General features: G+C 34.4%; 2 protein-coding genes across 2 annotated transcripts in view; one reads left to right on the top strand and one right to left on the bottom strand.

Annotated features, from left to right (window-relative positions):
* Nucleotides 1–25,483: 25,483 nt before the first annotated feature.
* Nucleotides 25,484–66,679, top strand: LOC131876556 (uncharacterized). The gene is made up of 3 exons (XM_059221985.1): nt 25,484–25,621; nt 65,699–66,022; nt 66,482–66,679. The coding sequence occupies exons 1-3, from the start codon at nt 25,484–25,486 to the stop codon at nt 66,677–66,679; spliced, it is 660 nt and encodes a 219-aa protein (XP_059077968.1).
* A 3,984-nt stretch (nt 66,680–70,663) lies between these two features.
* The window catches only part of LOC131033322 (uncharacterized), a 4,375-nt gene continuing 2,949 nt past the window's right edge, over nt 70,664–72,089 (bottom strand). The window contains exons 4-5 of the mRNA XM_057964519.2: nt 71,451–71,585; nt 70,664–71,314 (exon numbers count right to left, since the gene is read on the bottom strand). Of these exons, the coding sequence (XP_057820502.1) occupies nt 71,222–71,314; nt 71,451–71,585 (228 nt within the window). The 3' untranslated portion in view covers nt 70,664–71,221. The remainder of the gene's footprint in view (nt 71,315–71,450; nt 71,586–72,089) is intronic.

Genomic DNA, 72,089 nt, shown 5'->3' with positions numbered 1-72,089 from the left:
TACCTCCATAGCCAATTCTTACATGGTATCAGAGCATCTACCATTGTTGCACAATCTATATTGAGGGGGATACTCTTCTTCTTCTCTCTTATGGGGGGCACTTTTTCCTCTCATGGGGTTTTGTCCTTCTCATTCTTCTTTGAGAGTTCTTTTGTCTTTTCATCTCTCTTTTAGGGTGGACTTTTTTCACATTGGGTTTTATATCTTTTTTTGTGAGATATTGCATTGAATTTGTACATGGGTACCTAACATGGTCTAGTAGCTAAGACCCATCTTGCATTGTTACCTTTTATGTAAATTCTCCCTAAGCTGCACTAAAGTGGGGGGGAGGGGGGGTGTTGGTGTAGTTGAGTTATTTTACCTTGTGTAATCCTCTCCTAGGTCCTAATCAAATGTCACTTAAGCTTACTTAGGGAATTACATAGGAGTAGTTGAAGTATTTCCACTTTAGGTGGACTTATCATGTTATTACTTTATCATATCCACCTATTATGGATGGATTTTTTCACCTTTGGTGGGTGATCCACATTTTTCAATGTTATCACACTATCACCTATCTACTTTAGGTGGGATGATAGCTCTTCATTTAGGTTATCATGTCAAGACATAATGAAACTTGTCATTATCTCGATAACTCCTTTGTACTCACCTTGGCTTTATAACCAAGGGGTATTCTATGTACATTTGTCTAGTTTTATTGCATCATTGATAATAATATAGGTTGTTCGTGTCTCATTTCTCATTTATTCTCTGTGTGTGTGTGTGTGTGTGTGTGTGTGTGTGTGTGTGTTGTGCTATTCATGAGGCTTGTAGATTTTGGGTGGCTACCTCCATATCCAATTTTTATAGAGGAGTTATGACTCTTGTTAACAACTCTATTGCTAAGATTATTGGTAAGGGTACTTTGAGTCTTGATGGATGAAAGACAAAAACCTATGATGTCTTGTATGCACAAAGTTTGAAACACAATCATATAAGTATAAGTTAGATGTGTGATAAAGGCTACAATCTCTCATTCAATGTAAAGGTTTGTCAAATCAAGAAAATTAATACTAATGAATTAGTTGTGTTCAAGGAATTAGGAATGACAATGATGTATCTCATCTCATTGAATTCAATGGACATAACTATTTTTCTATAGAAAGGGAAGAAAGTTGGCTTTGGTATAAAAGGTTGGGAAATATCAATTTTGATGATCTTATGAAGACTAGTTAAAAAGGTACAACAAGATACATATCTAAGATAAATAATTCTTTATATACTAGTTGCAAACCATGTCATGAAGGAAGGCATGCAATAACCAAATTTCCAACCAAGCAGTTTTCCACTATAAAACAAATGGATCTTTGCCTCTTTGCCTCTTTTTACTTTTGTAAGGATAGGAGACCTATTGTGATTAGGGAAATGTGTTATAGGTTTTCATGGATGCTTGGAGAATTAGGTGCTTATGGATACTTGGAAGCATAGGTGAGGCTAAGAGATCTATTAGGATTAGGAAAATGTGTTCAGATGGATACTCTTTGGTGAGATATCAATAGAAAATCCAAGGAACCTACAACTTGTTTGGACATGAGTTCAACATGGACCTATGAGGAGATTCTTCTTGGATGAGTCATGATGGATTGGTTGTATTCAAGGAGCATTCCCCACTCTTGGTATACTTGACAATAAATCATCTGGAAAGGTATTGCCCACCTTTTTTTATGCATTTTGTTTCATGCTTTTATTTCATGATGGGAATGAGTCTAAAGCCGTGATGATTAGTTTTGGGAGATTTATTCAAGGATTGTTTAGCATGAGTTATTTTTTCTTTAAATTATGATGAATATGGATCTTGAGCTTGCTTATTTACATTTGGAGGGTTCACTAGAGGAGTGTATGGAATGTTTATTTTCTCGTGCATGTGAGTTCATTTATGATATCAAGCATTAATGTGGAGTTTAGAAGACGTTTTGGGATCATTCTCTTAGTTTGGGAATAGATTATTTGGTTTGATACTCATTTGGTTTGACATGCATACATATTGATCATAGTTAGATGTGGATAATGTATTTTGTGTAAGGCTTTAAGAAGGATATCATAATTATCATAACTACACCATTTAAAGGTATGTGTAGAAGGGCATGCTAATTGATTTGATTTGTAGGTTTTCTCTTTGTTCTTGCTCTTCTTGGATTTATATAGTCACATGACATCGAATTTAGGATTTTTGTGGAGCTACGGGGATCACTATGTTTGTGGTCGTGTGTCATTTATTATTCTTTGGAAATGACGTGGAGGCTCATTGATCTCATAGAGAGGTGGTCCTAAACAAAAGATGTCATAATGATGCACACCAAAAAAGTAACCATAAAAAAAACATGCCACTATACTCCTTAAGAAAAGATACAGAAAAAGAGACAAATATATAAGACAACTACCATGATGTCTAGAAATAATAGGCTTTCTAGGTGGAACAACATCACATGAATCAATATTAGATGTATGAAATGCATATAGGGTGATATTATAAGCATAATAAGATAGGAAGAAAATATGGCTGGAGAGTGGGAAAATATCCATGTTGAAAGCTCTAATTTAAATGAAGCACAATCATAGATTGGTTCCAATGGTAAGAACCGAAGGCATAACAAATAATAAAAGCCCAAAACCATAATCAAAACAAATCAATAAATCATTAAACCCTAATCAAATAATAAATATAAGCAATCCAAAATATTACATCTAAAATTCTAACATATCTAGAAAATCAAAACTATTAAGGGTTTCAAATGTTTAGTTCATAGTTTTATGTATAAAAAATAAATGATTCCTATGCAAATAACCTTAAATAAATAATTGCAAATAAGTTATGGATAAATAATTTTCCTTTGAATAATGTATCCAAACAATAACAACACTAATTATGCTTCTCTAAATGATAAAATAGGGAACAATGAGTTATCTTGAATTGTGGCAATGGACTATCTTGCTAAAGATTGTACGTAGTGACCCATATTAGTGCTTTGTAATTAAAAAATATGATTGTTATGTATTGATAGGCTACTGAATATTCTTTTCGTTGCTTTGGATCCCTTCTCCATTGCAAAATGATCTCCACACATGCAAATTAGAACCTAATTTACAAATTCAACCCTTGATTGTGGAGTTAACGTGTACAACCTTTGATGTTTGAAATTCATTTACCTTTTTATTTGGACCTTTTCTTGAAAATTAGGGGTGTCAATAAACACATTAGTCACACCCTAGAATCCAAATTAATAATTTGAACAATGGTTGAATACATGCCAAGTAATAATATAGTATGTATAGTTTGTTGATATGATGTTAATGCTAATTATTAATATAATGATGTGCCATGATACTCTCTAAATGATGATGTAATTCTTAAAATAAGAGACATGAATTTTAGATCAAATTAAATTAAGGTTTGTCTTTTTATATACTATCATAACATACAAATCAAAAAATAATAATTCATATATAAAATAATCACTTTAACCGATACTTAAATATTAATTTTAGAATTGAAAGATCATTTCCATGCCTCAAATGTAATCATAATAAATTAAGAAATAATTTAATCAAATTTTCTTTGTTACATAGTACAACTACTATTTATAAAAGTCTCTTTCGAACATATTTAAGAAACAACCCAATGAAATAAATGTTGTCTGCAACTAATTAAAACCAGTCATTCAATGGGACCACTCTTAAAAGTAAGGTGGGGAATGGAGGAAAAATCTTTCATATTGTTTCAAAATTCTTTAGAACTTTATGCCTAATCATGGTGGTGTTGTTTCTTTCGTGTTTCCTTGTCTAATTTGTATGAAATGGACAAGCATTTGACAATCAATCCCCCATCCCATCAAGCCCTGGGATTAAATCACCCATGATGCTTTATGCTTTCACACTCATTTTAACTAATTCATGCAAATAGTCACATTTCCTTAATTCAAATTAAAAATTTTACCTATCAAACAAATACTTTCAAATTTTAATTATTATAGGTTGATTTTTTTTCATCAAAACATTTCATATTGAGTAAAAAGTTTCATTTAAAATTTTAGTGGAAGCACATATCAAAGAACTATACACCATCATAGAACACTTGCATTTGCATTAAACATGTAAATACATGATTACATCAAACATTGTTGACACTTGTAACTTTTACACAATGTCTCTTCAATATTTGTTTATCAAGAAAAGGATTTGATGAATTAGTAAAATAGTTCTAAATCTTTTGTCTAAATAAAATAGACACCTAAAATGTGTTTTAACACTACCCCATTTTCAAATACAAACAAAATTAAAGACAAATAGATACTAAAAACATATCTAAAATCAAATCCATAAAAAACAAAAAGTTCTAAAAAGATTTATGGATAGGATTTTGGCCCTTGCTTTTTTTTTTTTTTAATTTTCTACATTTACTATGCTTTTTTTATAAAATTTTTCTTTTGTAATGATCTCAAACTTTGTCAACCCAATAGTTTATGCTATTGTGTAAGGTTTGGTGGCTCTTGATGATGGCTCGTCCAAATAAGTGCACTCAATTTTTCTCCCAAGGTGTTTCACAAGGTATGAACTTTGATTCCCCTTTGAATGTGGCCCTACCCATCCCATAGTTTGATAGTGCTTGTAAATGGCTCAAACATTTTTCTTTAATAAGTTACTTTGTTGAGGGAATTCCTCTTAAAAGTATTCTTAGGTTTTGTGTCAAGAAGAATTGCATCCCACATGGGGTATTCCTTAATGTCATTCAAAACCTCACCAAGGATTTTAATTATTTTTCCAAAGCTAGTCATATAAACGCTACTCTTTGGCATGGACCCTAGTTTTTTTGTGCATTCCTTTTGATTTTTCAACCTTTGGGCTCAATAGCTTATGGTTATTGATAAAAAAATACTCTTAGGTGTTGATCTGGATATAATTCCCAAGTTTTTCGTTACCTTGCTAGAAGTTACTGAATACAAATGGTATTCACTTGGTAAAGTTATTTTTGTTGAGCCTAACAAATTCTTCTCATCTCATCCTCAAAAGTGAGTCTATATAGAGGTTGACCTCATTTAAAATTTTAAAAATTCATTCATCCCATACTTGACATGGCCTTTATCTTAATTTGACCAACACTTATTTCGCATGTCAATCCTCTAATAATAAGATTTGTGCTTTTACCTTCGCGTCCCCTTGCAATAAGTGTTCTTCTAAACCTACTAAGGTGTTAGAAGTACGGTTGTCATTGCACAAAAATATTGACCTATTAATGTCCGATACAACCAATAGACTTATAGAATCCACAGGGGGCGGTTAAGCCATGTCACAAACCCAAGCATTGTGTTGCACAACACAAGGAGACCAAGGGCACACACCTTGCAACAACCCCCCTAGCACAAGCAAGGGGGTTTGAACCTGTGACCCATGCTCTAATACCACTTGTTAGAAGTATGATTATAGTTGCACCAAAAGATTGACTAGTTAATGTCTAAACACAACCACTAGACTTATAGAATCCACATGAGATGGTTAAGCCATGTCACAAAATCAAGCACTATGTTGCACAACACAAGGATACTAAGGGGGTACACCTTGCAACATAAGGATCTTCCATCTAAAAATGATTAAGGGTGAACTATAGTGAAAAATCATAAAAATAGCTAAAGCACCGATAATGCTAGAGCTCAAGCTAAGAAATTTGGCTAATGATAGTATTCAATCTATTGTGCTATACTCTAGCATCTCTTCAATATCTCAATATAAGAAGAAAAATGCGGTTCCATCTAATGGTGAGGTGTCCAGTCAACCTAAATATTCTAGAATGCCTCATATAACATCCATTTTATCTTTTCAACAAAAAAATATTTCTCGTTCTCCTTTTCCCCCTAAGATCCCATGTCAATCCTACAATTCTCCAAGCCATATGGAAACATAATTCATTGCTAGAAAAAAAGATTAAAATTCATGATATTCAATTGGGTAGTTTTTCTCAAGAGAATCTTGTACTAAATCAACAATTCACTCTTAATGAGTTGGATGGTGATGATATGAAACTTGATTCTAATAAATGAATTTTATCTCCTAGAATATTCAAGGTACTAATAATGTCCCCAATAACTATTGTGTGAGAGGTTCTCATCAATGATTTGTAGCTCTAAAATCCTTTGCTTGAAGAAGTTAAGGTCGTTGGTTTTTTCTTTCTATTTCTTAGCGTGTTATTTGATCAACTAGTTTTTTCTTCAGTAATGACCATGACGTGAATCATGAAGAGATTGCCACTTTTTTTTTCTCCTAAGTGGCACACACATTTGGTTGATCATGGCTGTGACCCGACCAATTGAGTAATTTGAATCCTCATTGTTATTGAATATCATCTTGTTGGAGTTATTAATGTTTATGATTCTAATGAGTTATTGCAAGGTCCTCCTTGTGGTGTTGGATCATCAATTCAATACCTATTGTCGTAAATTTAATATGGTTTAGATGACATATGATAATGGTGGCACTCTTCCCACGCATTGGAGAGCTAGTAAAAGAAAAGCTTGGTATTTCATGTGCAATAAATTGGCCTTTTTATTTGAATATGGATTTACATCATATTGATTCATATTCTTATGATTAAGGTGCCATTAACTTTGTAAATATTATGTATTTAATAGCTCCTAATATTATTTGTAAGTGATTAATAAGAGATGATGGATCCACCATTGGTAGTAATTATTTTTAACCATCAAGGTTTTACTAGTACATTAATTAATTTTTTACTAGGGAATGGTAATGATAATTTTGGGCACCCATCTTCCCATGAGTTTTTTGTGCAAACTTGTAATTATTTTGGATGGTTATAACACCTTGCAAAAGAATAAAAAAGTACTTTGGAATGTGTACAAATGAGGTGTTCATGACGATGAAATATGTGTCAATATTGGTTAGTGAGTTGTAACCTAGATCAGGATACCTATTAATGTTTAAATTCTTAAAAGGGGGTAATTGGAATGTGTAAACCAAATTAGATGCCCTAGGGGGTGACAATTTTATATAAGAGGTGTTTATGGAGGTAGGAATGATGTATTTTGTATAAAGAGTAAAAATTATGTTTCTTGGTGCTAAAGGATTGAAGATAGACGAGTAGAAAAGAAGAATTATATACAATCTCTATTTTATTGGATAGCATACACTTGAGCCTCTCTTCTTGGTGTTTTTTTTTTTCTAATATGGTGTCTCCACATGAACAATATGTTGTGTTATTTTTTTTGTTCCACATTTCTTTGTGTTGCTGATTTTATTTCTTACAATCTCCATTTAGTTATCTACTAGAAAATTATTAGATTTATAGTTGAATTAGGAATTCTAATCTATAATTTTTCACCTTCATTTATAGTATTTTGTATTAGAGATTTACTAGCTTTTCTTCATGGGTGTAAGTGTGAAGATTTTTGAGTTGTAGTAGGAATCTTGACCATTAAATTTGTTTCATATATTTATGTAGAACCCATGGTTACATCCTCATCTTGATTGGAAATTATAATTTTCAAATAGGAAACGAATATGAGTTATGAAACAAAGATGGAGTATCTCCCTAAAGAGAGGAATCAATTGTTGGAAATAACAAAGAATAAGAAACCAAACAAGATAGATCAAGATGAGTGGGATAATATAGATAAGAAAACACGGGGAACCATTCAATTGTCTTGAAGGTTTTTTCCTACTGAATGTTTCTGAAGATAAAATAACATATGATCTTTGAAAATTATTCGGTGAGATCTACCAAGACAACATTTTGCTAAATAAGTTGTATTCATAAAGATTTTTTTCTCTCAAAATGGAGGGTGATTCAATATTTGAGCATGTAAATGCATTTAATTTTATTTTAAGTCAATTAGCTTCTATTGATGTTAAGATAAAGAACATATTTGAGTATTAATCTTAAAGAACCCAAGATGGATGCTCTTGTTGGAACATTGTTGTCACAAGAAATGAGAAAGAAACATATGGATAACTCATAATATGCTCTGCATATTAGGGGGGAAGGTCCAAGGAGATACGTGGATCTAAAGGAGATCAAAATGGATCTAAGATAAGTCCAAGGGAAAATCTAAGACTCCAAGTTAAAAATTTAAAATGTTGGAATTGAGGAAAAAGGAGGCATGCAGAGAAGGAATATAGAAAAAAAAATAGTTGGATTCTATCATAAAAAAAGTCTTCTAATTCAAGAATAAAAGATTTTTTTCCTTCATGTAACATTATATCTAATGAACATCAATTGATTGATTCACGATGCTCCTATCATATGACTCCTCATAAGAAGCTTTTTTTTTATCATGTGAAGAATATGATGGAGGATAAGAATACATTGGGAACAACAATTCATATCCCATTGTTAGATAGGGAAAGGTATAGTTGTGTTTTATTTATGGAAGGTTAAAAACCCTCTTGGGTGTTTTACATATTCCTAGATTAGCTAGAAATTTAATTTCAATGTAAAAGTTGAATGATTCAAGAATGCATGTAGCATTTGATAAGCATGGTTGCAATTTGGTGAAAGGGATAAGGATAGAAACTTTTTTTAGGCTATATGCCACCATTGGTTTTAACTCTACCAATGTAATTAAGAAAAAAAAATAGATACATATGTTGGGGCACCATAAATTTGGCCACATAACTAAATCTCGTTTTAAAAATATCTTAAATATGACATTGTCAGGTGATTTTTCTTATTCTAATGTGATTTTTGTAAACATTATGTGTTTGCTAAAAAAATAGAGCATATTTTCCATTACAAAATAATAAAGCTAAGATTAAATTATATATTTTTCATTCAAATATTCTTTGTCCTATAAATATTGAATCTATTGAAAAATATAGAAATTTTGTCTTTTAGTGATGATATTTCAAGATTTACCTAGAGTTATTTTATGAGACATAAATATAAAATTTTCACTAGATTTAAGGAAGTAAAATCCTTAGTTGAAAGGAAATTAGATTGTAAGATAAAGGTTTTGAGATCTAATAAAGAAGGGGAAAACTATTCTAAGGGATTTGATGAGTTATGTAAGAATGTAGGTATTATTAGGTAGAATACTACTATGTACACTTCTTAATAAAATGGGGTGGTAGAAAGGGTGAACCAAACAATTATAGAAAGAGTTGAAAGTATGTTAAGTCATTCATAGTTGAATAGGTGTTTCTGGATAGAAGCTATGATTACTAATGAGAAAAATTTATAGTCTTGTTTTATAAGGATTGGTTATGATGATCATGATGATACTTCCGACTTTGATACTATGATGACACTATTTACTATGATATTTCCTTAGAAACTATTACCTTTTGGGCTTAAGTGCAACCTTGAAACAATCTATGATACTAATGCATATGCTATGCAATTATCTATTAAAGGTGTATATGTTGGAAATAATGTTGTTTCAAGATGATTTGGGAAATGTGGTTGTTTGTATATGCTAATGTGTTTTGCAGGTCTAACTAAGAAAGTGGTGTTATGATTAAGCTTGCAACAAGCAGTAGGACACTTACCAACTGGCCGGTTGTTGAAGGAGTCAAGGAATAACCAACATAGAGGAGCTTTCTCTACTTAATGCTTCAACTACCTTCTTAATTAATCATATATAATCAATTGAATTTATTTAGGGGCATGCTGTGCTATGTCTCCATTGAGGAAGTCTTATCTGACTTGGTTAAGCTCATGCATGAGCTTCCCTTTCCTCTTTTTATGCTTTCAATAAATGGCACCCTCCTTATGTTGTGGATTTGGTTGCCCAGTTAGTTAGGATAGTTGGTAGTTTTGCTTCTATAAATAATGTTCAGATGATCTCTTGGAAGAGGTTGAACAATATGATGATGTAACTTTACTTTCAGCTTTGAAATATAGTTTAAGAGCATGTTTTCATATCTTATGTACTTTTGTTTTGATGAATAAAATGATATTTTGAGTTTTCAGCACTTGTGTTAATCTTGGAAGTCTCACTCAAGGGGGACCACTTGGTGAGAACTTTGTTTAGTTATCTTATTAGTTATTCTTCATTTAGTAGTTAGTATCGTTCCAATAGTTGACTATTCTGGTAGCCACAAAACTATGCCATGTGTTTGTTCCTGCAGCCAAAGCGAGCATAGTAGTTTCCTATTTGTTGTTTGGAATCTAATTCTTGTAGCCTGTGTTAGATTAATATTTGCATGTTCATATTAGTTGTTGATTTAAGTTCAACTTCCTTCATTAGTTGTTTACAACATCTCAATTCTAGCATTGTTCTTTTCTTAAGTCTTGATGGCCATAATAGAGTCTTAGTGCACATACAGTGCTGACCCATTTCAAGTTCGTGTCCCTAGGTTGATAAGCTAAATGAACCTCCATAATGAGCCTGATAGCTACTTAGTATGGATGCGTGATCTCTAAGTTGTATCTTTAAGGGCTTAGTTATTGAACCATTAAAGTGGGCATACATTTTTGGCGTTGTTGTCGGGGATGGTGTCAAACTAAGAAGTTATTTAGGGTCATTTTTAGTTTATTCTTGTTTAAATACTACTGCAAGTTAATCTTAGAATATTCTCTCATTTGAATGAGTTATGCCCATAATTCTTCCACAAATTCTTTGTGTGGAATTGGCTGATATTGAGTTGATATCGTATGCATAGAAGAAGAGATTTTTTAGGGAGATTTCTTCCTAATGACCCTTATCCTGATAGTCATTTTGAGGAAGCCAACAATCAGTCTGAAGATGAAGACCATGAGATAAATCCTTTGGCTGATATATTTTCCAACTTCAATAATCCAAAAGATGTTGTTGACCAAGAACCTGTTGATAACCCATTTGCCTTGATACTTTATCAAGCAAGAATGGTTGCTGCTAATTAAAATCAGCCTAACCAACCCACTTTTGAATTCTCCATCACTAACCAACAAGATAATAATAATCTCAAGAATATCCCTACTTCGGTCCTCCCTAAGTTTTATGGGCTTGTAACAGAGGACCAAGATACTTTTTTGTTTGAATTTGACATCCTTTGTAGAAGTTATGACTACATCACTGATGCTCATAGGCTTAAGCTTTTCCTTGCTACTTTGAATGAAGGAGATCTAAGATGGTTTATGAGCTTGGGAAGAGATGTTGTCAATAGTTGGGATGCCATACAAATAAAATTTCTTGATAAATACAAAGAATACTATAGAAGTGGTAACATGAGGGGAGATGACATCTTTAGGATGCAACAACGAGAAGATGAAAATTTGAAGGACTACATTTCAAGGTTCTTGTTCTGCCTGAGGAAATCTTCAGACCATACTCTTAACCAAGAATCTCAAAAGTTAGTTTTCCTCATGGGAGTTAGTGATAGCTATATTGATGCCATGGATCTAATAGGAGGATGAGACATTAATTAGCTTCCTTGGGACAACATTAAGAAGATATGCTAGAACTACTCTGGAGCAACTATCAAGAAAGGAAGAGGTATGGGAAAATCATCTGCTATTGGGGTCTCAAGGGCGAAAATAACTAATTTGCTTTCAAATTTTAAGCAGGATATCATAAATGATATGGCCACTCAGTTGGATACCCCACGAGCAAAGAGGAAACAAGAGGAGGCAAAAGCAATGTTAGCAGAATATTATCCTCATTGTAGGCAGAAGGAGAAGGACTGCAAATTTAAAATGGTAGCCAATGTTGATAGCAAGCAAATTCCACCTGAGTTCAAGTTGATTAAGGGTGATGAAGAACAAGTTTTCTATTTTGCACAAAGGAGACCATTGGCTCCAAGACAAGGTATGCCACCTAATCCATTATCTTTTAGTGGACCTTACATGAATTCTTATGCATCTAATAACCAATGGCAACACCAATATCCATCCAATTTTGGGGCGTATCCACCACAATCTTGGAATAACCCTCAAAATAATTGTCCTGATTACCAAAATTCTCTACCTCAATGGCCACCTTCTCAGGTGAATTGACAATAGCCCCAAGGGAATTGGCAACAAACATCCCAATGGAGGGGTGGACAACAATGGCCAAACTAGGCAATTGGTTACATGCATCCACCATCGCAACATCAACAAAAAGCTATCATGCCTCCTCCTAATCCTAATGCTAGTAAACCCATACCTACTCAGTCTCCAGCTCAACCCACACCTAATCCTAATAATAAACCACAATAGCAATAGGTTTATTCTACTGGTCCAAATTTGTACCCTTTATATGTTGTGAGTTTAGGTGACATTCACCTATGTTCAGGAACTACCCTTCCAACTCCTTCTACTCCTCTCATAACTAAGCTCCCTGAGGAGGAAGAGGGGCATCCAAATCTGGCCAAGGCACCTACTCAACCATAATAATTCAAGGATCCTGAACCAACCCACCAACCTAATCCTGAACCACCATTTCCTCAAAGGTTAGAAATTGTCAAACATAAGAAAGAAACCACTTTTGACATCCTGGATCAATTGAAACACATATGTGTCAAGATACCTTTGTTTCAAACCATTAAGGATGTCCCAATATATGAGAAATCCACAAAAGAGGCATTTCTCAAAAAGCCAGGAAGGAAAGCAAAAGATCCCAAAACTGTTCATGTGGTAGGCCAATTGGCAGACATCATCAATGATATGCAAAATAAAGTGCTTTAATAGAATTAGGTTTTGCAATTAATGTGATGACTAAGGAGATCCTATAGAAACTAAATATTGCCAATCCAAGACCCACTGCTACCATCCTACTGCCGATAGTTCTACTATCCAATTGGATGGTATAGTGGAAGATGTAGTGGCTACTCTTGATTCATGGGAGTATCCAGCAGATTTCATGATCCTTTCCCCTAAAGACACACTAGGAGGATATCCTATTATCTTGGGAAGGTCTTGGTTGGCCACAACAGATGCTTATATAGGATGTCGTTTAGGAGACATGGCCATCTTTGATGGTAAGAATACTAAAAATTTGCTTCTTTATCCACCTACTCAACCAACCAAAGATATAGATAATCGTATTTGGCCAAATGTCAGAGAAGAAGTTGAAGATATTAATTCAGTGGCCAAGCTCATGATGATAGATTGAAGCCCTTTCTTGCAACAGTATGATGAAGATGCAATGTTGTCTCAGATTATCCAAAATGATTATGAGACTCATGCAGAATCATCCAACCATGCATCTAGTTTAGAAATCCCTTTGCCAATGCTTCTCTTGATTACTCCTGCTGCAACAACGAATATTATGCCTACATTATTGCCTAGAGAATTGAAAATTCCAAGTCTTAGTGAGATAACCTTGATAGAATTGACTACACAAGTACAAGTTGCAGAAGGAAAACATCTGAACATCAATAGTCAGCTTACCCAAGAGCAATAGCTATCTTTGACAAATTTGTTAAAGAAACATAAGCAAGCATTTTCTTGGAGGTACCATAACATGAAGGGTCTTGATCCTAAATTATGCACTCGTAGGATCTATATCAGAGATGATTGTGCACTAGTGAGGCAACCACAAAGAAGAATTAACCCTGCATTAAGGGAGATTGTGAAGGAAGAATTACAAAATCTCTTAGATGCAGGATTTATCTACCCACTCTCAGACAAGCAATGGGTATCTTGTTTGGTAATTGTGCCTAAAAAAGGAGGTAAATGGAGAGTTTGTATTGATTACAGGGAACTCAATGCTGCAACTAAGAAGGATCATTTTCCACTTCCTTTCATAGATCAAGTATTGGATTCACTACCAGGAAAACAATACTTATGTTTCCTAGATGGTTTCAGTGGCTACAATCAAATACAAATTGTGCCAGAGGTTCAGGAGAAGACACCTAGCAGTTGTCCATGGGGAACCTACGCCTATTCAATGCTTCCATTTGGTCTCTGCAATGCACTTGCAACTTTTCAAAGAGCAGTAATAAGTATATTTTCAGACATTTCACAAGAATGTAGGGAAATTTATATGGATGATTTTACTACTTATGACACTAATTTTGCTAAAGCATTATAAAAACTAGAAAAAGTTTAGCAAAGATGTGAAAATCATAATCTGTCCCTGAATAGTGAAAAGTATTCCATGATGATGCAACAAGGAGTGGTCCTTGGCCACTACATCTCTCAAACAGGAATACAGGTAGATCTAGCCAAGATTGCAGTCATTTCTAGTCTCCATACACGTGCAAAGCAAAAAGATGTCAACAGTTTTCTAGGACATGCAAGGTATTATAGGTGATTCATAAAAGACTTCAGCAAAATTGCAACACCAATTTATAACCTTTTGACTAAGGATGCAGAAACTTATTGGACAAAGGATTGTGACAAAGCATTCTCTAATATAAAAGGAACATTAACACAAGCACCTATGCTCAAGGGTCCTAATTGGGATCTCCCATTCCACATTCATACAGATGCATTTGATTATGCAATAGGAGTTATTTTGGGCCTGAAAGAGGCATCAATTGAGCAAGCAATCTATTTTATCAACAAGAACCTGTAAGGGGTTGAGTTTAACTACACAATCATAGAGAAATAAATGTTGGCAGTCAAATTTTCCCTCAACAAATTCAAGCATTATATAACAGGGTATCAGATCCTTATTCATACTGATCATGCAAAAACCAAATATCTTATGAATAAGCTATTGATCACAAGAAGATTGGCAAGATGGTTACTGCTGATGCAGGAATTTGATATGACAATAATTGGCAAGCTTGCCAAAGCAAATGTTGTAGGAGATTTCTTATCTAGATTGACTGCATCAGAAGATACTCAGGTGATTGATGATGTTAGCATTTGCATGAATATTGGATTAATGATATGTTATGTTGTCACTGATGTCAATTGAACTGGTAATGGTAGGAAGAGATTTGAGGAAGATGTTGTAAACCGATATGTTAGTTTGTGAGTTGAACCGGTAAACCAGTGTATAAGGTTAAACCTTTTCTATGCAATGTAATCGGTAAACCCTACTAGTTGTTTTGTGTTAAACCCTAACTGATCAAGTTTGTTGGTTTAAGATCTAATGATGAGCGGTAATGATGGTGACACGTTTGATCATTGTATGAGGATAAGTTCAGATTGTTTTTGGCGCATTTGTTCGTTTGTTTGATTGTCTAGGGAATGAGAAAAGTGGATTGCATCTAATGCATAGTGCGTGATGAGTTACAAAGTCCGATGAAGCAGTGATCATGGAGTGGTTGGAATTTTCTTGAAGAATGTGAAGAGATTGTTACGATTTCTAACGGTCAAGATTGAACCGACTTGTTTGTAATCTCTATGAGAGAATTAGGTTTTTGATGTGTTACCGACCTAGTTGTTATATATTTAAGGTCGATGAAGTTGTTTATAAAGTGTTGGTAAAGTGTTGGCAGAAACTAGTTGAGTGTGTGGTTGCCTAACCGAAGAATGGATCTGCAGTTTGAGTGAAAGCAAATTGAAGCTTAAAAGGATCTGATCAAGCAAATGTAGTGCTATTTAGACAGATCAAGAAAACCTGTTGTTTTCTAACAATTACAACAGAATTAAAATCCCCTAACTAGGTAAGCTCTAACAAGCTTGGTTACTTCTTAAATCCTCTAACAAGGTGGTCCATTAGCTTGGATTCTCAAACCCTCTACCAAGGTTACTCCTAATAGGGTATTTTTCTTTTCATCAAGGCATTTTGTAAATCCCTTAACCGGGTGATTCCTAATAGAATCAATTCTTAACAGGACTTATTGTAAAAGCTTTAACAGGCTTGGCTCCTAACAGGGCGAACTTCAGAAGAGTTCAAATAGCTATCCTTGTGAGTCTCATCTCATCGTGGTTTTTACCTATATGGATTTTCCATGTATAAACATTTGTGTCAAGAGGTGAATGTTTTTGTGGTTATGATCTTATTTGTTGATTTGATTGACTTATGATAAGACATGATAACTGGAAGCATTGAGAGATTGAATATGTTGAGATATGATTAAGCATTTTGATGTTTACAAGATTGAAGTTGTTTACTGTTAAGTTGTTATAGCAGTTAACTGGTTGATGTTGAGTATTGATCTTGATAGTGAAAGTTTACTTTGTGAGTTTGAATTTGAGATTGGGAAGTTTGTATCAGTTTTTCAGTTTACTGATCCCCCCCCTCTCATTAATCTACTAGATACTTATTCTTTCATCATACCATCAATTGCATAGCATCTCAAGTCCTCTTTAACCTAAAATCCTAACAACTAGAGGAAAAGATCTTGTAGATCATGATGAAGAAAGAAGGTCCAAATTTCAACAAATATAACTATAGGATATGGAGTGATAGAATGAAGATTTACATTAAGAGTTTGGGAAGTCAATATTGGGATCATGTAGAAACTCTGTATGTTACAACTACTGGAACTCTGACTGATGATCAAAAGAAAGAACAACAAGAAAATCATCAAGCATTGGAGGCTATTATCAGTTCCATGTCTGATGCTAAATATGTAGATGTTCATGGTCTTGAAACTACATATGAAGTATGGAAAAAACTTGAAGATATTTATAGCGATGATGAACATGTCAAGATTGTTAAAGAAGATAGCCTAAGAGGAAATTTTGATGACATGAGAATGTCTGAAGGTGAGAATATCTAGCAGTATGGTCAAAGGATAAAAGAGATAGTTGGTGAAATAAAGAGTGCAGGAGGGAAAGTGGAAGATGCCATAGTGATCAGTAAGGTACTGAGAACCTTGCTACCAGTCTATGCTATTCGAGTTGTAGCTATTCAGGAGCTGAAGTCCATTGACAAAACTAAGGTAACTCTTGACTCTATCATTAGCAAACTTACTGCTTTTGAATTAAATGGTTATGATGGTAGTGTACAAAAACTAGAATTTGCATTTAGAGCTTCTGTCTCTGACCCATGTGTGAGAAAAAGTAGAGATACTTGTCATGGTTATGAATCTAGATCCAACGGAGGTGCTGATGATGAAGACAACTTAGTGGAACTTGAAACATTGTTGGAAAAATGACTATCTAGAGGCACTGGTAAATATAGAGGTAAACTACCTTTAAAATGTTTTGCATGCAACAAGATTGGTCATATAGCAGCTAATTGTCCTAATGGTGAAAATGGATAAAAGAGAGATAATTTCAATAAGTATAAGGGCAAAGGAAAGAGAGATTATCTATTAGCTATTGAAAGTGGTATTACTGATGAAGAATCTGATGATGATGCTAGTGAAGATATTGTGTTTGTAGCTATTAAGGAAGAGATATCAGATAAAAAAGCACTAGTGTCCAAGATGGATAACTCTGATGATTGGATCATTGATAGTGGTTGTTCACATCACATGACCGGTGATCAGAGCAAATTTCTTTCCTTGAAGGAATTTGATGGCAGTGTTGTCAGATTTGGCAATGACTCACCCTGTATGGTTAAAGGTAAGGGAATTATTTCTCTTAATGGGAAGAGCAGTGCCGACGATGTTTATTGGGTTGAAGGCCTAAAGCATAATCTTCTGAGTGTGGCACAACTTAATGAGAGAGGATACCCACTGGAATTTAGAAATGGTAGTGCAAAATATTTGACAGCAAAGGTGAATTGATTGCAACCAGGAAACAAACCAGAGGTAATCTATTTCATCTTAATCCTAAAGTTAGCAACTGTTTGATTGCAAAGATAGATGATAGATGGCTTTGGCATAGGAGATTTTGTCATATAAACTTTGATAACATTATTAAAGTAAGCAAGTCCAAGACAGTAAGAGGTCTACCTCAGCTAGACAAACTGGTTAATGCTCTTTGTAAAGAATTTCAGTTAGGAAAGATGACTTCTTCAACTTTCAAGAGCAAGTCCTTCTCAGCAGAGCACTCGTTTTATTTGGTTTATACGGATCTATGTGGACCAATAAGAATAAGAACCATTCAAGGAGATAGATATTTCATGATCTTCACTCATGATTGTTCAAGGATGATGTGGGTCACATTCTTGAAGGATAAGAATGAATCTTTTGGTAAGTTAAAGGCATTCAGGGCCTTAGTTGAGAAAGAGAGTGGAAAAAAGATAAAATGTTTGAGAATAGATCAAGCCGGTGAATTTACTTATGAGGAATTCACTAAGTACTGTGATGAGAATGGTATCAAGCGGCAACTTTTTGCACCAAGGACACCACAATAGAATGGTATAGCAGAGAGAAACAACTAGTTAGTGGTTGAAGCTGCTAGGACAATGTTGATACAAGGAAGTGTAGCGAAAACATTTTGGAAAGAAGCTGTAAGTACAACTGTCTACACAATGAACCGAGTTCTGATGAAAAGAGGTAAGGACAAGACCCCTTATGAATATTGGTATGGTAGATCACATGATGTCATTTATTTTAAAATATTTGGTAGAAAGTGTTTAATTAAAAGAGGTGATTACATAAGAAAGTTTGAAGCTAAGAGTGATGAAGGCATATTTCTTGGCTATTCCACCAAGAGTAAGGCCTATAAATGCTTCAACAATAGGACACAGAGAATTGTTGAGAGTGTTGATGTTCATGTAGATGAATGTCCTAAAGTCTTAGAAGGAACCAGTTCAGAGAAAAGGGATGAAGATCCTTGCATTTTGCTTTTGGAACCTAAAACTATTAAATCGGAAACCAGTAAAGCAAATCTTGATGTACTTGTTCAACCGGAACAAATAAATTCAGAAGAAGATGATAATGAAGAAGCTAAACCTGAAGAGAATGATCATGTTATTCCTAGGTATGTAAGACTAAACCATAGTCCTGAGAAGATTATTGGGGATAAGGATGCTGGAGTACTAACTAGAAGGAAAATAAGAGAGAACTCTTGCACGATCTCCACCATTGAACCTAGAAGTGCTAAGGAGGCATTTGGTGATGATCATTGGGTTAAAGCTATGGAGGAGGAATTGGATCAAATTGAGAAGAACAACACTTGGACCCTGGTACCCCGATCGGTAAACAAGAATGTTATAGGTACTAAATGGGTGTTCAGAAACAAGTTAAATGAAGATGGTGTTGTAGTTCGCAACAAGGAAAGACTAGTTTGCAAAGGTTATGCTCAAGAAGAAGGATAGGATTATGAAGAAAATTGTGCACCAGTAGCAAGGCTGGAAGGTGTCAAAACTTTACTTGCATTTACAGCCCATAAGAAGTTCAAGGTATACCATATGGATGTTAAGTCTGCATTTTTAAATGGGATATTGGAAGAAGAGGTATACATAGAGCATCCTGATGGTTATGCTTTAACAGATGAGAAGGACATGGTATGCAGATTGCATAAAGCTTTGTATGGATTAAAGAAAACACCCAGAGAATAGTATGAATAGATTCATACACATCTGATGAAGATAGGCTTTGCAAGAATCAGTGATGATAGTAATATTTATCTCAAGTCTGAAGGAGATGAAATACTGGTTAGTGAAGTATTTGTTGATGATACTATTTTTGGAGGTAATGATGTCATGAGAAATAGTTTTGCAGATGAAATGAAAAATGAGTTTGAACTGTCTTTAGTAGGGGAAATAAAAAATTTCATAGGCTTGCAGATACAACAAATGAAGAATGGTATTTTCATTACTCAATCTAAGTATGTGAAAGAGGTTTTGAATACTTTTGGCATGAGTGACTGTAAACCAGCTGGAACACCAATGGTTACAGGTTGTAATTTGTCCAAGGAGGATGAATCTAAGTCTGTTGATGAAAAGGAATACAGGTCAATGATTGGGAAATTACACTATGTTGTTCACAACAGACTAGATATTGCCCATGCGGTTGGTATAGTTGCTAGATTTCAGAAGAATCCAGAGCAAGCACACCTGATAGCAACAAAGAGAACTTTTAGACATCTGAAAGGTATAGTTGACTATGGATTATGGTATCCATGTGGAGGAAACTTTGATTTGAAGGCATACACTGATGCTGATTGGGCAGGAAATATTGATGACCGGAAAAGTACTACTGGTGGAGAATTCTTTCTAGGAGGAAGGCTAGTTTCATGGAGTAGTAAGAAGCAGAGTTGTAGTTCACAATCTACTGTTGAAGTTGAGTATGTTGCACCTTATATGAATTGCACACAAGCTATTTGGATGAGGCACATTTTGTAAGGTTTTAATATGAAGATCTCAGAACCTATAAAGATTTTATGTGATAATACAAGTGCCATTAATATTTCTAAGAATCATGTTTGCACGCTCGTACCAAACACATTGAATTGAGGTATCACTTCTTGCGGGAAAAAGTTCAAAGTAAAATTTTATCTTAGAGAATGTTTCTACCCAGGAGTAGCTTGCAGATATCTTTACCAAACCTCTTCCTAAGACCACTTTTGAGTATCTTAGAAGTCAGTTGGGGGTTGTCCCTCTTCATGAAGTTAGTTGAGCATGTTGTTGATTGCATTAGTCCCTGAATTACTTGTAGAATTTTACATGGATTAATGAAGAAGTGGATGTATTCCACAGGGGGAGCATCAAGTTGCAGTATGTTGTTGATGCATAGTGAGAGAAGAATTGCATGTTTTACTTTCAATTTGGCGTTGTTATCAACGGGGGAGAAGAATTATGTGATTGGCAAAGGGAAACCAGCAATAGGCTGAAGACAGACAAAGCATGGTGAATACTTGGTAATGTAAACCAGGATTCCTATTCACCATTCACAACAACAATCAGAGGTGTTGATATTTGTATTGCCATCAATGCGAAAGGGAGAGATTGTTGGCATTTGCATGAAGATTGCATTAATGATATGTTATGTTGTCATTGATGTCAATTGAACCGGTAATGGTAGGAAGAGCTTTGAGGAAGATGTTGTAAACCGGTATGTTAGTTTGTGAGTTAAACCGATAAACCGATGTATAAGGTTAAACCTTTTCTATGCAATGTAATTGGTAAACCCTACCAGTTATTTTGTGTTAAACCCTAACCAATCAAGTTTGCTAGTTTAAGATTTAATGATGAGCAGTAATGATGGTGACACGTTTGATCATTGTATGAGGATAAGTTCAGATTGTTTTTGGCATGTTCGTTTGTTTGTTTGATTGTCTAGGGAATGAGAAAAGTGGATTGCATCTAATGCATAGCGCGTGATGAGCTACAAAGTCCGATGAAGCGGTGATCATGGAGCAGTTATAATTTTCTTGTAGAATGTGAAGAGATTGTTATGATTTATAACGGTCAAGATTGAACTGACTTGTTTGTAATCTCTATGAGAGAATTAGGTTTTTGATGTGTTACCGACCTAGTTGTTGTATATTTAAGGTCAATGAAGTTATTTGTAAAGTGTTGGCAAAGTGTTGGTAGAAATTAGTTGAGTGTGTGGTTGCCTAAACAAAGAATGGATCTGCAATTTAAGTGAAAGTAGATTGAAGCTTAAAAGGATCTGCAGTTTAAGTGAAAGTAGATTGAAGCTTAAAAGGATTTGCAGTTTAAGTGAAAGTAGATTGAAGCTTAAAAGGATCTGATCAAGCAAATGTAGTGCTATTTAGACAAATCAAGAAAACCTGTTGTTTTCTAACAATTACATCATAATTGAAATCCCCTAACCAGGTAAGCTCTAACAAGCTTGGTTACTTCTTAAATCCTCTAACAAGGTGGTCCATTAGCTTGGATTCTCAAACCCTCTACCGAGGTTACTCCTAACAGGGTATTTTGCTTTTCATTAAGGCATTTTGTAAATCCTTTAACCGGGTAATTCCTAACAGAATCAGTTCTTAACAGGACTTATTGTAAAAGCTTTAACAGGCTTGGCTCCTAATAGGGCAAAATTTAGAAGAGTTTAGATAGCTATCCTTGTGAGTCTCATCTCACCGTGGTTTTTACCTATTGGGGTTTTCCATGTATAAATGTTTGTGTCAAGTGGTGAATGTTTTTGTGGTTATGATCTTATTTGTTGGTTTGATTGACTTATGATAAGACATGATAACTGGAAGCATTGAGAGATTGAATATGTTGAGATATGATTAAGCATTTTGATGTTTACAAGATTGAAGTTGTTTACTGTTAAGTTGTTATAACAGTTAACCGGTTGATGTTGAGTATTAATCTTGATAGTGAAAGTTTACTTTGTGAGTTTGAATTTGAGATTGGGAAGTTTGTATCAGTTTTTTAGTTCACTGATTCACACCCCCCCGTCCCCCCTCAGTAATCTACCAGATACTTATTCTTTCATCATACCATTGGATGAAACTTTTCTTAATGAATATTTATGTTTAATTAACATGCATACACCTTGGTATGCAAACATAGAAAACTATTTGGTTGTAGGGAAGGTGCCTCCTCACTTATGATCTCCAAAAAAGAGGAGAATTCTCATTTAAGAAAACTTTTCCATTCTCATGGATTGAAGGATGTTTATTCTACACTGGACTAGATCATGTGATGAGGAGATGTGTCAGAGAAGATGAAACCTATGACATTTGCATACATGTCATGATGAACCCTGTGGAGGACATTTTTCTTCCAAAAGGACAATAATGAATATTCTCAACACATGATATTACTGGCCCACACTTCATAAAGATGCAATCAAGTACACAAGGAAGTGTGATAGATGTAAGAGGATGGGATGACCAACCAAATCAGATGAGATGCCCCTCTACCCTCAAGTTGTTATCACACCATTTGACAAATGGGGTTTGGATTTTGTGGGTCCAATTGATCTACCATCCAATGGTAAGTCCTATATCCTAGTATGTATTGACTATGTAACTAAATGGGTTGAAGCTAAGGAAATGAAACATGCAAAGGATAATAAGGTTGTATAATTTCTTTATAAGGAGATCTTCACAAGATATGGGTTTCCAAGGGAGATAGTGACAGATCGAGGAGCTCAATTCACATCAACCATTGTTACATCACTAGTTAATGAATACAATATTAGGCATCAGAAATATATCCCTTATCATCCTCAAATGGGAAATTTGAGGTAACCAATCGATAAATTGAGGCAATTATGAAAAAAGTAGTGGCCATTCATAGGAAAGATTGAGCCAATAGATTGTCAGAAGTTGTTTGGGCATATAGAACTACATAGAAAACAACAACTGGTTTTACACCATTTGAATTGTTGTATCCAAAAAAAGTTATGATGCCAATTGAGTTTGAACATAAAACTCTAAGAACTACATTGGATCTAGAAATAAACCTATCAGAAGCACAAAGAGAAAGGATCATGCAGCTCAATAACTTAGATGAAATGAGGAAGGCAACACTTCACTGCACAAAATTTGTGCAAGCTTAGCGGATTAAGTGGTATGATTAATACATAAAAAGAAAATAGTTCCAACCAGGTGACTGGGCTCTTCTTTATGACTTTCGGTATCAAGAAGGTGCAGGTAAGATGCAAACTAGATGGCTAGGACCATATGAGGTAGCATAAGTATTTTCAAATGGAGTTGTTCAACTTACCACAATTGACCCTGTTAGATTCAAATCGCTAGTCAATGTTCATCGCTTTCGTTTATATCACAAGACAACTTCAAAAGCAAAATTCATTGCAAGCAATTCACCAACTTTCTTGCAGCCGAAGGGAGTGGACCAAGTGTCCATCCTTCTGCCTAATACACATGTGCATCAAATCATAATAAAGATTTCCAATTCAATGGAAATCCAATTCTTCCATCATTCCATGCATCCGCCTTCACTCCATCATTCTCTCTCTTCCATCATTCTCTCCATCATTTTGCTCCATCTCATTCTTCATTTATTACTTAAGTGATTGATTGACAAGTACTTTACGCACTAGACATGCAAATCCACTTTATCCGATACATGTGAACAATTACTTCTCCCATAATTATCTTAAATAGTATTATTTTTCATCATGTTCATTAATTATGATATTTGCATAGGATATTTTTCATGCAAACTCCCACCTATGAGGACACATGCCTTAATTTAGGTTGGGGGGGAGGAAGCATACGCCCATTAGTTGTATTTTAGTTAATTTTGAACCAATGATGTGACATTTTTTATCATTGCGCCATCATTTTTCTTTTTCTTGAAGCCCTTTCGAAAAAACTATCTTTATTAATGATTTTCCTTTGTCTTAAATCAGCAAATTTCAAAACAAAGGGTAAGTTGTAGTGTTAGAAAAATCTGAAAAGACCAAAATTCATAGAGAAAAGCAAAATTTACTCTTTCAGTGAAGATAGAACAAGAGGGAGTGTTTGAGAGAGTGATTGCAGGAAAGATGGGTGAGCAACTAATTAGGAATGAACCCACTATTCATGATGTAATCCTACAAGATGATGTTTGTCTAGCAGAATTTCAAAATTATGGCAGGCTAGACTACTTCTTGAAGTTGTAGAGTTTCAATGAAGACATTGCTACAGAATTTGCACAGAATTTTTCAAATGGTAAAGCAATGGTAAAAGGATTGGAAGTAGTAGTCACAGAGAAGAGAATTGTAGAAGTCATAAGGTTGCCCATTGATGGGGAACCATACCCTGCATCTTGAGATGCAAGAACAACAAGGGCAAAATATACTGAATCGGGTCAGGGTGACCCACCACTTGTTGTGGATAAACACGGAGCAATAAGAACATCACTGCCAGACAAGTGGATGCATGCAGTCGTGCACATTTGAAAATATATTACCTATGAGGGTCATCTCTCTTGTCTGCATTTGATTCATTTCAAGCTTTTAAACCACTTAAGCCATAAGAGGGGAATGAACATGCCTAATGTGCTATACAGATTGTTGGAAATCATAGCGGCTGAAACTCAAAAGGTAGGTCCAACTCTGTGTCCCACCATTATTTGATAAAATTGCTAATTGAAAAATATTTATGAGAAGTTTCTGGTATGACATGGGAGTAATTTGAGAATGTGGATCAGTTTAGACCAGAAAATGTGGAACAGAGGACTCAATCTCGTAGGTCTAGAAAAAGGAGGGTTACTACAACCATTTCTAAGGCGTCTACCTCTGGTGTAAGACCTAGAGAAATCCCTCCTATAGCCAGAACAACTATAGTCATTGATTCCTCTAAATCAAAGGAAAGAGGGAACTCTTCAAGCCATGATGGTGACACTCTGCTCCAAACGCCACACCAAACTAGGGAAGCTACTAGAAAAGCAGAGGAACAACAAAAGAAAGTGAAAAGGGGAAAGAAAAGGTTAGGGTTGAGACTCCTGAAATGGAAAAACCTAGCCCTATCGTTAGAAAACAGAAAATTAGAGACACTATTCCTCTTGCAGTCACAGAAAACAGGAAAACCCCTTCAACCAAGGCAAAGTCAGCTACACCAGATGCTGGCAAGATGTCAAGAAAAATCCCCAGGCTCAAAGAAGTAGCTGAAAAAGTCCTAGCAGCCTCGGAGGAAGAAACACGTGATGAAGAGGAAAGCACATTTGAAGAGCATGTATTTGAGGAACGTGCAAAAATGGGGTCAGACCGGCTTGATGTCATTGCAAAGCAAGCATAAGAAGTACCACATGAGGAGCAAGATGAACCCTTTCAACAAGAATTTGAGCAACCACTAGTACTATCATTGAAGCATGCTGCTAGGAAAATTTGGGTAGGTATTCATAGACCCCCTGCATCTTCATGGCATAGTGTAATGATGAAACTGTTGGATGAAATAGAAAAGAAGGATGAAGAAAACCTTAGATTGCAGAAACAAATTGAGGAAAAGGATAATGAAATTAGTGAGAAAGATGAGGAGATTGTTAAATTAAAGAAACAAGTGGATGATGTGGTAAAATTAGTGCCACAATTAATGGAATGCAGAACCCCTCCAAGGGTTTACACATTGCATTTAAAGGAGAGATATCTTTATTTCCAATTTTCTAGGATAATTTCAGGACTAAACCCTTCCATCAAGACTCCTTGGGAATTATTTCAAGTCTACCAAGAATCTCCAATAGAGGTTAATAATTTACTTTGTGAGTTGTACCTACATAATTATGCTATCTCAGATGACCATCAATGGAACCCACTGATGTAGATTAGAGATATCCATTTAAGGGCATTTATGTCCTAGATTTAGAATGAAAACAGTTGGGGTGTGTAGTTCAGATCTTATAGAGAAAAAGGAACTACGAGAACCCTTGCCTCTTAGGGATTAATCTCGTGATCCTATAGCAATGTTTTATGACTAATATCAAGTTATGATGCAGGAGCATTTAGTGGTGTATGGGAAATCCTGCATCGCCCAAAAATATTTCTTTTTGTTGAAGTTTTCTTTAATGTTTTTGCAGTTCTGGATACCCTTTTGGACAAATAAGATATTCCAACTCTCAGAATCGACAAGCTCATTTTTCTAGCCGACTGCTAAAAATAGCAGGTTTTTTATTTGAAGGCAGATGGAGCCCAAAATTTACAATAAGATTAAGGAAGGAAAAATAAGCACATTGGCGAAAGAATAAGGTCAAAATAATTAACGATTTGAAAGTTATTAAAGTTTCAATTTCCCAAAAAATTGAAAAAAAAAATTCCAAGTCAGATTTGAGGCATTAAACAGTGTCGAACGAGCCCAAAATGGAGATAATCAAAAAATCGGATTCTTAAAATATTCTACACTCAGAGAGATTTCTGACACTTCAAATAGTTTGTAAATCCAATTCTTGGATCAAAAGTTATAGTTGCTGGAAGTTGGACAATTTTTCCAAAAGTTTCAATTTTTGAATCTGGTTGTATTTTCATATTTCCAATTTAATGTTTTGGCATTTGTTTGCCAAATGGTAATTTATTAAATTGTAATTTTGGCTCCAAGATGGGAAAAGGATATTTAGGACTCATTGAGGAAACTCGTGAGTTAGTTTTTGGGATATGAGTTTTTGAAGAGTGAGTTTGGGAGTTGTGTTTTTTATTGTAAGGGTTTTCTAGAAAACTCTGTAAGTTGTTGTATTGCAGCCTGTGAGGATTATTCCTCTTATTTGCATGTATGCATGTATTGCAGATAGTTTTCAGATAATAATAATATTATCTCTTGTGTCTCTTTTATTGCAATTTGTTGTGTTTTCTCTGTTTCTCGGGTTGATCCCTCATCAAGTTATGTACAGGCAAGATATTAAGGATAGAGTGTTACCTCTGCAGGAAGAAGACTATTTAGAATATGAACAAGTGGAGGATACTACAGGAAAAATAGTAGCAAGGTACCTTTCACAGAGATGGAATAGCTTGACTCATCAACTAAGGGAAGTTGAGCCAGATTCACTGCAAAATTATTATACAACAAAGAAAAGATGTACCTGGTATATACAACTTGGGAGAACACATAAACATTATTGGTTCCCATTAATATTCCAACCACCCATCATGTTTTGGCCAGTGCCAGACTACATATACTATTGATGTGATATAGCAAAATAAAGACAAAGGTGGAATAGGTTGGAACATAGACATGGATTTTATTAGGACCCTAACTCAGAGGATGCAACCAATGTTTTAGGACAGTTAGTAGTTGGTGACCCGACTAAGGAATTATGATGTTTGAGGACCAGTAAGATCTAAGGTTGGAAGAATGATGAGACAAGTTTATAATCATGTTTTCTAAGGATTTGTTATGATGATCATGATGATATTTCAAACTTTGATACTATTATGACACTATTTACTATGTTATTTCCTTAGAAACTATTACCTTTTGGGCTTAAGTGTAACCTTGAAACAATCTATGATACTAATGCATATGCTATGCAGTTATCTATTAAATGTGCATATGTTGGAAAGAATGTTATTTCAAGATGATTTGGGAAATTTGGTTGTTTGTATGTGCTAACGTGTTTTGCAGGTCTGTACTAAGAAAGTGGTGTTATGATGAAGCTTGCAACAAGGAGCAGGACTCTTACCAACTGGCTGGTTGTTGAAGGAGTCAAGGAATAACCAACGTAGATGAGCTTTGTCTACTTAATGTTGCAAATACCTTCTTAATTAATCATGTACAATCAGTTGATTCTATTTAGGGGCATGTTGCACTATATATCTATTGAGGAAGTCTTATCTAACTTGGCTAAGCGCATGCATGAGCTTCCTTTTCCTCTTTATATGCTTTCAATAAATGGCGCCCTCCTTATGTTGTGGAGTTGGTTTCCCAGTTAGTTAGGATAGTTGGTATTTTTTCTTCTATAAATAATGCTCAAATGATCTCTTGGAAGAGGTTGAACGTTCTATGATGTAAGTTTACTTTAAGCTTTGAAATACAATTTAAGAGCATGTTGTCATATCTTATGTACCTCTATTTTGATGAATAAAATGATATTATTAGTTTTAAGCACTTGTGTTAATATTGGAAGTCTCACTCAAGGGGGGCCACTTTGTGAAAACTCTATTTAGTTATCTTAGTAGTTATTCTTCATTCAGTAGTTAGTATCGTTCCAACAGTTGAATGTTCCTGCAACCATAGAACTGTGCTCTATGTTTGTTCCTGCAGCCAAAGCGGACCGAGTAGTTTCATGTTTGTTGTCTAGAATCTCATTCATATAACCTATGTTAGATTAATATTCACATATTCAGATTAGTTGTTGATTTAAGTTCAATTTCCTTCATTAGTTGTTTACAACATCTCAATTCCATCAGTGTTCTTTGCCTAAGTCTTGATGACCATAATAGAGTCTTAGTGCACATACAATGATAAATCATTTCAAGTTCATGTCCCTAGGTTGATAAGTTAAAAGAACCTCCATAATGAGTCTGATAGCTACTTAGTATGGATGTGTAATCTCTAAGTTGTAGCTTTAAGGGCTTAGTTATTGAACCATTAAAGGAGGCAAACAATTACTAGTTTATAAATATATCTCCTTGTAAAGCTCTTGATTCAAAATCTTATGAAGTATGGACAAGTAAGAAACCTTCTATTTCATATTGAAATGTCAATCTAGAAAGATAGGGGACCAAAAAGTGTCCATGCCACTTTTTGGTCCCATTAAAGACATATATAAGCATGTTATAATACGAGAGGTTATAACAAACTCACATTTTAAAGAAGCAAAAATTCTTCTCTTTCTTCTCATCTCTCTTTACTACCTAATATATCACACTCATTCTCTTCCTTAGAGTATAAGTTCCATTTCAATATGTGTTTATATATATGTATGTATGTATGTATGTATGTATGTATGTATGTATGTATGTATGTATGTGTGTGTGTGTGTACACACATATAGAGATATAGATATACATATATACATACATACATATACATATGCATATACATATATATGTATATATGCGTATATGTATATGCATGTATAGGTATATGTATATGTATATGTATATGAACATACATACATATATGTATGTATGTATGCACACACACACATATACATGTATACGTGTATGTGTGTGTACATATGTATGTACATACATACATACATACATACATATATATGTGTGTGTGTGTGTGTGTGTGTGTGTGTGTGTGTGCGGATATGGATATGTATACACACACACACACACACACACACACACATATATATATATATGTATGTATATATATATTTACATACATACATATATATACATACATATGTGTGTGTATGTATATGTATGTATACACACAAATATATATATATGTGTGTGTGTGTGTGTGTGTGTGTGTGTGTGTGTGTGTGTGTGTGTGTGTGTGTGTGTGTGAATATACATATGCATATGCATACATATATATAGAGATAAAGAATGGTTTCATATCTCTAGGAATTATAGTCCACATTCTAGGTTCTAGAAGATCATATAATTTTTTAGACTTCGCCAAGTTTTAGCAATCACCAATCTCTCTCTCTCTCTCTCTCTCTCTCTCTCTCTCTCTCTCTCTCTCTCTATCTATCTATCTATCTATCTATCTATCTATCTATCTATCTATCTATCTATCTATCTATCTATCTATCTATATATATATATATATATATATATATATATATATATATATATATATATATATATATATATATATACTATTGGATATTGTTGAATTTTGTTGATAGCATGATCTTGTATGGTTGTCATTGATGTCAAATATAGTTATCTAGATGGATGTTGGTCTGGATATGCTTTGTTAGACCTTGGTTATCTGGATGGATGTTGGTTTGACTATGCCTTTGTTGTTGGTTGTGTCATCCTACATTCAGGATGGTCTGAAATGTTTTTGGTGCCCTCCAAATAATTTCTTAATTGCATTGTGGTTTAATGGATCATATTCCTTTGGTTCAGATATGTGTTGAAAGATGTGTTAAGATGGTAATTTGGGTCTCACCTTGGCATGTAGAAATCTGCATGGAGTATTTTGCATTGAAAGTGGTTACATGGCTAACTGGTTGATTCTATCTACACATTACACTTTGTAATGTCCTTTTGAATATGTGTTAGAATGTGTAGATTATTGGATAATTTGTGAAAAAATGTATCCTCCTGGAGTGGACCGATCTAACTATTTTAGGTCAGAGCGGCTTATTTTATGTAATATTGTTTATTCTATTTTGGCCGACCCTCAATTAGGTTTTCAATATTGTATCTCATATTTAAGATGTGCAGATGTATTAATTGTGTGTGGATGAGAAGTGAATTGTGTGAGAAGTGTATGCAAATGATTTGCAAGTAGATTTAATTTTGTAGTAATGCAAAAGTTAGTTTGAGAAGAGCTTTGAAAGTAATGTAGTTTGCAAAACAATATGAAGTGATAGTAGAGAATATAATAGATATTTACGATGATGTTGGTGCTTGATTCAATTATTCAAGGACAATTTTTTGATCAACAGAATCCTTCTCAATTTCAATTCAACTATTTCATTCATTGATGATTGATAGTGAGTCCTTTGGCAATAGTTTGTATCTTGTCCTGAAGAAGTGTTCTTCAACTATGCAAGTCCTCTTTGTATCATGCCTGAGGTTGTGCACCTTATTTCTGCAAGTCCTTCAGGCATTGGTGCTCCTTGGTTGCATGCCTAAAATGTTGTTAACATTGTTATTCATACCATGAGTTAGATTCTCACCGTGGTTTTTCCATGTTTGGGTTTTCCACGTAAATCTAGTGTTCATATATTGATTCTTGATGTTTATGTGTTGATGGTTAATGTGCTATTGTTAAATAAGTTGATCAATAATTGTTTTTGAAGTTTTGGACTGATTGACCCCACCTCTCAGTCTTGGTGGGTGTTCAACAAATGGTATCAGAGCAAGGTTCCTCTTTGGAAAGCTTAACCGCTTGAGGTAGATCTAGAGATGGTGCAAGACTTTCATGTTAAAGAACCAATGTTTGATGGAACAAAATTTAATTATTGGAAGGAAATAATAGAGTCTTACTTGGAAGCATTTCAGAATGGAATCTGGGACATTATTCAAACAGGTTATTAATGCCCTATGAATGAACCATCATCTCCGAATGAGATTAAGGCTCAAAAGATAAATGCAAAAGATAGAAGAATTCTTCTCAGCTATCTTAGTGATGAAGTTTTTGGAAAGATTAAAGAAATGAAAGAAGCTAAGAAAAATTGAAATAAGTTGTGTTATGTATATGAAGGTGATCTGAAGAATCAGCAAGCAAGGATTTTGAACTTGAAGCAAAAATTTGGAGGTTTCAGAATGGTTGATGATGAAAGTGTTGAGAGCTACAAACATAGAGTGAATGATACAATAGAAGTTATCTGAGTTGTTGGTGGAGTGATTGCAGAAAGTGATATCAAACAGATCTTGTTTACATTGACAAAGCCCTATAAATCAAAGAAGTGTGTTATTGAAGAATGTCGTGATCTAAACAACAACACTATTGATCAGCTTATCGGTACATTGTATGCTTATGAAATTGGAGAGATGGAAGATACAAAATCCTATCGAAGAGAAGTTGCATTCAACAATTCAAGGATATCAAGAGATGAACTGAAAATATGTGAGAACTTGGATGAGATTGAAGCAAACTTTGTAATAATATTGAAGAGAGGAATTGGAAAGTACAAAGGTAAGTTGCACTTGAAATTCTTTAATTGTGGATGAGTTGGTCATTATGCTTTTAAATGTATATCCAAGAAGATTACAAAAAAAATGATGATGATAAAAAGAAAAGTAGATATAGAAGCAATGATTTAAAGAAAAGAACAAATGATAGAGACAAAAGAAAAAAAAGTTTTTTCTCTATGGAGGTACATTCATCTAAAGAAGAGGATGCTAAAGACTCAAATGAAGAACCTTTATTTTTGGCTATGTAATAAGTTTATTAGGAAAGATCTGAAAGATCAAAAGAGAAGAATGCACTACATGCTAAAGTTGAACCAAGATCATGGATCATTGATTTTGGATTCTCTAATCACATGACCAAAGAAAAAGATAAATTTATCACCCTAAAGAAGTATGATGGTGGACCAATAAAATTTGCAAGAGAGGAAGTATCTCAGTTGATGGTAAGCATAAAACTAATGATGTTTATTATGTAGAATGTTTAAGACATATAGTTTGTTGACTGTTAGTTAGATGTGCAATATAGGTTATGAGGTTATGTTTACAGAAATTGGATGTATGATAAGAAAAAGTAGAACCAAAAAGTTGGTAGCAAAAGGAATTAGGACAAGTGGAAATTTTTATTACATAAAGGATAGAAGTGGAAATAGATGTTTTGAGTCTAAGAAATGAATGTCGGTTATGGCATAAGAGGATGGGACATGTTAAATTTAATAAAATGATAAAGATCAATGACTTTAAGGGAGTAACACATTTACCAAGGATTATCAAGCCTATTGACATTGTGTGCAGGGAATGTCAATTAGGGAAGCAAACAAGGAGATTATACGTCACATCCATTGGAGATAATTCATATAGATATGTGTGGCCCTACAAGGACAAGCAGAATTGATGGTGAAATGTATTTTATGTTACTCATTGATGATTATTCTAGAATGACATGGGTTACATTTTTTAGAGAAAAATCTAAAGCTTTTGAAAGATTTAAAGTTTCAAGTCAATGATAGAAAATCAAGTTGATGCTAGGATCAAATGTTTGAGATTTGATAGAGGTGGATAATTTACTTCAAATGAATTTGACAATTTTTGTGTGAAATGTGGTATTAAGAGACATCTTTTTTCTCTAACAAATCCTCAGCAAAATGGTGTGGTAGAAAGGAAGAATCGAACTATTATTGACATGGCTAGAACTATGATGAAAGATGCTAACTTGGCTAATGTGTATTGGAAATAAGATATGCATACTATTGTTTACATTCTTAATAGGGTTCAAATAAGAATAAATCACACAAAGGTACCTTATGTGTTGTGGTATGGAAGACCACCTACTGTGAAATATATTAGAATCTTTGGGAGTAAGTGCTATATTAAAAGAGATGAGAACAACCTCGAAAAGTTTGATACCGAAGCTGATGAAGGAATATTCTTGTGATATGCTATGAATAGAAAGCCTTAATAATGTTACAATAAAAGATTAAACAAGATAGTGGAGGGTAAAAATGTGAAAGTATGTGAGGTATGGGATTAGACTGCCCCTAAACCTGTTCAAGAAATTTAATTTGAGATCTTTTTTTCTATTGTAGAAGAAAAGACAACTCTGAAAGGAAGCAATGGAGAGAAACCAAATGAAGCAGAAGAAGAAGACAAATAAGAACTGAAGAAAACAATCAAAAACTTGAAATATTTGCAGAGAAATCATTTAGAAGATTCGATAATCAGAGACAAGAATAAAGGAGTTCAGACAAGAAGAAATGTTACAAAGGTAAACGAACAAACTAGTTGTTGTTTTCCTTCATTCATTGAACCCAAATCATATGAAGAAGAAAGAAAAGAATAAATTTAGGTTAAATCAATGGAAGAAGAATTGAATCATATACAAAAGAATCAAACTTGGGAGCTAGTACCTAGATCGATGGATAAAAATGTGATAGGAACTAAGTGGGTGTTCCAAAACAAACTAACTGAACAAGGACAAGTCACAAGAAACATGACAAGATTGGTATGTAAAGGCTACTCTCAAGTAGAAGGTATTGACTTTGAAGAAACATTTTCCCTAGTTGCTAGGATGGAAGTTATTAGAACGTTTCTTGTGTTTTCTACCTACAGGAACTTTAGACTATATCAAATGGACGCTAAGTCAACATTTTTGAATCGAGAAATGGAAGAAGAAGTATACATTGAAGAGTCAGATGGATTTATACTATCAGATGATTCAAACATGGTTTTAAAATTAAATAAGGAATTGTATGGACTCAAACATGCACCTAGAGCTTAGTACGCTAGACTGGACAAATATTTGTTACAACAAAATTATAGGAAAGGTACTGCAGACAATAATCTCTATTTCAAGGTTGAAGGCATTACGTTGTTGTTTGTGTTGATGATATTATTCTTGGAGGAAGTGGTTTGTGTAAATAATTTGTAGAAGAGATGCAAAAATAACTTGAGATGTCTATGTTTAAAGAGATGTCTTTTTTTCTTGGTCTTCAAGTTACTCAATTGGATGATGAAATCTTTATTTATCAAGCTAATATTTTAAAGAGATGTTGAAAAAGTTTGACATGGAGAATTTTAAACCTGTTACTACCCTTTTAGTTGTTTGATGCAAGTTAGGAAAATATGATACATCTTCGGATGTTGATCAGAACAAGTACAAATCTATGATTGGAGGACTGTTATACCTTACTGCTTCTAGACTAGATATTATGCAAGTTTTGGTTGCAGGATTTCAAGCTAGTCTGAAGCAAACTCATGATCAAGAAGTGAAGAGGATTTCTAAATATTTGAAAGACACACAAGATTTGTCTTATGGTACAATAAATATGGAGATTTCATTTGGAAGGTATATATAGATATTGATTGGTCTAGAAGTGTGGATGACAAGAAAAGTACTAGTGGTGGTGCATTATTTTGGGAGATAGATTGGTTTCATGGATGAATAAGAAACAAGAATCAATATCATTATCCATTTCAGAAGTTGAATATATTGTTGCAACATCTTGTTGTACTCAAGTTTTGTGGATGAAGAAGACTCTTAAGGATGTCAGAGTAGTGTACGATGAAGCTATTCCTATTATGTGTGATAATACTAGTGCTATAAACATTTCAAAGAATCTAATTATGCATTCAAGAACTAAACATATTTTATTTCTTGAGAGAGAAGGTTGCAGAGAAAGAAGTCATATTGAAATACATTTCTACACTAGAACAAATAACAAACATTTTTACTAAGGCTTTGGTGAAGGATACTTTTGAGTATCTTAGGTAGAAGTTAGGGGTTATTGCCCCTTACTTTTCTAACTAGATGCATTTTTAGTGGTACATCTTTCCACAGGGAGACTTAGCACTTATTCTTGTTTCTTGGATTGATGTTGTTGATACTCTCAGGGGGAGAAGTGGTGTGAATTGGTCAATTTGATTTTTCAATGCTATTTATCATTGTTATCAAAGGGGGAGAAATAGTTGTTATGAGATTATTGTTGGGAGAGAGAATTACTATGAGATTATCAGTTTTTCATTGGTGTTGTTGTTTTGGTATTATCATTATTTTGGTGTTGTCATCAATGACAAAGAGAGAGATTGTTGGAGTTTGTTGATAGCATGAGCTTGTATGGTTGTCATTAATGTCACACCTGATTATCCAAATGGATGTTGGTCTGGATATGCTTTGTCAGACCTTGGTTGTTTAGATGGATGTTAGTTTGGATATTCTTTTGGTGTTGTTTGTGTCATCTTGCATTCAGGATGGTGCGAAATGTTTTTGGTACCCTCCTAACATGTTAATTGCATTGTGATTTAATGTATCATATTATTTTGGTTCAGATATGTGTTGAAAGATGTGTTGAGGTGCTAAGTTGGGTCTCACCCTTACATGTGGAGATCCACATGGAGTATTTTGTATTAGAAGTGGTTATGTGGTCAACTGGTTGATTGTATCTACATGTTATGCTTTGTAATGCCCTTTGGAATATGTTTTATCATGTGTAGATTATTGGATCATTCATGGAATGATGTATTGTGATATGTTTTGGTTCCCTCTTTATCCTAGAGTGGACCAATCTAAGTATTTTAGGTCTGGGCGACTTATTTTGTGTAATATTGCTTATTCTATTTTGGTCGACCATCAATTAGATTTTCAATATTTTATCTCATATTTAAGATATGTAGATGGATGAGTTGTGTGTGGATGGGAAGTGAATTGTTTGATAAGTGTATGCAAATGGTTTGAAAAAAGATTTGATTTTGTGGTGATGTTAAAGTTAGTTTGAAAAGAGCTTTGAATGTAATATATTTTGAAAGACAATGTGTTATTACAGTGGAGAATATTAGAGATGTTTGACATGGTGTTAGTCACTTGATTCAACTATTCAAGGACAATTTAATGATCAAGAGAATCCTTTACAATTTCAATTCATCTATTTCATTTGTTGCTAATTGACAGTGAATCCTTTGACAATGGTTTGTATCTTGTATTGAAGAAGTGTTCTTCAACTATGCAAGTCATCTTTGTATCTTGCCTAATTTTATGTGTCTTAGTTCTACAAGTCCTTCAAGTGTTGGCACTCCTTGGCTGCATGCCTAAAATGTTATGAACATTGTTATTCATATTGTGAGTTATATTCTCACCATGATTTTTCCTTGTTTGGGTTTTCCATGTAAAACTTGTGTTCATGTGTTGATGATTCATGTTTATGTGCTAATGGTTGATGTGCTACTATTAAATAAGTTGATTAGTAATTGTTTTTTAAATTTCCAGATTGATTCACTCCCTCCTCTCAGTCTTGCGGGGTGTTCAACATATACTTATCTCTATCTCCCTTCTTTGTCTCTCTACATACCTCTCATTCTTTCCCTATCTCTCCTACACTCTCTGCGTATCTCTATCTCTGTCTACATACCCCTCTCTCTCTACATACCTCTCCCTCCATAGATTTATTTTTCTCTATTTATCTCTCTATATGTGTCTTCTTCCCTCTCTACTTATTTATATATCCCCTCTCCCTCTCTCTATTATCCTCTCTATTTATCTTTATATCAACTCAACATCCCTCTCTCTCTACCTCTCTATTTAACTCTCCCTCTACCTCCTTCCCTCTCTTATTAACTCCCCATTTCTTTCTTTATCTCTCTCCTTATCTCTATATCCCCTCTCTATATATCTCTATGTACCTCTCCCTCCCTTCCTTCCTCTACATAAAGAGAGAGGGAGAGGGGGTAATAGAGATAAGTACAGAGAGAAGGGGAGGCCGAGAGAATTGGTTATGCATGGATGGATGGAGATATGTAGATCTATAGAGGGAGAGACAGATGAGTGCAATGCCAATTTATACCAATAGAAATAAAAAATTAAATCAAATACAAGGTGGTTGGAGTTTGCATCTAATGAAGCTCAAATATGATCTTAGTGTGGGATCATCATTTGAAATCAATGTTTTTCATCCTAGGATTCATACATCGATCATAGGTGCTCAAAATGGATTTTTAAATGAATTTGATTGAGTGTAGATGATTCCCCCTAAATGGATACATTCACCCCTTTATATCCATCACAAGAATAAATGGTCAATCACAATGCAATTATGCAACTTAGAATTTTAAAAATGATTTTGGGTAGGAAAAAGTGTCACTTTTAAAAGTTATGGTTGTTAGGATAACCGGTGGACAACTAAGGGGTTGGGGGGGGTGAATCAGTTGTCAACAGTTTATATATTAATCAAACCACTTTATAACCTTTAACTGAAGCATATAAATATTGAATACTTGAATAGCAGAAATAGATACCGGTAAGCAATAAAAATTAAGAATGAAATGTTGAATTAACACAATGCAACCATACCACATAACACCATGATTTGTACATGGAAAACCCGGTAAAGGGAAAAACCACGATGGGAAGCCTACCCACAGTCAGATGATACTTCTGTAGAAAGTATGTGATATAATAGGGGATTTGCTCATGCAGGAAGGAACACTACCTAGAGTGTACTCCTCATTACAAAGGAGTCTCACCAACTAAAAAGAGGTTATAACCACCTCAAGATAATTGGACAACAATCCAAAAGAATGAATTGTCAGAGATAGAATCTACCATGCCTGATTGCAGTCCCGGTTAAGCTCAATACTGGAGGCCTTTGACCTCTTAAAACCCAATTCAATCACAATTCCCTTAGATACATAGTTTGATAGATAAAGATGCCTTTCTCAGTTTGAGTAATTTGCAAACCTAAGAAAAATCTCATCTCACCAATCATTGACATTTCAAATTCATTCTTCATATTATTAGAGAATTCCATGCACAATTTATCGTCACCTCCAAAAATGATATCATCAACAAATACCTCAATACTCAGAATATCATCATCAGTGATCTTATAATATAAGTTACAATCAGCATTGCCTTTAGTAAAACCAAGCTTCAAAAGATATTTATCCAACCTTGCATACCAAGCTCTAGGAGCTTGTTTCAATCCATATAATGCTTTCCTTAACCTGCAAACTATATCTTTATCATTTGTCAGTGAAAATACATTAGGCTACTCAATGTATACCTCTTCCTCAAGTTCACCATTCAAAAATGCACATTTAACATCTATTTGATAGACCTTATAGTTCTTATAAGCTGCATAGGCAAGAAATAGTCTAACAGCTTCAATTCTAGCTACAGGTGCAAATGTCTCACCATAATCAATTCCTTCCATTTGAGAATGTCCTTTAAAAATGAGTCTAGCCTTGTTTCTTACAACTTGACCATCCTCATTTAGTTTATTTCTAAAAACCCATTTAGTTCCAATAACATTCTTATTTTTAGGCCAGGGAACTAAAATCCAAGTCTCATTCTTCTCTATCTGATCTAATTCATGCTCCATAGCCTATAACCAATGTTTATCTTTATAAGCTTCAATAACAGATGTCGGTTCAATTTGAGAAATAAGACATACCTCTTCATTTTCCAGTCTTCTTCTTGTCATAACTCCCTTGTTCCTATCTCAAATGATTTGATCTTCAGAATGATTTAACCTTACAAACCTTAGTGTCTTCTGAAATTCAGGTTCATTGTTCTGATCATCAGTCACAATTGAATTTTCTGATTGTACCGATGTAACTGTTTTAGTGACTTGTACCAGTTGAGGCATTGTCGGTTCAGTTATGATCATTTCCAATGTTGGTTCCCTGTCATATGATATAGATTGATTTATGTATTGCTCATCCACTTTCACATTAGCGCTCTCCATAATTTTCTGCGATCTTTTGTTATAACATCTATATGATTTTCTTTGAACTGAATATCCAAGAATTGTCCCTTCATCACATCTAGTATCAAACTTCCCAATTGAATCATCCCTTTTGATATAACATTTACTTCCAAAAATTCTGAAATATTTAATAGTAGGTGTATGTCCAAACCATAATGCATAAGGGGTCTTGTCGGTTTCACCTTTGATATGAACTTTGTTGAATGTGTAGACTGTTGCACTCACCACTTCTCTCCAGTAGATGTGAGGCAATTTGGCTTCCATCATCATGGTTCTTTCTACATCCAAAATGGTTTCATTCTTCCTTTCCACTACTCCACTCTACTGAGGAGTCTAGGGTGCAAATAATTGTCTCCTAATTCCATTTGTCTCACAATAACTGTTAAATTCATGAGAAGTGAACTCACCGCCTTGATCTAATCTCAGACATTTGGTTTTCAATCCAGTTTTGGTTTACACCTTAGCTGTAAAGATCTTGAATTTCTCAAAGGCTTCAGACTTCTCCCTTAGAAAAGTCACCCACATCATTCTAGAATAATCATCAATTATTAGCATGAAATACCTATCACCTTGAAAGCTTCTAGTATTTGCTGGACCACATAAGTCAGTGTGAATGAAATCAAGCACATCATTAGATTTATCACGTATACTCTTAAAAGAAGTTCTAACTTGCTTTCCCAATTGATATTCCTTACATACCGAATAATGAGGCTTTATAATATTAGGTATATCTCTAACTACCTTTGTTGAACTGATCTTAACAATACAATCAAAATTAACATGACACAACCTCTTATTCCATAACCAACTCTCATCAATATGAGTAATCAGACATGTCTTATTACCAGTGTTCAAGTGAAAGATATTACCTCTAGTCTGAGTACCAATTGCAATCACCAAACCGGTTTTGTTAATGATCTTGCATTTTCTATCTTTAAACCGAAGTTGGAATCCATTATCCACCAATTGACCAACACTTAAAAGATTATGCTTTAAACCTTCTACATAATAGACATTATCAGTATTATGCTTTGCATCCAAAGAAATAATACCTCTACCTTTGATCAAAGCACTTTATAACCTTTAACCAGAGCATATAAACATTGAATACTTGAATAGAAGAAACAGATACTGGTAAGAAATAAAACTTAAGAATGAAATGTTGAATTAGCACAATGCAACCATACCACATAACACCATGATTTGTACATGGAAAACCCGGTAAAGGGAAAAACCACGGTGGGAAGCCTACCCACAATCAGATGATACTTTTGTAGAAAGTATGTGATATAATAAGGGATTTGCACATGAAGGAAGGCACACTGCCTAGAGCTTACTCCTCATTACAAAGGAGTCTCACCGACTAAAAATAGGTTATAACCACCTCAAGATAATTGGACAACAATCCAGAAGAATGAACTGTCAGAGATAGCATCTACCATGCCTGATTGCAGTCCCGGTTAAGCTCAATACTAGAGGCCTTTGACCTCTTAAAACCCAATTCAATCACAATTCCCTTAGATACTTAGTTTGATAGATAAAGATGCCTTTGTCAGTTTGAGTAATCTACAAACCTAAGAAAAATCTCATCTCACCAATCATTGACATTTCAAATCCATTCTTCATATTATTAGAGAATTCCATGCACAATTTATCTTCACCTCCAAAAATGATATCATCAACAAATACCTCAATACTTAGAATATCATCATCAGTGATCTTATAATATAAGTTACAATCAGCACTGCCTTTAGTAAAACCAAGCTTCAAAAGATATTTATCCAACCTTGCATACCAAGCTCTAGGAGCTTGTCTCAATCCATATAATGCTTTCCTTAACCTACAAACTATATCTTTATCATCTGTTAGTGAAAATACATCGGGCTACTCAATGTATACCTATTCCTCAAGTTCACCATTCAAAAATGCACATTTAACATCTATTTGATAGACCTTATAGTTCTTATAAGCTGTATAGGCAAGAAATAGTCTAACAACTTCAATTCTAACTACAGGTGCAAATGTCTCACCATAATCAATTCCTTCCATTTGAGAATATCCTTTACAAACTATTCTAGCCTTGTTTCTTACAACTTGACCATCCTCATTTAGTTTATTTCTAAAAACCCATTTAGTTCCAATAACATTCTTATTTTTAGGCTAGGGAACTAAAGTCCAAGTCTCATTCTTCTCTATCTGATCTAATTCATGTTCCATAGCCTTTAACCAATGTTTATCTTTACAAGCTTCAATAACAGATGTCGGTTCAATTTGAGAAATAAGACATACCTCTTCATTTGCCAGTCTTCTTCTTGTCATAACTCCCTTGTTCCTATCTCCAATGATTTGATCTTCAGAATGATTTAACCTTACAAACCTTGGTGTCTTCTGAAATTCAGGTTCATTGTTCTGATCATCAGTCACAATTGAATTTTCTGATTGTACCGGTGTAACTGTTTCATTGTCTTGTACCGGTTGAGGCATTGTCAGTTTAGTTATGATCATTTCCATTGTCGGTTCCCTGTCATATGATATAGATTGATTTATGTATTGCTCATCCACTTTCACATTAGCGCTCTCCACAATTTTTTGCAATCTTTTGTTATAACATCTATTTACTTTTCTTTGAATTGAATATCCAAGAAATAATCCCTTCATCACATCAAGGATCAAACTTCCCAATTGAATCATCCCTTTTGATATAACATTTACTTCCAAAAATTCTGAAATATTTAATAGTAGGTGTATGTCCAACCATAATGCATAAGGGGTCTTGTCGGTTTCACCTTTGATATGAACTTTGTTGAATGTGTAGACTATTGTACTCACTGCTTCTCTCCAGTAGATGTGAGGCAATTTGGCTTCCATCATCATGGTTCTTTCTATATCCAAAATGGTTTTATTCTTCCTTTCCACTACTCCACTCTGTTGAGGAGTCTAGGGTACAAATAATTGTCTCCTAATTCCATTTGTCTCACAATAACTGTTAAATACATGAGAAGTGAACTCACCGCCTTGATCTGATCTCAGACATTTGATTTTCAATCCAGTTTCTGTTTACACCTTAGCTATAAAGATCTTGAATTTCTCAAAGGCTTTAGACTTCTCCTTTAGAAAAGTCACCCACATCATTCTAGAATAATCATCAATTATTAGCATGAAATACCTATCACCTTGAAAGCTTCTAGTCCTTGCTGGAACACATAAGTTAGTGTGAATCAAATCAAACACATCATTAGATTTATCATGTATACTCTTAAAAGAAGTTCTAACTTGCTTTTCCAATTGGTATTCCTTACATACCGAATTATGAGGCTTTATAATATTAGGTATATCTCTAACTACCTTTGTTGAATTGAACTTAACAATACAATCAAAATTAACATGACACAACCTCTTATTCCATAACCAACTCTCATCAATATGAGCAATAAGACATGTCTTATTACCAGTGTTCAAGTGAAAGATATTACCTCCAGTCTGAGTACCAATTGCAATCTCCAAACAGGTTTTGTTAATGATCTTGCATTTTCTATCTTTAAACTGAAGTTGGAATCCCTTATCCACCAATTGACCAACACTTAAAAGATTATGCTTTAAACCTTCTACATAATAGACATTATTAGTATTATGCTTTCCATCCAGAGAAATAATACCTCTACCTTTGATCATACAAGCTTTGTGTTAGAACATAATGTTATTAGGGATCACATCCTTATAACATTTATATATAATGTTCTAATATAAGGTTATAAAACCTTATATATTATATGGTTTATAAGCATATCCCATTTGAAATAATTATAATCTAATAACTATTAGATTATTAATTATTTATGAGTGGGGGTTATTGAAAAGGTGTGACTACTGAAGTCACCCTTCCTCCTATATTTAAGGAGGTTCTCTCTCATTTGAGAGGCGTGAGAATTTGGAGCTTTATGGTGAGTTGTATCACTATGCATATGAGGTATTATTGGCCATATGGAAGTATTGGAGGAGTGTCCACAGGTTCATGTCTATTTTATGATAGACTATATTTGTAAGTGTTTTAATTAATGATGCTTTATGGGGTTTTTTTACCCGAAAGGGTTTTCCCCATGTATATCTTGTGTAATATGTACATTTTGTATGTATGTTTCATATTTCATTTACTTTATAATCTTGTTTATAATGATTAGTATCCTAAGATCCTAATTTCTAACATGGTATCAGAGCAGGTTAGGCTAGTACTAATCATTTTTATAGGTTATACTAGAAGACATAAAATTTGATGGAAATCTTATGTATGCTTATCAACAAATTTATGGTAATATCTCTTCCTTTCTACTATGTATTTTTTAGAGAAGTGCATCTTATATTATATTAAAAAAATAATTATCTTCATTGACCAATGTGATTACAATAAAAAGTTGGCCTCATAAAAGTTGACATTTGAGCATACATCATAAGAGGTAAATTTTTATCAACATCATAAATTAATTAAATTAATAAATAAACCATTATTTCAATTACTATTAAATCAAATTTATATTAAGTGGATACTTGATAATTGGCAAGACTTTTTAATAGATTGCATCATATATAATATATGTGGATATCTAAATAATGATTATGATATCCCTATTTATATATTCATTCCTTTACAATACCATATAATACATTATAGTATTGTGTAAAAAATAATATTTTAAAGTCATTGTGTATACTTGATACCTACTCATGTTTTGAGATAACAAGGTGAAGAAACCATTAGCTTTCTAGATTAGCTTTCTAGATTCCTTACTAACTATATATATACAAAAATATATCTCAAATAAGACTATCATGATTGTTTCCAACAAGACTGGATTTATTTTCAAGAGGATCTAAAGTATATACAATTTAATAATACGATATCTAACTATATCTTCATGATAATTTTTTTAATAACCTTAGGAAAATCCATCCCACAACTTCTTCTCTTGCTAAAATATCTTCACTTGATTGATTTTTGAGATTAAATCAATTAAAAAATTCATAAATGAGTTACACCATCTCAAAACAAGTACATGAACACAACCATTTTAAATTCATCATATATCAAATAGTTTAATGTTTCCATCAATCTTATTGATTTTATACATTTTTTGAGGTATGTTCTCTTTAATAGATCAAAACCCTATACAAAATCTAAATCTAAATGATGTGCCTTTTGTGAAAAGTTAACTATCCTTTAATATTGACAGTGAATTGTTATGGGCCAACCACAATGATCAATTAATATTGAACTAGTTATCATAAAAAGCATTGATGTAGTGCATCTATCACAAACCATAAAACCTTCATTCAAGGGTAGACTTTAAACTTGAATCAAGAGGCATATAAAAAGATAAAAAAAATCTTCTCAACTACAAACTAGTTTCAAAGGTTATATTACATCCCTAAAAACCTTCATTCAAAATTTTAGATCATAATATTCACCATAACATGAGAGAACAAATTTTTTATTGGTATGGAATACCCTAGTTGAGGGTTTCATCCTTTAAAAACTATTTTCACCAAAATAACCACACAAAATTCAATTCTTAACCAAATTAAGTAAGACAGAAAGAAATAGAAAGACGATTCAGAGAACTTTCCAACACATATAGCATTTCTTCATTACTATTCATCATGTGACCACACCAAATGCTGCAACCGGACTGTTGTTGCCTTCACCAATCTACCTTTCACCATGAACTGTAACAAACAGTCATAAATAAAATTTACACTATTGTTCTTAAATACAATTGCTTCAGTAAAAATTTATATTACTGAGTTACACAATTCCTCTCAAAATTTGAGCCAGATCCAACGGTTAAATAAAAAGTTATGATCCTTTTCCCAAAAATGGGTAACCCTTGGCAGGTTTTTGACAATTATTGTAAAGATAAACATATCTTGTCAAATACTCCACAAAAATGCATAAGAAATGATTCATCTGAAATATATTTCATTAATATATCATTCAATAGCTTCTACATATAAAAATTACACCAAATGGGATCCTCCATGGATCTATGACAGCTATAGATTCCTTAAAACCTCATGACAGTTTGAGGGTTTGATGGATAATCTTTGTCAAATCCCCTCCAAACTGATCTACCCTCTTGATTTCGACCAAACATGGTTTTATAAACCATTTCCAACTCCTTTATAACTACTCTAACCACCTCATGACCAATGGATTTTATTTTTACACTTTTGTTGCACCTTTTGGCAATGTTGCAACTTTACAATTTTTACAATTTTTGTATTTTTGACATAAATGACTCTAACCCTTACATGGACACTTTTAACACTTCAAGATGGACCAAATATGATATCTTTGGACAAAATGGCTCACTTAGAAGCAAAGAGACGTTACTCTTAATGTGTCATGTGAAAGCACGAGCTTTTTACCTATAAGTTAGACATGTCATAGAGAGTCATATGTACTTTATGAATAAACATGTAAAAGCTTTTTATGGAAATGCCTCATTAGTCCAACCTGAAATCTACATTTTATTTTATTTTTCAAAATGCACAAGGGAAGTGAACTATTTGAAAGAATTCAATTCAAATAGATTAAGACTGCAATTGTAGCTGGATATGCACAGAATAAATAATTTGATTTCATGAAGAATAGTCTTACTGGGGCTTCTTTCACAATGTTATAAGAGATGGTGTAGACTTGTCCTTTCCTATATCATCCATTATAAGTGTTGATATTTCATAATTCCCTTATAACTGTTCTTAATAATATCTTTGATAGTCATTTAGTATGAGTGGATGTAGTAATGTCTCTTTTGTCATTTTATGCTATCTTTTATAAATAACTTGTTAGTGAGACATGAACAAATAAACAAGCACTTCATAACTAATGGTGTTGATCCTTCCATATGAATTTTTAATACAGTTGATTCATCTAGTCTTAGTTAATATTTTCATGTGACCCTCCCAAAGTACCTGTTATTATTTATATTAGTCCTTTAAGTGCATCACAAAAAGTCACATGTGAACTAGTGGGAATAAAGGAAGGAACATCATGATTTATCTCAAATTTAATTTTTATAGGTATTTGATGGAGGATATGCCTTATGTTAACATTAAGAATATTCTTGATTATAGTATGTTTGATAAGCAAATTCCTTGATATCAAACTATCACAATGATAAACAGGAAATCATCTGTATGTTTGATAAGCAAATTCCTTGATATCAAACTATCACAATGATAAATAGGAAATCATCTATCTATCTATAAATGTAGGGTAAAATATTTTCTTATGAAATGTACAAGCTAGTAAATATGCATAAGTAAATTAAAAAATTTCTCATTAGCATCCTTTTTTGGAGATCCAAGTGATTTTTTATTCTATTCTATATTTGATCCATTTTTTTTCAATCATACTATTTATAATGGGTGACTATCGCCCTTATAAACTGTCTGGGGAGCAAACCTAGAAAGGATAGCTCACCTGTTGCCTATTTTTTAATGGATCATTACTATATGTAGTAGCATGTCTATTTTTGTATTTAAAACAAGACAACAAATTATTCATTCCTATTCTCATGAAAATATATGTTGATCTCCTTTCTACCAATCATTGGACTATATTTTATATTTATAAGGAATATTATATGATCTTTGGCAAATGACAAAAATAATATTGTGTTCTTTTTTTGCACCAAAGATCAAGTTTAATTGATTACTATGTTACTAACTATATTGTTTCTTTTATGACGAGATTATATTTTATTATGCAAATTGGTGCAAGCGTTATTATATGGATGATGCAATACTTTAATGAGAAGACTATCTTCTATCTGTCTTTGAATCAAATGGGCAAAATATGAATGTAGCTCTTGAATAATCAATATGGCCTTGAAGATTTATGGAAGAGTTCCATTTGGATACATATGAAAGTACAATAATACTTGAAGTTACTTTACTCTTTCTAGAGAATATCATTTCTAAAGATCAAAATGAACATTGAAGATCATGGGCACCTCACTCAAGTGAAAGCATTCTATAATAAAGGCACCTTGAAGATCATGGGCACCTCACTCAAGTGAAAATATTCTATAATAAAGGCACCTTGAAGATCATGGGCACCTCACTCAAGTGAAATCATTCTATAATAAAGACAGTTTGAAGATCATGAGCACATACTATATATTATTATTTAGCCATCACTTTGAAATCCTCTATGCAGTGATTGGCTTTGAGGTGATGCCATTAAGGGGGAGTGTACATGACACCACCTAGTGGCTAAATCCTAGATTTGAGACCTAATAGGCATAAGACCTTTAGGCATTATATGCTCCAAATTCAATAATGCTTGGCCTTAGGTGATGCCATTGAGGGGGAGTGTGCATGCCAATGACACCACCTAGTGGCTAAATCCTAGTTTTTAAATCCTACGGGTAGGCATATGTCCTAATAGGTATGAAATAAGACCTATATAGGCATTAGTAAGTCCTTTAAGCCTGCAAATAGGCATATGTAAGTCCTTTTTGTTTTAATTACTGCAGGTAGGCATTAGTAAGTCCTATAGGCACATTTGTGCTTAAGTCCTACGGGCATTTGTAAATTCTTCTCCTTGTAAATCTTCCACTTGTAAAAGCATTGTATTAAGACCTACGAGCACTATGTAATGAACCTGGGCAGAGGCTAATTTGAGGGAACCGCGGCTCCAATATAATTTTTTAAGACCTCACAGCATCATTTTTAAAACACTAGGATTATAAATTATGACAAGATGACTTTCATGTAGTCCGGAATGCATGATCTTCATGTTGGCATATATTTGTGTCCCTATTTATTGCTATCAAAGAAGACCTACATTACTGGGGTGCTTCATTTTTTCTTCTATGGAAATTGACATGTGATCCCCTATTAACATTAAGGGGGAGTGTTAGAGCATAATGTTATTAGGGATCACATCCTTATAACATTTATATATAATGTTCTAATATAAGGTTATAAAACCTTATATATTATATGGTTTATAAGCATATCCCATTTGAAATAATTATAATCTAATAACTATTAGATTATTAATTATTTATGAGTGGGGGTTATTGAAAAGGTGTGACTAGTGAAGTCACCCTTCCTCCTATATTTAAGGAGGTTCTCTCTCATTTGAGAGGCGTGAGAATTTGGAGCTATATGGTGAGTTGTATCACTATGCATATGAGGTATTATTGGCCATGTGGAAGTATTGGAGGAGTGTCCCCAGGTTCATGTCTATTTTATGATAGACTATATTTGTAAGTGTTTTAATTAAATGATGCTTTATGGGGTTTTTTACCCGAAAGGGTTTTCCCCATGTATATCTTGTGTAATGTGTACATTTTGCATGTATGTTTCATATTTCATTTACTTTATAATCTTGTTTATAATGATTAGTATACTAAGATACTAATTTCTAACACTTTGTCATCCCCAAATCTAACTTGACTGCCATTGTATTCTTGCAGGGAAAAAAATTTTCTTTTATATCCATTCATATGATGCGAGCATCCACTATCAATTACCCATTCATCCTTGTCTTCAACTTTTGTTGCCATGGAATTTTCTTCATTCTTGATAGTCGGTTATGGTTCATCTTCCTTTAAGGCATAGAACACCCATTCCTTTCCATTGACGGATCTACTAGCAGAGTCATTTGCCGGTTCATCCTACAACACCCATTATTTGCTTTTCTTGAATCTATATCTTTTCTGATTAGGCTTAAATGATTTCTTAACTCTTTCTTCAAATCTTGCATCCCTTTCAGGACACCTAGATGCAAAATGACCAATCTTATTACATGCAAAATGTTTAAAAGGTGCTTTTCCTTCATACTTACTTCTTGTCGGTCCTTTAGGTACTCTTATAGAAAATAAGGCTTTAAGTTGCTCAAATTCTTCATCCTCTTTCCTCATATCTTCCAATTCCTTTTCATATAGGGATTTCCAATCACTTTTATCGATAGATGATGATGCATGAAAGCAGGTTTAGACTTTGTAGCTCCAAAGGGTCCAAATTCTTCAAGCTCAAAAGAAGATAATTTCCCAATCAGAATGTCTCTGTTAACTGAAGTGTTTGCCATTGTTCTCAATTCATTAATTACAGTCGCCTTCATCTTGTAAGCCAGTGGAAGGGCTCTCAAGACTTTGGAAACTATTTCATCTTCACTCAGCGATCCTCCACAATATTGAATTCCCATAACAGTCTCATTTACTCTTTCCATAAATGTAGCAATTCTTTCATTATCTTCCATCTTCAAGTTCTCATATCTTACCTGGTAACCATCAAGTTTAACAATTTTGATAGTAGGGTCACCTTCATTCAGAGTTTTCAATTTATCCCACATAACCTTTATAGATGATTTATCAGTCAATCCCATGATTTGTTGATCTGTGAGTGCACAGAAGAGGGCTTCTCTAGCTCTGCAATCATTTTCAATATTCTTGTCCAAGTCTGTAGGAGAAGGACTAACAGATGTTGGATCATAAGGTGTATATCCTTTCTCAGTGATCTCCCAAATATCCTTTCCAAGACATCTAAGATGAGTCTCCATTCGGATTTTCCATATCCCATAATTTGTTCCATCAAGCTTAGGGATTTCTCTTCTGAAAATAGTTGCCGGTGAATTTGAAGTATTAGCTACCATAGGATCTACCTCAAGCAGTTAAGCTTCTACAAAAGAGGACGAAATCTCTGATATCAATTGTTAGGATAACCGGTGGACAACTGAGAGGGGGGAGGGGGGGTGAATCAATTGTCAACAGATTATATTAATCAAACCACTTTATAACCTTTAACCAGAGCATATAAACATTGAATACCGGAATAGCAAAAATAGATACCGGTATGCAATAAAACTTAAGAATGAAAAAGAGAATTAACACAATGCAACCATACCACATAACACCATGATTTGTACATGGAAAACCCGATAAAGGGAAAAACCACGGTGGGAAGCCTACCCACAACCAGATGATACTTCTGTAGAAAGTATGTTTACAATAAGGGGTTTGCACATGCAGGAAGGCATGCTGCCTAGAGCGTACTACTCATTACAAAGGAGTCTCACTCACTATAGAGAGGTTATAACCACCTCAAGATAATTGGAGAACAATCCAGAAGAATGAACTGCCAGATATAGCATCTACTAGAGAATAATCCAGAAGATTATGCAAATGGTTTGAAAGAAGATTTGATTTTGTGGTGATGTGAAAGTGAGTTTGAAAAGAGATTTGAATGTAATATATTCTGAAAGACAATGTGTTATTACAGTGGAGAATATTAGAGATGTTTGCCATGATATTGGTCGCTTGATTCAACTATTCAAGGACAATTTAATGATCAAGAGAATCCTTTTCAATTTCAATTCATCTATTTCCTTTGTTGCTAATTGACAGTGAATCCTTTAACAACAATATTTATCTTGTCTTGAAGAAGTATTCTTCAACTATGCAAGTCCTCTTTGTATCTTGCCTAATTTTGTGTGTCTTAGTTCTACAAGTCCTTCAGGTGTTGGCACTCCTTGGTTGCATGCCTAAAATGTTATGAACATTGTTATTCATATTGTGAGTTAGATTCTCACCATGATTTTTCGTTGTTTGGGTTTTCCATGTAAATATTGTGTTCATGTGTTGATGATTCATGTTTATGTGCTAATGGTTGATGTGCTACTGTTAAATAAGTTGATTAATAATTGTTTTTTAAATTTCCAGATTGATTCACTCCCTCCTCTCAGTCTTGCGGGGTGTTCAACATATACTTATCTCTATCTCCCTTCTCTAGCTCTCTACATACCTCTCATTCTTTCCCTATCTCTCCTACACTCTCTAATTATCTCTATCTTTGTCTACATACCCCTCTCTCTCTCTACATACCTCTCCCTCCATAGATTTATTTTTCTCTATTTATCTCTCTATGTGTATCTTCTTCCCCCTCTCTCTCTCTACATACCTCTCCCTCCATAGATTTATTTTTCTCTATTTATCTCTCTATGTGTATCTTCTTCCCTCTCTACTTATTTATATATCCCCTCTCCCTCTCTACTTATCTTTATATCAACTCGCCATCCCTCTCTCTCTACCTCTCTATTTACCTCTCTCTCTATCTCCTTCCCTCTCTTATTAACTCCCCATTTCTTTATTTATCTCTCTCCTTATCTATATCTCTCTATGTACCTCTCCCTCCCTTCCTTCCTCTACATAAAGAGAGAGGGAGAGGGGGTAATAGAGATAACTACAGACAGAAGGGGAGACAGAGAAAATTGGTTATGGATGGATGGACAGAGATATGTAGATCTACAGAGAGAGAGAGAGAGAGAGAGATGAGTGAAATGCCAATTTATACCAATAGAAATATAAAATTAAATCAAATACAAGGTGGTTGGAGTTTGCATCTAATGAAGCTCAAATATGATCTTAGTGTGGGATCATCATTTGAAATCAATGTTTTTCATCCTAGGATTCATACACTCAATCATAGGTGTTCAAAATGGATTTTCAAAGGAATTTGATTGAGTGTAGATGATGCCCCCTAAATGGATGCATTCAACCCTTTATATCCATCACAAGAATAAATGGAAAATCACAATGCAATTCTGCAACTTAGAATATTAAAAATGATTTTGGGTAGGAAAAAGTGTCACTTTTAAAAGTTATGGTTGTTAGGATAACCGGTGGACAATTGAGAGGGGGGGGTGAATTAGTTGTCAACAAATTATATTAATCAAACCACTTTATAACCTTTAATCGAAGCATATAAACATTGAATACTGGAATAGCGGAAATAGATACCGGTAAGCAATAAAACTTAAGAATGAAACGTTGAATTAACACAATGCAACCATACCACATAACACCATGATTTGTATGTGGAAAACCCGATCAAGGGAAAAACCACCGTGGGAAGCCTACCCACAGTCAAATGATACTTTTGCAAAAAGTATGTGATACAATAAGGGGCCTGCACATGCAAGAATGCACACTACCTAGAGCCTACTGCTCATTACAAAGGAGTCTCACTGACTACAAAGAGGTTATAGCCACCTCAAGATAATTGGACAATAATCTAGAAGACTGTACTACCAGAGATAGCATCTACCATGCCTGATTGCAGTCCTGGTTAAGCTCAATACTAGAGGCCTTTGACCTCTTACCTAAACCCAATTCGATCAAAATTCCCTTAGATACTTAGTTTTACAGATAAATATTCCTTTGTCAGTTTGAGTAATTTGCAAATCTAACAAAAATCTCATCTCACCAATCATTGACATTTCAAATTCATTCTTCATATTATTAGAAAATTCCATGCACAATTTATCTTCACCTCCGAAAATGATATCATCAACAAATACCTCAATACTCAAAATATCATCATCAGTGATCTTATAATATAAGTTACTGCCAGCACTACCTTTAGTAAAACCAAGCTTCAAAAGATATTTATCCAACCTTGCATACCAAGCTCTAGGAGCTTGTTTCAATCCATATAATGCTTTCCTTAACCCGCAAACCATATGTTTATCTTCTGTCAGTGAAAATCCATCATGCTACTCAATGTATACCTCATCCTCAAGTTCACCATTAAAAAATGCACATTTAACATCCATTTGATAGACCTAATAGTTCTTATAAGCTGCATAGGCAAGAAATAGTCTAACATCTTCAATTCTAGCTACAAGTGCAAATGTCTCACCATAATCAATTCCTTCCATTTGAGAATATCTTTTACAAACCAGTCTAGCCTTGTTTCTTACAACTTGAACATCCTCATTTAAAAATTTTCTAAAAACCCATTTAGTTCTAATAACATTCTTATTTTTAGGCCACGGAACTAAAGTCCAAGTCTCATTCTTCTCTCTCTGATCTAATTCATCTTCCATAGCCTTTAACCAATATTTATCTTTACAAGCTTCAATAACAATGCCGGTTCAATTTGACAAATAAGACATACCTCTTCATTTGTCAGTCTTCTTCTTGTCATAAGTCTCGTGTTCCTATCTCAAATGATTTGATCTTCAGAATGATTTAACCTTACATACCATGGTGTCTTATGAACTTCAGGTTCATTATTCTAATCATCAGTCACAATTGAATTTTCTGATTGTACCAATGTAACTGTTTCAGTGTCTTGTACCATTTGAGGCATTGTCGGTTCAATTATAATCATTTCTATTGTCGGTTCCCCATCATATGATACAGATTGATTTATGTATTGCTCGTCCACTTTCACATTAGCGCTCTCCATAATTTTCTGCAATCTTTTGTTATAACATCTATATGCTTTTCTTTGAATTGAATATCCAAGAAATATCCCTTCATCACATCTAGGATCAAACTTACCGATTGAATCATCCCTTTTCATATAACATTTACTTCCAAAAATTTTGAAATATTTAACAGTAGGTGTATGTCCAAACCATAATCCATAAGGGGTCTTGTCGGTTTCACCTTTGATATGAACTCTATTGAATGTGTAGACTGTTGTACTCACTTCTTCTCTCCAGTAGATGTGAGGCAATTTGGCTTCCATCATCACGGTTCTTTCTGCATCCAAAATGGTTATATTCTTCCTTTCCACTACTCCATTCTGTTGAGGAGTCTGGGGTGCAGATAACTGTCTCCTAATTCCATTTGTCTCACAATAACTATTAAATTCATGAGAAATGAACTCACCGCCTTGATCTGATCTTAGACATTTGATTTTCATTTCTGTTTATGTTTCCATCTTACTTTAAAGATCTTGAATTTCTCAAAGGCTTCAGACTTCTCCCTTAGAAAAGTCACCCACATCATTTTAGAAAAATCATCAATTATTAACATGAAATACCTATCACCTTGAAAGCTTCTAGTCCTTCCTGGACCACATAAGGCAATGTGAATCAAATCGAGCATATCATTAGATTTATCATGTATGCTCTTAAAAGAAGTTCTAACTTGATTTCCCAATTGACATTCCTTACATACTAGATTATGAGGCTTTATAATCTTAGGTATATCTCTAACTACCTTTTTTGAACTGATCTTAACAATACAATAAAAATTAACATGACACAACCTCATATGTCATAACCAACTCTCATCAATATGAGCAATCAGACATGTCTTATTACTAGTGTTCAAGTGAAAGATATTACCTCCAGTATGAGTACTGGTTGCAATCTCCAAACCAGTTTTGTTAATGATCTTGTATTTTCTATCTTTAAACTAAAGTTGGAATCCCTTATCCACCAATTGACCAACACTTAAAATATTATGCTTTAAACCTTCTATATAACATACATTATCATTATTATGCTTTCCATCCAGAGAGATAATACCTCTACCTTTGATCATACAAGCTTTGTCATCCTCAAATCTAACTTGACTGCCATTGTATTCTTGTAGGGACAGAAATTTTCTTTTTATCTCTATTCATATGATGCAAGCATCCACTATCAATTACCCATTCATCCTTGTCTTCAACTTTTGCTACCAGGGCCTTTTCTTCATTCTTGATAGTCGGTTATGGTTCATCTTCCTTTAAGGAATAGAACACCCATTCCTTTCCATTGCCGGATCCACTAGCAGAGTCTGTTGTCGATTCATCCTCAAAGCCATCACTTACTCCTTCCTCATCCGCTATGTAGTATTGTTTGCTTTTCTTGAATCTATATCTGTTCTGATTAGGCTTAAATAATTTCTTAACTCTTTCTTCAAACCTTACATCCCTTTTAGGACACCTAGATGCAAAATGACCAATCTTATTACATGCAAAACGTTTAAAAGGTGCTTTTCCTTCATATTTATTTCATGTCAGTCCTTTCATTACTCTTATAGCAAATAAGGCTTCAAGTTGCTCAAATTCTTCATCCTCTTTCCTCATATTTTCCAATTCCTTTGCATATAGGGCTTTCCAATCACTTTTGTCGGTAGAGGATGATGCATGAAAAGAAGGTTCAGACTTTGCAGCTCCAGAGGGTCCAAATTCTTCAAGCTCAAAACAAGATGATTTGCCAATCAAAATGTCTCTGTTAACTGAAGTGTTTGCCATTGTTCTCAATTCATTAATTACAGTCATCTTCATCTTGTAAGCTAGTGGAAGGGCTCTCACTACTTTGGAAACTATTTCATCTTCACTCAGGGATCCTCCACAACATTGAATTCCCATAACAATCTCATTTACTCTTTCCATAAATGTAGCAATTCTTTCATTATCTTCCATCTTCAAGTTCTCATATCTTACTTGGTAACCATCAAGTTTAACAATTTTGACATAGGGTCACCTTCATTCAAAGTTTTCATTTTATCCCACATAACTTTTATAGATGATTTATCAGTCAATCCCATAATTTGTTGATCAGTGAGTGCACACAAGAGGGCTTCTCTAGCTCTACATTCATTTTCAATATTCTTGTCCAAGTCTATAGGAGGCGGATTGCCAGATGATGGATCATAAGGTGTATATCCTTTCTTAGTGATCTCCTAAATATCCTTGCCAAGACATCTAAGATGAGTCTCCATTTGGATTTTCCATATCCCATAATTTTTTCCATCAAGCTTAGGGATTTCTCTTTTGAAAATAGTTGCCAGTGGATTTGAAGTATTAGCTGCCATGGGATCTACCTCAAGTGGTTAAGCTTTTGCAAAAGAGGAGCAAAGCTTTGATACCAATTGTTAGGATAATCAGTGGAAAACTTAGGGGGGGGGAGGGCGAATCAGTTGTCAACAGATTATATTAATCAAACCACTTTATAACCTTTAACCGAAGCATATAAACATTGAATACCGAAATAGCAAAAATAGATACCGGTAAGCAATAAAACTTAAGAATGAAAAAGAGAATTAACACAATGCAACCATGCCACATAAAACCATGATTTGTATGTGGAAAAATAGGTAAAGGGAAAAACCATGGTGGGAAGCCTACCCACAGTCAGATGATACTTCTGCAGAAAGTATGTTATACAATAAGGGGTCTACACATGCAGGAAGGCAAACTGCCTAGAGCGTACTACTCATTACAAAGGAGTCTCACTGACTATGGAGAGGTTATAACCACCTAAAGATAATTGGAGAACAATCCAAAAGAATGAACTGCTAGAGATAGCATCTACCATGACTGATTACAGTCTTGGTTAAGCTCAATACCGGAGGCCTTTGACCTCTTACTTAAACCCAATTCGATCACCTATGATCAACCAGATCTCCTTCGCATATGATATTTCATTCCATGACCATGAAAATATTCCATTCCCATGCCATGATCTACAATGAGATCTTACATCAATTTATACAAACCCTAAGGCCTAAACCAATTAGTTCGGCCACCTAAAAGATATTACAATAAGATCATTACATACATCCATATTACAATGATATGCCATGTCAGCTTTAGACCAAAACAACATTAACCAATCCATAAATCATCTTGGTAACATGTAGAGAACACGTTAACATGATACCGATCCATAACCTAGATAGGTATCGGACCTAATCTAGGTCCACCACGCCAAAGCGATGTCTCCAATCAGTCGAGGCACGATCAATCACCTTCTACAACCTAAATTCCATCTAGAAGCCGCACCAACACCACTTATGCATTTTGTCAAGGATTCTTAGTAAAATCTCTATCAGTTAAACCTTAAACCCTTACCGGTAACATAAGATCTTCTACCAGTAACCAAAACATGTCTGTCGGTAACCAACCATAACAGCTAGTGTTGACATCAATGACAAAACATCAATGCAACACATAATCAATTCCTCCATATAACCAACAATGGTGTTGAACCAAACCATTAATGACATTATGATATGTGTTGGGGTATTGTGAAGAGAACCTAAAAAAGTGACAATATTAGGGATTGAGGGGCATAGAGGTACCACGGGACTTATACCACAAGTTGGGGCATTGGAGGTCATGCAACAAGTTTGTTGATAAAGACGGGTTCAAAAGTCTAATAAATATAAAGTAGAAGCAAGGGAAAGGTGAAGGTGTTTTAAATTTCAACAAGGACCAATTAAAAGTTGGACTTAGATGGGAAAGCATGCCTAGACAATGATGCAGGAGCATCCCCGGTCGATGAGCAATCTTGCATCAACCAAAAATATTTGTTTTAAATTTTTTTCTTGTTTAGTTTTGTGTTGCAGCTTGTGTGTTTCATTCAGCATTGTTTGGTAGTTGTTCATTTTTCGTTGTGGAATGGATTTTTGGCTTTCATACTTTTTCTCATTCCTTGTTCTAGATTTTCAGTTCATTTGGACCCTTTTTCGACAAGTTGTTACTTATGCATTGTTTGTCTCTTGGTACCCGAAATAGTTTGAGCTTAGTGGATAGTTGGAGATTTCTTCTCTTGTGGAGAGTTTTCTTGGCTTGCGGATCTAATTGACACCACAAATGATGTTCTTGGGCCCTTGGCCAACCTTCCTTTGTGGGTCACACTTCATTTTTATCCTTGGCAGAGCATATGATCACACTTTGGGTCCAACCTATTCTACATGTTTCATTTTCCTGTCTTAGAGAATGTAATCTTCTGTGGCCGACCTGGATATGTTTCGGATGCTATATATATTGTTGTATTTGATTCTTTGGGATATAGCAAAGAGATGATGATATTGATTCTTGATCTATAATTAGAACATCTCTTGGAGGTCTGGATGGATTGTAATCTAGAATGTATTATGTAACTAGGCCTATAAGCTTGCATGTTTTCCCACATGTTGTTGGCTAATTTATGATGACTCCGTGATATTGTGGATGTGTGATCTTGCATTTTCTCTATTCTGTGTTTGTGCTTATATGTATTACTCTTGCTGCATGATCTGGATTATTCTCCTTGAGAAGCCTTTGGATCATGGCTACATCAGATGATATCAGAGTTGGTTGCGAACCTTGAGGCACTCCTTTGGGTGAACAGATTGTCAATTTGAGGTAGGCTACAAGCATGTTCAATAGATCACCGACTGTGAGGCAATTGGAACTTTGTATTCATACCACCGAGCTAAGGCAGTTGTGTTGTATATTAGAGTTGTTGGAATGTGTCGTTGTCATTGATGTCAACATATTCATGTGTTTCTTGTGCTTTGGTGTGCAGAGAGTTGGTTTGGTTGCAGATATGTTGACACAGATTAATGGGTTTTGAGATGCTCATCTCTAGTTGATTTAGTATGAGTTTTGGTGTGTTCTAGAAGGTGATTTGATCGAGTTATGTGATCCAGTGTGATGATTGGTTTTTCTATTGGTTATGTATTGCAGAAGTTGTGACTTCTATTTTGTATTTCTCCAGAATTGATTCATTATGTTGAGTGGATTCTGGAGAGTGTTTGGGACGTTCATGTGTGTCCTCAATTTGGATGGTTTATAATTTGGAAATTTGCAAGCGTATCTTTTCATAAGTTATGTTGGTATTATTAAGCTTTGGAAGGGAAATGATGATGATTCTAGTTATTTGAGTTGTTGTAGTGGTTGCGGAGGAATTCACATTGTTTGTTGATGTTCTTCAATCGTGTTCTATGTGTTTTGATGGTACACATTGATCATTGTGTGCGTTATTGAATATTTTATCAGTCTGATGGTATTCTTCATATTATACGACTTTCTGGCCAACCCGATGATTGTTGCATGTTGCGGATAATCTTGGCGATATATTCGGTGGTGTTGCGTGTTCGAGGTTTTGATTTGGGTCCATGTTGTGTCCTTGCCGATATTGTATTGGTGGACGCATATTGATTTATGTATTGTGTGATGTAATTTTGTAATTAGGTATTATGTGTTGAGCCGACCTTGAGGTTAAGGTTGATGATTTGTATAAATAAGTGTAGTAATCATGTAAGACGTATGTCTGTGGTTGTGTTTGCGTTCTTTGAGAGTGTTGAATGTGCAAACAATTGAATTGATCTTTTGGAAGTGTGTAGAACAGTAGAGAAGTATTGCAGAGCAGACGATGAGCTTAATCGAAATGGTGATCAAGCATTTGGATATGTTATTATTTCAGTTCATGTAATCTGTATTGTTGTTAGATCTTTGTAAGGCAGTGAGCCTTCCCACAGTTGTAGCCCTTTGTTATTTTTGAGCACTGAGCTCTAGCAAGTGTTCCTGAATGTATGTGCATTCCCCATTGTAATATTTACACATACTACTACAGAGTATCATTATATTGTGGGTAGGTTCCCACTGTGGTTTTTCCCTTAACCGGGTTTTCCACGTCAAAATTTGTGTGTTATGTGTGTTGTTGATGTGGTGTCTATCTTTTCTATTGTTGTTCTTGATCAGATTTGAAGTTGAGGTTAATTTGTTTAAGTTTGGTGAAAATTGATTCACCCCCCCTCTCAGTTTTCCTGCATTATTGTTGCCAACAATGGGTATCAGAGCTAGATCCTCTGGAAGAAGCTTGACCACTTGAGGAGATCCGGGATGGAAATTGTTGTTTTCAAGAAGGAGAGTCTGAGATTTGATGGAACTAATTACACTATATGGAAGGACCGGATGGAGTGTCACTTGAAATGTCTTGGAGAAGATTATTAGAAGATCACAAACAATGTCTACAATGTTCCTCAAAATGGTCTTGTTACTGGAAATGAGATCAAGGATGTTGAAAATAATATAAGAGCTAAAGAAGCATTGATGAGTGCCCTGACTAATTCAAAGATGACTAATGTGATGGGATTGAAAATTGCTCATGAGAATTGGGAAAATATAGAAACCTTGTTTGAAGGAGACAAACATGTGAAAGTTGCTAAATTGCAGAGCTTGAAAGGAAAATATGAGTTGTTGATAAATATGAGTTGTCGAGAATGGGAGAAGATGAGAATATTTCATACTTTATGGCTAAAGTGAATGATCTTGTCCTAAACATTAGATGTGTCGGTGGAGTCATTGAAGAAGATGAGATTGTAGCTAAAGTGTTGAGATCCTTGCCTCTTGCTTACAAACACAAAGTTGCTATTGATGAGATCCAGAATGTAACAACTATGACAAGAGACGTGCTATTTGGTAAGCTTGTTGCTTTTGAATTGAGGGAACTTGGTGAATTACATGGCAAAGTTGAGACTGCATTTAAAGCTACTGTATCCGGGAAGCAGAAGTATGATCTGGGAGAAACTTCAACTAGGGTTTCCAGATATGAAAGGGAAATGAGGAAGATGGAAGAACAAGAAAGAGAATTGGAAGAGATTGAAGCACTTATTTCTAGAAGATTGCCTAAGGGAGCCAATAATTATGACGGGAAGTTACCTTTGAAATGTTTTTCATGCAATAAAATAAGGCATTTTGCTTCTAGGTGTCCTAAAAGAGCGGAAAGAGTGTCAAAGTATGATAAGCCTTACAAGCCTAAACACAAGTATAGATATCAAAAGAAGTGTTATTATGCTATTGATGAAGGTGTGACAAATGATGAGTCTAAGAAAGGGAATTCAGAAGATGAATTTTTGTTCATTGCTATCAAGGAAGATGATCTAGTACCTACTGATTCTACAAGCTGCATAGTTGAAGACAAATCCCTAGCTGCTAAGATTGAAGAGAAACATGAATGGGTGATTGACAGTGGTTGTTCACATCACATGACAAGTGATAAAGGTAAATTTGTGAATATGGAGAAGTATGATGGCTGTGTAGTAAGATTTGGAGACAACAAAGCTTGTTTAATCTGTGGTAGAAGTTCTATTTCTCTTGATGGTAAGCATAATATTGATTATGTTTTATATGTTGAAGGTTTGAAGCATAATCTTTTGAGTGTTGGACAAATGGTTGATAAGGGATATGATTTAAAATTCAAGAATAGGAAATGTAAGATCTTGAATAGCTTCGGTATAGAAATTGCATCAAGAACTAAAACTAAAGCTAATATCTTTCATCTGAATGGTGGTGAGAAAAGTTGCTTGATTGCTCAGATTGATGAAATTTGGTTGTGACATAAGAGAATGTGTCATGTTAATTTTGATCGCATTATTAAGATAAGATCTACCCAAGTTGTTAGAGACTTGCCTAAGATAGTGAAGCCTACTAATCTGGTGTGTAAAGAATGTCAACTGGGAAAGAAAACAAGAATTTTATTCAAGAGCAAATTGTATAATATAATGAGTTATTATATCTTGTGCATACTGATTTATATGGTCTGTCTAGGGTGAGAAGCTTGCATGGTGACAAATACTTTATGTTGTTGATTGATGACTATTCTAGGATGATCTAGGTCACTTTTCTAAGGGATAAATCTGAAGCACTAGAGAAATTCAAAATATTCAAAGCTAAGGTGGAGACAAAGACAAGATTGAAGCTCAAGTGTCTAAGATCTGACAGAGGATGAGAATTCACTTTCGGTGAGTTTAATTCTTTTTGTGAAGAGCATGGAATCTGGAGATAGTTATTTGCTCCGTGAACCCCTCAGCAGAATGGAGTTGTTGAAAGGAAGAACAAAATTGTTTTGGATGTTAATAGGACTATGATGATTGAAGGAATTGTTATGTATATCTATTGGAGAGAATCTATTAGCACTGATGTGTACACATTCAACCGGTGTTACAACAAAAGATAGAAAAATCGTGGAAAGTGTGAATGTGAAGGTTGATGAGTGTCATGAAAAACAAATCAGAGCATGCAGATATGGATTTGATGATCAAGATGTTACTTCTAAGCAAGTGCAGACTCCAAGCATAAAACAGAGTGATCTAGAAGAGTCAATAAATCCACATGTTGTTGGCGGTGAAGAAGTTCAAGAGACTTAAAATCAAAACAATCAGAAGACCCCCAGGTATGTAAGATTAAATCATTCAGAGAATCAAATTATTGGTGATAAAAATAAAGGTGTGATGAGTAAGAGAAGAATTGTTGTCGAAGAGACATGTTTGATTTCCAAGATTCAACCTAAAGATGTTGTCGAAGCATGTAAAGATGAAAATTGGTTAAAAGCCATGGAAGAAGAGTTAAATCAGATTGAGAAGAACAATACATGGGAACTTGTTCTGAGACCTAAAGACAAGAATGTAATTGGTACTAAATGGGTATTCCAGAATAAACTGAATGAAGATGGAGAAGTTGTTAGAAACAAAGCAAGATTGATGGATGTGAAGTTAGCCTTTTTGAATGGTGAATTGGAAGAGGAAGTCTACATTAAGCAACTGGATGGGTTTTCATTGACAAGTGAAGGAGATATGGTATGCATATTGAAGAAAGCATTGTATGGACTTAAACAAGCCCCTAGAGCTTGGTACATCAGATTGGACAGGTATTTGATGAAGTTGGGATTCTGTAAAGGTACTATTGGTGGTAACTTATACTTCAAGACTAATAATGATAATATTTTGATTGTTGAAGTTTTTTCTGATGACATTATTTTTGGAGGAGATGATGATTTGAGTAAAAATTTTGATGATGATATGCAAAAAGAGTTTGAGATGTCTATGATAGGTGAGATGAAATTCTTTCAAGGGTTGCAAATTACACAGTCTGATAGAAGCATTTTCATATCTCAATCAAAGTATGTGAAGGAATTGCTGAAGAAGTTTGGGTTAGATGATTCCAAACCTATTGGAACTCCTATGGTAACCGGATGCAAGATGACAAAAGATAATGAATCTCTGAAGGCTAGTCAAACCATGTATAGATCTATGATTGGTGGACTGCTATAGTTGACTCAGACTAGACCTGACATTATGAATGATGTATGTCTTGTTGCAAGATTCCAGGTTGATCCTAAGGAAAGTCATGTCACTACTGTGAAGTGGATATTCAGATATTTGAAGGGAACAATTGATTATTTTTTGTGGTATCCGGAGAATAATGATTTCATTTTGAGTGCTTATACAGATGTTGATTGGGCAGGTGATGTTGATGACCAGAAGAACACTATAGGTGGTGCATTCTTTTTGGGAAAGAAGTTGATTTCTTGGGCAAGTAAGAAGCAAGATGTTATTTCTTTATCTATTGTTGAAGTTGAATACATTGTTGTTGCTAGCAATTGTACTCAGGTAATTTGGATGAAGCAGATGCTGAAGGTTATTAGAGTTGTTTATAATGAGCCTACCATTATATATTGTGATAATTCAAGTGCTATCAATATTTCTAAGAATTCGGTGTTGCATTCTAAGACAAAACATATATCAATCAAGTTTCATTTCTTGAGAGACAAGGTGAATGAGAAAGAATTCAAATTGGAGTATGTATCTACAAAGGAACAAATTGGAGATATATTTACGAAACCTTTGCCTACATATACATTCGCATATCTGAGAGAGAAGTTAGGGGTAATTTTCCCTCCTAATGTGAACTAGATGCATTGAGATGCATCAATATAGTGGACTTCATAGTCTTATCCTATTATCTGGATTGATGAGTGGGTGTTGCTACTCAGGGGGAGTAGTCAGTGTGTGATTCAGTTGTTCAGATTTGTGATTTGTTCTAAGGGGGAGGGAATAATAATTTGCATATGCCTTTAGCATTGATGTCAAAGTGGGAGAGATTCATGTGAAAAATCGTCTTATCTATCTAGATTGCTATGTGTGCATGATCTCAGGGGGAGATTGTTAGAGTTGATTTCTTTCTTTGCATTGATTGTTTTTCACATCCATATGTTTCCATCAATGCCAAAGGAGGAGATTGTTAGATATTAGAGTTGTTAGAATGTGTTGTTGTCGTTGATGTCAACATATTTATGTGTTTATTATGCTTCAGTGTTGCAGAGAGTTGGTTTGGTTGCAGAAATACTGATGCAGATTAATGGGTTTTTAGATGCTTATCTCTAGTTGATTCAATATGAGTTTTTTAATGTTTCAAAAGGTGATTTGATCGAGTTATGTGATCTGTTGTGATGATTGGTTTTTTGTTGGTTTTGTATTGCAGAAGTTGTGACTTCTGGTTTGTATTGCTCCGAAATTGATTCATTATGTTGAGTTGATTTTGGAGAGTGTTTGGGACATTCATGTGTGTCCTCAATTTGGGTGGGTCATGATTTGGAACTTCACAAGCATATCTTTCAGTAAGTTATGTTGGTATTATTAAGCTCTAGAAGGGAAATGATGATGATTCTAGTTATCTGAGTTGTTGCAGTTGTTGCGAAGGAATCCATGTTGCTTGTTGATGTTCTTCAATCATTTTCTATGCATTTTCGTGGTCTGAATTGATCATTGTGTGTGTTATTGAAAATTTTATTGGTTCGGTGGTATTCTTCGTGTTATACAACTTTCTGGCTGACCCGATGATTGTTGTGTGTTGCAGATAATCTTGGCAAGATATTTGGTGGTGTTGCGTGTTCAAGGTTTTGATTTGGTTCCATGTTATTTCCTTGTCGATATTGTATTGGTTCGCATATTGATTTTTGTATCGTGTGATGTAATTTTGTAATTAGGTCTTATGTGTTGAGTCGACCTTGAGGTTAAGGTTGATGGTTTGTATAAATAAGTGTACAAGTAATCTTGTAAGATGTATGTTTACGGTCGTGTCTGCATTCTTTGAGAGTCTTGTATGTGCGAACAAGCAAATTGATCTTTCAAAAGTGTGTAGAAGAGCAGATAGTAAGCTTAACCAGAACTGTGATCGGGCATTTGGAGATGTTATTCTTTCAATTCATGTAATCTGGATTGTTGTCCAATCTTTGTAAGGTAGTGAGCCTTCCCAGGGTTGTAGCCCTTTGTTGTTTTTGAGTAGTGAGCTCTACACAGTGTGCCTGAATGCATGTGCATTCCCCATTATAATATTTACAAATACTATCGTAGAGTATCATCATATTGTGGGTAGGTTCCCATCATGGTTTTTCCCTTAACCGGGTTTTCCTCATGAAAAATTGTGTTCTATGTGTGTTGTTGATGTGGTGTCTATATTTTCTATTGCTATTCTTGATCAAATCTAAAATTGAGGTTAATTTTTTTAAGTTTGGTGAAAATTGATTCACCCCCCTCTTAGTTTTCTAGCATTATTGTTCCCAACAAATTGCACCAGATCAAAGGAGATGTCATCGAGAAGGATGAACCCTAGAAGCATAGAGAAGATGATGAAGGATTTCAGAAATGAGATGAGGAATGACATCTGAAACACACTAGCTGGTTTGCAAAGGAATCCAAAATCAAAGGAAGAGTATGAAGAGGCAGGGGAAGAGCTAGAGGTCAAAGAGGTTGAAGGACCGGTAGACGAGGGAGAAATATTTCTTAAAGCAGTGGCACAAGTGAGTAAAATTCATAAAGTTGAGGTTTCTAACTTTTCAGGTACATTGAATCCAGAAGACTTGATAGATTGTATTGGAGAGTTGGAGGACTACTTTGAGTTTGAAGATATTTAAGTTCCACAAAGGGTTAGGTTGGCATAAACTACGTTGAAAGGGCATGCTACTTTATGGTGGAAAGAGTTGCAGAGGGATAGAATGGATAATGGTGAGATGAAAATCACCTGGTGGAGGCAGATGATTGCAAGATTGAAGGCTAAATTCATTCCTAAGAGACTATGAGTTGGAATTGTTCAAGAAGTTGCAGAACTTGAAGCAAAAGGACATGAGTGTGAAAGCGTATACTGAGGAATTCTATAAGATGATGATCAGATCTAGACATCGAGAGATGGATAGGGAGAAGGTGGTTAGATACATAAATGGACTTGGATTTAACAGTCGGGATGAGATGAGTATGCTGAATATTTCTACAGTTGAGGCTTACCAATATGCTCTGAAGGTAGAAGATAAAGTGAAAAGAAGACAACAAAATAACCCTAGGGGAAGAGAGAGATATGCAGTGAATATAGGGCAAATGAGTGGTAGTATGGAGAAGCAGACTACTGAAGAAGAATCAAAATCTAAATGGAATAAAGAACCGGATCAGAAGACACAAAGAAAAGGAATTGGCAGTAGCAATAGGGAATTCCTAGGTAAATGTTTCAAGTGTGGAGAAACTGGACATAGATCTTATGAGTGCTCTCAGGGAACTAGTAAGAAAGGAATGACAAGGAATTTCATGGCACGTGAGGACAAGGAAACTGAGGATACAGATAAGAGTGTGGTAGAACTGGAGCAAGGAGAATCCCTTATGTTTAGAAGAGTCTTGGTGGAGCAGAGCAGAGAGGAGACCAAACCTACACAAAGGAAGAATCTTTTTCGGACTGTATGCAAATCAGGAGGTAAGTGTTGTAAGGTAATTATGGATAGTGGAAGTACTAATAATTTGGTATCTGAGGAGATGATAGAGAAGCTTGGTTTGAAGAGGCTTGAGGATCCTTGTCTTTATAAGGTGAGTTGGTTGAAAGATGATCACGTGGAAGAGGTGAGAGAGAAATGTTGGGTGAATTTTAATATTGGACCTTACAAAGATGAAGTCTTGTGTGATGTCGTGTCTATGAATTCTTGTCATGTTTTGTTGGGTAGACCTTGGCAATTTGATAGAGGAGCTATCTATGACTGTAGAGGAAACTTGGTCACTATTGAGAAGGATGGGCATAAGTTTACTTTGGATTCTTTGAAGGAGAAGGAGAAGGAAGTGAAGAATTTGAGTCTTGTGAAGAATTGTTGTGCTGAGAAGCGAGATGCAGAGGGTGGCATGGATTTGACGAAAGACCTCGTTGATGGGTCTAATAGCAAGGTGGTACCAGACGACAATAAAGTTAGAGTTATGGTGGTGGATAAGATGAATTCTTGTGGAAGAAATAAATCAGATTTGTAGAAGGAGAGTGGTGGTAAGAGACAGTGTGCAGGTATGACTCAAGGAAAGAGAGGGGAAGAGAAGAAGAAGTTGGAGAATCTAGCCAAGGTAAAGGAAGAGGTAAGGAGAAAGAAATTTGCAAAAAAAAAAGACATTTGGATCAGAAATGAGCATGGGGTCTATATCCTGAATCCTTTTTTATGTTCATGAGCTTCCTCTCATGGAACATTTTCCTGCTACTTGGGGTATCTGATGCAAGAGCATCCCCGATCGGAGCAATCTTGCATCAACCAAAAATATTTGTTTTTAGTTTTGTTCCTATTTAGTTCTGTGTTGCAGTTTATGTGTTTCTTTTAGCATTCTTCGGTAGTTGTTCATTTTTCGTTGCGGGTTATATTTTTGGCTTCCAGTCTTGTTCTCGTTGCTTGTTCTAGATTTTTAGTTCATTTGGAACCTTTTCCGGCAAGTTGTCACTTCCGGATTGTCTATTTCTTGGTACCCGGAACAGATTGAGCTTAGTGGATAGTTGGAGATTTTTTCTCTTGTGGATCATTTTCTTGGCTTGTGGATCTAATTGGCACCACACACGATGTTCCTGGGCCCTTGGTCGACCTTCCTTTGTGGGTCGCACTTCATTTTTGTCCTTGGCGGAGGAGATCTTCACACTTTGGGTCCAACCTATTTTACACGTAGATCATTTTCATGTCTTGGAGAATGTAATCTTTTTTGGCTGACCCAAATGTGTTTCAGATGCTATATATATTGTTGTATTTGATTCTTTGGGATATAGCAAAGAGATGTGATGATATTGATTCTTGATTTGTAATTTGAACATCACTTGGAGGTCCGAATGGATTGTAGTCTAGAATGTATTTTGTAACTAGGCCTATAAGCTTGCATGTTGCCAGCTAATTTATGATGAGTCCATGATGTTGTGAATGTCTGATCTTTCATTTTCTCTATTCTGTGTTGGTGCTTCCGTGGTGTTACTCTTGTTGCATGATCTAGATTGTTCTCCTTGAGGACGCTTCAGACCATGGTTGCATCAGACAGGGAACTCCAAAACTTTGATCCCTAGCAAACACTTAGAATATTGAACGTGCCTTTAAAATTAGAGACTTTGGGGACCTTATATAGACACTAGGGAAAGAAGAGGATAGACACACGTAAAATGGGACTGAGGGAGATGCAAAAAATAGGGAATGAGATATTTGGTCCATAACCTAGATTATTACAAAATAGGAAACATGAAATATATGAAAAATGTGAGTTATGACAAGGATTGAACAATATGTAAAGAGTTATTGAGCAAAAATAGAGAACATACTATTAGAATTTTAAAAAGTAAGATATTTTTTAAAGGAAAAAATGTGTGAAATATGCTTCCTACACTAATCCATTTGAAAGACTTATTTACAAAAAAAAAATATTTACAATTACAAAGAAAATACACAAAATAAAATAAAAAAATACCGTAACACAATGACTTGTATGAGAAAAATCCTCTTAAAAAAAACTACTCATACTCAAAGTACCTTGGTATATTATTTATTAATCAAAGGATACAATACTTTTGTGGAGTCCAATCCTTTATAGGAACATAGATTGGCCACTTATTCAATTTATACAATGAGTGGAAGAAAATGTTTTGTACACCTTATATAAGTTAATATTGTTAAGTGTGCACACTAAAGTGGGACACCACACACTAGGTAGTGCAATATTTTACTACCTGTGCATGTGTTTAGCATTTAAAATACATTTAATTTTAGAGCTTATATAAATTGCATTTAATGTGGGGTCACATTTAGATAGGTCATTTTGAGCTCTTGGAATAGAGGAAGTATTTTGGGTTTTCCTTTGAGATTATAACAACTCTTAGGTGTAGAGTCAAACTTAGATGCTCACCTTAGGAATTCCACTTAGGTGCATTGATTAGAAAGCTTAGTTTTGTTGTTGCTTTATTACATATATATATAGTTTTTGGGATGGGATAAGTGAGTTGAAGGTGTTCTTAATTATATAGAAAAAAAATCTTGTTGTTTTATGATTTTCTTACTATGAATACATAATGAGTGATTGATAAGGTCTTTTCTTGAAAAAATATTTCACGGTAAATCTTGTATAAGTGTTTATTTTTCTACTAAAATGTTCCAGTTCTATTTAATTATACAATTATTCTTTAGTTGAGATTATTATCGTTTCTTTCATTACACAATGTACCTTCATCATTTGGTTGCAGGTGCCTATGCCTCTTGCTACCTAGCAGTCTTGAGATGGGTGGGTGTCTCCTAGTCCTCCCTTAGGCTAACCATTTGAGGGTTGATCCTTATTTATGTGAGATGATTCACTGTATACACTTTGGTACATTTACTAATGCTTAACATGGTGGTGGCTTTTTGCTTCTAACTTTTTTATTGTATTTGCTTGATGTAGGTTGTATCATTTTTTTTGGATAAATCGAAATACATCTCAAGACTTGTAGCTAACAAGAGGGACAATCACCCCCTAACTAGCCAATGAAGGAACATTAATTCTATAGGAAATATTAGTAATGTTAAAAAATACATGTACAATAAAACATAGCCTAAACATATGTGTGTGTGTGTATGTGTGTGTGAATAAATGAATACTTACATAATTTAATGTAGCATAAACATTTTAGAAAAGAAAAAAACACTCACAAAAAAAATATTTTTCTACTAAAATGTTTAGGTTATGTTTTATTATACAAGTATTATTTCGTATAGAGTCATTATGTCATTGGTGTCTAGTTAGAGGGTGTTTGTGCCACTTACTATCTAGGGATCTCGAGATGAATGGGTGCATCTTGATCCTCCCTCAGATTAACTCTCTAAAGATTAATCCTTGTCCTCAAAATTGGTATGTGACTCTTGATCCTCCATCAGACTAACCCTCTAAAGATTAATCCATGTCTTCAAGATAAATCACCACAATTTCTCTAATACAATAAGTAATGCTCAACATGGTGGTGATTTTTTATTTCTGATTTATTTTTAAAATATTTGCCTAAATTTTTAATGGATTGTACATATCAAACATTTTTTATAAATCTTCATATTTTCTCTATATCAAATTAAAATATGCAATAATATAATTTTAAAACAACATGGCAACATGTCAAAGTGGAGACAACACCCATGAGTAGGAGCTATATCATTTGGTTAGACAAACTTTATAGGTCTTCCTTTGCCATATATATAAGCAAGCTCGTGTGTGTGGTATAGATAGAGATAATTCTGGTGATGTTCAATTTTCTTTTCCATATATAAAGAAAGGGATTCAAATGAATAATTTCATGGAGGCTCTTGTCATTTTGTATGCTATTGAGAGAGGTTATGATCTTTGGCTGGCAAAGGATTATTTGTGAATCAGATTCACAAATATTGGTGAATATGTTGAATGAGCATAGATTGGTTGATGCTAATTGGCATTTAGCTGCGATTATTAGGCAGATTTTACATTTGGCTAGGTCATTAGAATATGTTACCTTTTCTCACATCTCTCTCTAGGTAGTGGAATAGATTAGCGGATTGTTTGGAAGCATATTGTACGTTTGACTAGGTCTTTAGAATATGTTATCTTTTCTCATATCCCTGGGTAGTGGAATAGAATAGCCAATTGCTTGGTCAAATGAACATCTTAAGATATGTAGAGTTGGAATGTTGTGACCAAGGACATTTATCTTTAGAATTATTTCATATGTTTAAGCAATTAATTAATTAGTAAGGATAGACATGCATGACTCATTGTTCTATGTTTGACCTTGCTTTGTAACTCTGAAAAAGAAAATAATACAATCTCATCCCATCGACAGCATCGGAACTATATTTTTACCTCGATCATTCACAAAGCTTTAATCTCAAAGGATTTCAAATTTTAAATATATCATTATGTTACTATTCCTGTAATCTCCAACAAAACAATAAGGTTATCTCTCATTTTAGTTTTTCTTATACAACCATTCATTCTACTCATTTCTGGTAACATACATCACAAATGAATCATATTGATTTGTTGGTCCTCTGAAACCTAACTTTTGTGCGTACAACTTAAATCAATTTCACTTCAAAACATTATTCATGTTTGTATGCCACTGCAAGTATACAAAAATACAATAGTTCTCATCTTCCAAGATTACATTACAGTTTCCTGTAGATAGTCTTACTGCTTGGATATGCCTTAGATGAGTACATTGGTCTTAAGGGCGTGTAAAGACCATATTAGGTGTTTAAGGTTACTAATGAACTGTACAATATAAATTGGAGGAAAATGAGCTCCAACCATAACTTTTGCCACAGACCATTTCAAAATCATAAGATCTCTTGATGGTCTTTTATCACTAACTCTGGAAAAATCTACATTTCCTGTATATATATATATATATATACAGAACCTATAGGATGAATACTATTTGGGATCTAATTCTAATGAGAAACTAAAGGCTCAACCAATGATATTTGGCATTCTAAATACACCATTTCTCATATTTTTCAGCATGGTATATTATAAAAACAAAAATGTATTCCCCTTGTTCTACTGTCAGTTATTGCTTCTCTGTGAAGATCTGACCTGCTCCTGTTGCAAGAATGGGGGCACACCCTTCCTCATGCGTACACCATCACAGCTTGAACACTGGTAATGTGAAATCCAATCAAAAGTCAAAACACATTAGAACTTATTTGCTCATTGACAAATTTGCAGATTATTCAGATTCAAAGAGAGCAGACTTATGAATCAGCAGAATGCAACCAAGACAAACGAAAGATACCTTTTTTGTAAGGGAACCAAAACACAAAGGACAAGTAATATAATGCACGGTATCCATTTCACATTTTATGATTCCAGTAGATTGACACAGGTGGCATCTCTCTACTCCATAACCAGAACATTTGGTGCATTCCTCCTGCAAAATATTCTCATTCAGTTGTCTATTTACAGCACAATTTCCAACAAGCCATGCAACAATTAATAAACCCCAACTTCTCTTGATATCTTCCCAGTCTACAGGAAACCTGATTATATATACATATATCATTTTGAAATGAAGTTAGATGTGGAAGTGTTAGAAAATGAGTCGCATTTAAATATAAAATAAATCTATTTTATATATTTAAGCAATTAGTTGGTGATTGTTTTTTGTTATTCTGTTGATATTTCTTGTTTTGTAACTTTCTTTTGTGTTTAATAAATTTTTATTACTTTTGTTTAAAAAAGGAAGGTTGCTAGCTTAGTGGTAGAGCATTCAGCGGCAATGAGAGGACCTAAGTTCGATCTCTAATTGATCCTTATGAAAAATTTAACATGGTATTAGAGATCAGATCAACAGCACCAGACCAAACTAGAATCTCAATGCATCTGCAACATAATTCAAAAAAGATAATAGAAAATTAATCACACCTAAACCAAA

This window comes from Cryptomeria japonica, chromosome 6 (assembly GCF_030272615.1).
Source record: "Cryptomeria japonica chromosome 6, Sugi_1.0, whole genome shotgun sequence".
Lineage (NCBI taxonomy): Eukaryota > Viridiplantae > Streptophyta > Pinopsida > Cupressales > Cupressaceae > Cryptomeria > Cryptomeria japonica.
The sequence above is the reverse complement of the archived record's forward strand: the minus strand, read 5'-3'. Positions and strand labels throughout refer to the sequence as shown.

What these genes read in the sequence shown, in the direction of transcription:
- LOC131876556 (XM_059221985.1), top strand. Translation starts at nt 25,484, where the DNA reads ATGATGAAACTGTTGGATGAAATAGAAAAGAAGGATGAAGAAAACCTT. An exon ending in AGAAACAAGTGGATGATGTG is followed by an intron (nt 25,622 to 65,698) that starts GTAAAATTAGTG and finishes TATGCTCTGAAG; the next exon opens with GTAGAAGATAAAGTGAAAAG. An exon ending in AGGATACAGATAAGAGTGTG is followed by an intron (nt 66,023 to 66,481) that starts GTAGAACTGGAG and finishes GATTCTTTGAAG; the next exon opens with GAGAAGGAGAAGGAAGTGAA.